Below are 72,089 nucleotides of genomic sequence, written 5' to 3' on the forward strand. Positions count from 1 at the left end.
CGAGGAGGGAGATGGAAATCTGTCTGACTTTTATTCTTCTCTCATCCACACTCACACTCACAGCAGCTGGTAAGTACACACTGATTATTCACAGTAAAACATCACACACTTCTCACTTTAACAGTAGCCACCATTTTTAATCCTGAAATGGGAGAAATTTTCCTGGACTGATCGTAACTTTATAAACAGTGAAAGTCTTTCATTTTTATAGAATTTAAAAAGCTGTACATGAGCGTACACACGTCATCCTCAGGGGTTTTTCTGAGGCCTCAGTTATAAAATCAGGTCCCGATTAATGATTACAGTTTACACAGGATTTATTTTGTGTATGTGTGTGTGTGTGTGTGTGTGTGTGTGTGTGTATGTGTGTGTGTGTGTGTGTGAGAGAGAGAGAGGGAGAGAGAGTATGTTTGTGTGCATGTAGGTGTGTGTGTGTGTGAGAGAGAGAGAGAGAAAGAGAGAGAGAGAGAGAGTATGTGTGTGTGCATGTAGATGTGTGTGTTTTATAGTGTGTGTGTGTGTGTGTGTGTGTGTGTGTGTGTGTGTGCATTTGTTTGAGTCCTCATAAATGATGACAGAAAATAAAACCCCTCTCTCTCTCTCTCTCTCTCTCTCTCAGACAGTGTGAGGTTGGTGAATGGTGGAAGTCACTGTGTTGGGAGAGTGGAGGTCCTTCATGATGGACAGTGGGGAACAGTGTGTCATAATAGCTGGGATATGAGAGAAGCTGCGGTGGTGTGTAGAGAGCTGCGCTGTGGGGAGCCTGTAAATGTGCAGTATGCTGCTCACTTTGGACGGGGATCAGGAACAATCTGGATGAATGGTGTGGACTGTAGTGGATCAGAGACGACACTGAAGAACTGTAGCTCAGCAGGGTTGGGGAATAATAACTGTGATCATGGTGGTGATGCTGGAGTCACCTGCTCAGGTAAACTGCTTTTAATCATAATATTTAAAATATGTTCTAGAAAATATCATAATTAACACAATGTATGTTAAAGTTCTATGAAATAAATGTTGAGTGTAATAGATTGAGCTGTCAGTGTCTGGTGTAAAGTCCACTTTGATCAACATGACAATGTGTTGAACACGACAACGCTGCAGTCTGGTGTTAAAACTGCTTTAGAGGAACTCCAAACTGTGTGACGAGTAATAACATTGTAGTACTAGTAGTAATAATAATAATAATAATAATAATAATAATAATAATAATAATACAGTTATTTTTTTCAATTATTCCATAAATTCAAGTGCATAGAAATACATTATAAATAAAGCTTGTGACCACATCCTTATCCCAGGTAACTCCATATGGGGTCTCAACCCCAAGTTACCAGCTCATGCCTTAAATCATTCACACTTAGATTTTGTTTGATTTAGATGAAACAACAGTGAACTCATTTACATTTACATTTATGGCATTTGGCAGATGCCTTTGACTTACATTTATCTCATTTATACATCTGAGCAGTTTAGGGTTAAGGGCCTTGCTCAAGGGCCCAACAGTGGCAGCACTGGGATTTAAACTAACAATCTTCCGATCAGTAGTCCAACGTCTTAACCACTGCACTACCACTGCCCTCAGAACTGTGATTATTACAGTCTGGTCAGTTTATCCTTCAAACTGTGGGGTTTCTTTACAGGAGAGCGCACTAATTCAACATTACATTTACATTTATTCTTTTAGCAGACTCTTTCATCCAAAGCGACTTACAAATGAGGAAATACAAACAACGTGATACATTCAGCAGAGAACAATACAAGTAGTGCTACCATACAATATTTTAACTGAGTGCTAGAGGAGCAAAGTGCACAGCATTATTATTTATATATATATATATATATATATATATATATATATATATATATATATATATATATATATATAGAGTGGGGGCATGTAGGGGTTTAGTAGGCACTACCAGGCGTCGGTCGTTAACTGATTGCAGGTTGCAGAATGGAACATAAACCTCGAGGAGAGTGCTGACGTAGGGGGCGCTGTTCCAGACAAGGTCTTGTGCGTGAGCATCAAGGCCTTGAATTTGATCCTGGCGGCTACAGGAAGCCAGTGGAGGAAAATGAAGAGGGGTGTGACGTGGGTCCTTTTGGGCTATTTTAAAACAAGGTTTGCTGCTGCATTCTGAATCATCTGAATTAACACGTTGCAATTATTCAGACTATTTATGCAGCAATGTATTCTCAATGTACTTCACTCCGATTAGATTTATTTTAATGCTCACCATCTTCTCATTCATGTATCAGCACATTCGTTTTAAAAGTGTAATTTTCAGTGGTCTAGACGCTATTAAAAAACCTGGTCTCTTGTCCCAACTTTAGAGTCATGAATTACATGCAGGTGATTTTAATAATCTGAGTGAAGAAATCATAAACTGACTTAAGCAGCTGCGTAACCCGTCTCTGAATATGAGGAACTTTTCTGCTTACATACTGATGTTGCTTTTGGACTTAAGTCACTGACTCTGAATCCGACCCACTGTAATTGTTGTGACTCTTAAACACTATTTCTGTAACTTTAATGTTCATTATGACTTCACCACTTTAAATATCTGTGTTTTAATGTAGGGAATGAAGCTGAGAATTATGATGACATCCTTACAGCTGATCAGAAGACAGTTATACTGACAGGTATGTAATAATGTGACAGTTTTTAATCTCAATCATGAACACAGTCATAAATAACATCAAAGTGAATTTACTGTCATTGATTCCATTCAGGACATACCAGACTACTGTGATGCTGCTGTTACCACTAATACACTAATATTATATATACTCACACCATTCATCTGTATACATCTCTCTCTCTCTCTCTCTCTCTCTCTCTCTCTCTCTCTCTCTCAGACAGTGTGAGGTTGGTGAATGGTGGAAGTCGCTGTGCTGGGAGAGTGGAGGTTCTTCATGATGGACGGTGGGGAACAGTGTGTGGTTCTGCCTGGGATATGAAAGATGCTGCAGTGGTGTGTAGAGAGCTGCGCTGTGGGGAGGCTGTAGATGTGCGTTATTGGGCTGCGTTTGGACAAGGTTCAGGAGAAATCTGGATACATGATGTGTACTGTAGAGGATCCGAGTTGACTCTGAACAATTGTAGCTCACAAGGGAAACATAACTGTGATCATGTTAATGATGCTGGGGTCATCTGCTCAGGTAAAATGTTGTATTAAAAAAAAAAACATTTCTTAAATTATTAGCATGATTTGACTAATTAAAACTTTACCAATACATTAATTAAGTATTATTTATTCATTTTTATTTATTTTAATTGAAAGCATTATGTAACTACATGGGAATGTTTCTTGATAGTAAAAATCTACACAATACTTACAAAATTAAATTAAACACAGGTCAGAATTTGAGACTCACTGCTGGTCCTCAGCGGTGCTCTGGGAGAGTGGAGGTGCTTCATGGAGGTTCCTGGTACACAGTGTGTGATGCTGACTTTGACCAGCAGGATGCAGAGGTTGTGTGTCGAGAGCTGGGCTGTGGGATTCCTGTGGAGGTGCTGGGATCAGCTGCTTTTGGCCGAGGGGAGGGTCAGGTGTGGACAGAGGAGCTTCAGTGTAGAGGAAATGAATCTGAGATTACCTTCTGTCCAACATCATCTTCACTCAAACACTCAAACTGCTCCCATTACAACGATGTGGGATTAATATGTTCTGGTGAAGTATCATGATTTAACTTCTGTTTAAATAGAGAACACATACCTGTCAATCAAACTTTAATGTGTCTTTGTTAATTTTCCTCTTTCACTGAGCTCTCGGCTGTTTGTTCAGGTCACACAGGGGCGCAGCTGGTGAACGGACCGGACTCCTGTTTTGGTCGAGTGGAGCTCCAGTACCTCGGTGACTGGGGCGCAGTTTGTGCTGTAGGCTGGGATATGAGAGCTGCAGATGTTCTCTGTGCACAGCTGGGTTGTGGGAGTGCTGTGGCTGTAGTGGAGGTGGACTGGTTTGGGGAGGGGAGTGGCCACATCTGGGCTGATGTGTTTGATTGTCAGGGAAACGAGACACACCTATCACAATGTGACATCTCATCATGGAGTCGAGCTGCATGCTCTCATAAACACGATGCTGGAGTCATCTGTAATGGTGAGATATTAACGTCACCTACACCACGTTAGTGAATAAAGTCAGTGTTCATTAGAATATTTAAATGATGTTCTTCTGCTTCAGGATCATCCGTGGCGTTTCATGAAGGGCGAGTGCGGTTGTCTGGAGGGAGCGAGTGTCAGGGGGAGGTGGAGATTTATTTCAGGCAGGACTGGAGGAGAGTTCTCCTGGACTCGTGGAGTCTGTCTGAGGCGTCTGTGCTCTGCAGACAGCTGGGTTGTGGCTCCGTGCTGAACTACCGCTCCTCTCCATCCACCACTGAACACAAACACATGTGTGTAACGGGTTTCAGCTGCTCTGGGAGTGAAGCTCATCTGGGGAACTGCAGCAGTGCACAACCTGTCAACTGCAGCTCCGGGGAACAGCTGTACATCACCTGCTCAGGTAAGCAGCACAACACCTACCAATGAGCAGCTATTAACAACAGTAATACATATATTTATAATTCTAAAATATCCTACTAAATATACAGAGTAATTAAATATGTTATAAGATTGTATTAGTTTTATATAACTTATAACATTAAATCCAGACCCCAGCTCCATCAGGCTGGTTGGTTCTGGGGGAGACTGTGCAGGAAGGCTGGAGGTTTTCCACAGCGGCTCGTGGGGGACAGTGTGTGATGACTCGTGGGATATTGAGGATGCGCAGGTGGTGTGCAGACAGCTGCAGTGTGGAGTGGCCCTCAGTACCCACATACCAGCCTGGTTTGGTCCTGGAACTGGGTCCATATGGCTGAATGAGGTGGAGTGTGAGGGGAACGAGACGTCCCTGTGGAACTGCAGATTTCAGCTGTGTGAAGAGGGTGAATGTGGACACCAGGAGGACGTAGGAGTCGTGTGCTCAGGTACAGTGTAATGACTGAGATTAAACCTGTAAATATGAATATGTCTGTATTTCAAACTGAGGTCCAAAGTTCCTGAAATTCACCATGATAGACCTGTTTATAAATGTAATCCATGTTGAATATCTTTTTTACATAAATATAACATTACACATATTTAACTGAGTCAATAAAACAGGATTTTTACAGATTAAGTGCAAGTCATCCTTCTCTCACCAGAGTGTAAAGAGATCCGACTCACGGAGGGCTGTGAAGGGAATCTGGAAGTGTTCTACAATGGAACCTGGGGTAATGTGTGTCACAATCAGATGGAGATGGAGTTAGAAACAGCAGATATGGTGTGTCGAGAGCTGAACTGTGGAAGACGCGAGCGTTTGGTCTCGGCCAGGGCGAGAGTCGAATCTGCTCCTAACTGGATGAAAAATTAACTATTAACACTATTAACACTGTGTTTATTATTATTTGTGGCTTTACATATTATGGGTTGTATATATATATATTTTTTATTTTATTTTATTTTATCCCTTCTATAATTACTCATAGTTGTGCCACTGTAATGTTAGCAGTTTTACATAATAATAATAATAATAATAATAATAATAATAATAACCTCACAGCGCCCTCAGCAGGTCATTTAAGAGAAAAACACATTTCACTAAACATAAATCTCAGTGTGGAAGTGCTTTACTGCCATCTTGTGGATGGAAAATGTAAATGTTTTTAATAAAAGTAATTACTTTTTTATTTAAGTTATTAATGTTTATAATCCTGAAACCCAGACACAATGTGTGTTCTTAAAAACAATATCTAATTGGAAGTGAAATGGTAAGAATTCTTAATTCTTTATTTTTTTTTAATCACAAACAATTACTTATATTAGAGCACAACAAAGAAACATGACTATTTTAGAAAATACAAGTATTGTTTATTATAAATATAAGTATGTGTTTTAGTTATTACTGCTTTTACTTTTTTATTTAAAAATGACAGTTTTTATTTACGTGTTTTTTTTTAGAAGGGTGCTGTTCCAGACAAGGTCTTGTAGGTGAGCATCAAGGCCTTGAATTTGATGCGGGCGGCTACAGGAAGCCAGTGGAGGGAGATGAAGAGGGGTGTGACATGGGTTTTCTTGTGCTGGTTGAAGATGAGGCGTGCTGCTGAATTCTGAATCATCTGAAGCGGCTTGATGGAGCTGGCCGGGAGGCCCGAGAGTAGTGAGTTGCAGTAGTCCAGTTTTGAGTTAACAAGAGCCTGGACTAGTATCTGTGTAGCCTGTTCGGTGAGGTAGGGTCTGATTTTCTTGATGTTGTACAGGATGAACCTACAGGACCGTGCAGTTGTTGAGATGTGGTGTGTAAAGATTAAGTCAAAGTTTATTTATAGAGCACTTTTAAAAACAACAAGTGTTTACCAAAGTGCTGTACAAACATAATCAGAATAAAACACTAAACACATACAATAAAACATAAAACATAAAACAAGAACAAAATCATAAAAACAGCTCTCATACTGAGTAGTATATTATAGTGTAGTACTGAGTAGTACTGGCAGTTTAACATAGCCCAGGTCGGAGTGCCAGCTGTTGCTGTCACAACTACTAAAGAAGCTATCATTTGATTTTCGTATGTTCCATCGTGAGTATCATGTCATCGGATCACGGCAGGTAAATCGTTTAGTTCTGTTACTCGAGCTAAATGATCTTGCATGCTTTCCAAATTGAGGTTGTTACACCTGTTTGTTCTTAGGGTCCTTGATTTTGCATGCGTTACGGCAGGCTGAGTGAGGTGTGGTCGTTTCGGTATAGCTCCTCCCCCTCACTTGTGGAGCCACGTTGCTGTTTGGTTTTGGACTGCTTTGTTGCTTTGGGCTGTCTTGGGCTGTTTTATTTTGCTTTATTTTGCTTTGCTTTGTTCTGCTTTGTTCTGTTATTTTGCTTCGTGTTGGTTACTGTCACTAAGATCAGTTTTCTTTAATTCACTGTGTTGTAACAGTCTTTATCAGTTATACTGATACTGCTTGGTGGTAGTAGTGGTTTTGGTCAGTTTTGGTAAACTTGCTACCTGCAATCAGTTTGAGTGTGGGGTTGTCTGTGTTTTTGTAACAGTAAGTTTGTCTTTTTTGTTTTATCTAGTTTTTTTTGTATACTTTTGTTTGCCTGCTTTGAGCATATTGTAATTGATTTAGTTTTTTGTGTTTTTGTTTTTTCCTATGGGGAGCTGGGTGCTTCCTGAGGCTGGGGGAGTTCTTGGCAGCACCTGATTGTTGATTGTTGATGGTTGTTCATTTCTTCTTGTGACTGTTTTATTGACCAGTGCCTGACTGCGTTGGTTGCTTTTTTTTTTTTTTTTTTTTTTTTAAGTAATTCTTGGCCAGTCTTTTTTTTTTTTTTTTTTACCTCAAAATAAAATGTATGGCAGTTGCTTGGCAGTATTAGAGTCAACAACAGGGTTACAAAGATTTTGAAGAAATGCATTCACTTCAGTATTGTCTGCAGGAAATTAGGATTTATAAAGTGAAGAGTAAAATGATTCAAATTGGCATTCATTTCCATGGGATCTGTAGTGACAATATTATAAGTGTTTTTAACCTTCTTACCCCTAAGTTCCCACAGTATTATGTCCCATAACCCTATATTCCCCAGAGAAACAGCACGCCAACCCTGAGTTCCTGGGCCAAAATCAACATTTTAATTTTAACATTTTTAGGCCTTGAAACAACTTATAATAATGTATTTGTGTAATATTACTTTGAAAATGAAGCAGTTCAGTGTTTTTACTAAACTTAGAGCACAATTCTTAACTAGAGAAATGACGAAAAATGCTCGCTAAAATCCTTATACTCATTTAGAAGTACCATACAAGAATCAGCGTGGTCAATGCCTTTGAATAAATTCAAGTAAATAATAATAAATAAATAAATGCATTTTAGCGCCAAAAGTCAAGTTTGTGGTGATAATCAGAGCAGCAGGTGGTGTTTTCACGAATGCACAGAGATGGTCAGGTTATGACTCCAGACCCCTGCAGTGTCAGTCGCACTGGTTGATGCTGAAGATGAAGACGGATCAGGGTCTGAATCAGGAGAGTTTGCGTTTCTATCAGTTTCGGTTTCAACATCGCCTGGACTTTCACTGCTGTCACTATCTAGAATCCTCGCTCTCGCCTGTGTGACTGTGTATGTTCTCTTATTTTTTCACTGTTTTAGATGTACCTGTGTTCACTGTAGGTGTGACTTTAGCTGGAACACGATTAGCTTTTCGCTTTGGCATTTTCAGTTCAATTCTACTATTACACCAATATTCACGCTTGGATCTTCATCGTAATGCCGGTGTAATAACGTAACCACGTCGTGACGTCATCAACCTTCCGGGTCAAAAAATAATAATTAAATAAGTAAGGAATCATAGCAGAGTAATGCCGGTACACCGGCCTTACGGGGATAACGTTTACACTGTAAAGCCGCTATATCGGCCTTACGGGGATTTGGCATAGACGACCAAGCCGGTCTATGGTCCTTACGGGAATAGATCAAAGATGGGCAAGCCGGTTTTTCGGCCATACGAGGTAAGTGGGTTAATACTGGGTATGAGACCGGAAATGGCCTGTCGCCGTAGCTGTTGTGCCAGTAAATGACTTTGCTTGTCGCCATGTTCATAGTATGAACCATGAGTACGTAACAACAAGCGTTCTGCCTCTTTAGTCGATTAAATTCAATTAAATAAGATTAAATTCTGCCTGTAAGTCGAGACGCTGTGTTATGGTACCGCCAGCAGATGGCACTGTGGCGACAACATGCACGAGCGGCTTGAGAGCACGCACGTGCACATGATTGAAGTGCGCATGGATGCTAAAGCCGTGTCAAGTGTTGCCAGCTGTCGGCAATCAAGAGACTGGTTACTTAAACCCCTTGTGTTGCTGCGCACGTCGCGTGGTGGCACGGCACGGCACGGCACGGCACGAGAAAGGATGAACAGAGAAGAAGACTGAATTAATAATGGTGCCAGGTTGTGATGTTGCCATGCTCTGCCTGTTTTCCTGTCCTTAGCTTACACGTTGTTTAGAGGGTTTAGGCCATGCCAGAGTTAAGATTGTGTATGCCCTGTCGTAGTTAAAGGATGTGTTTGTGCTCTAGTTAAAGGAAGTGTTTATGCTCTAGTTAAAGGATGTGTTTGTGCTCTAGTTAAAGGAAGTGTTTGTGCTCTAGTTAAAGGAAGTGTTTGTGCTCTAGTTAAAGGAAGTGTTTGTGCTCTAGTTAAAGGAAGTGTTTGTGCTCTAGTTAAAGGAAGTGTGTTTGCCATAATTAGAGGAGCGTTTCCTGCCTCGTTTCTAGTTAAAGCAGAACTGTTTAAGTCAGTTAAATGTGAGTTTCCACACCCTGTTAAGTTTTGTGCTCTTTGCTTGAGGTTGAGTTTTTTTATGTTTAGACCTGGTTTCCCGCCTCCTCGTGTGTTTATTTAAGTGGCAAATAAAGACTACACTCCTGCGCTTACTTCCTGTCTCTGAGTCCTGTTTCGTAACGCGCTGTTTAAAAAGCTCTGGAGAAGGGTTCAATGCATGATGTTGATCGAGGTTACTGATCGCCAATGTGAGTTCATAAAGCCTAGCAGTGCGCCTTTTATTAGAGAGAGCGGAGTAAGAAATAATCTGCCCTCTGATATAGGATTTAAGTGTCTCCCATAACAATGAATAAGTGGTGGAGTCATTCTGATTGAAGAAAATAGAAGTTGAAATGAACTCTCAGAATTCACTGTCTGCCAAAAGGAGAGAGTTAAATCTCCAAGGTGGTCGGCTACGTTTATAAATAGAAAGATGAATATCTAATTGTAGAGGCGCCTGGTCAGAAATTACAATACCCAAATATTGAGAAGAAACTACACAAGAATCAAGAGTGCTGTCTATGAAAAAAATAATCAATCCTCAAATAGGAATGATGCACCTGGGTGAAGAAAGAAAACTTTTTAAGAGAGGGGTTACGGGATCTCCAGTACGGGAATTAGACCAATCCAAGTTTGGGTCAAAAACAGTTTAAATCTCCACCGAAAATCAACAGGTGAGTATTTAAAAAGGGGAGGTTGCTCAACCATCTATTGGCAAATTCCACATCATCAAAGGTTGGAGCGTATACATTTACCAACAAAACCTGTCTTTGCATTAGAGTACCAGCAACTATAATATATCTACCGTTCACATCAGCAATAACGTTAGTGGATGAAAACTGTGACCTGTTGCCAATTAAAATAGCGACCCCTCGTGCCTTCAAATTAAAATTGGAGTGGAAGACTTGACTTACCCAAGGGCAGTGTAACCTATGATGATCTTTAATACGTAGGTGCGTCTCCTGTAAAAATACTATATCAGAGTTTAAATGTTTCAAATGTGTAAAAAGCTTAGATCTCTTGACAGGATTACCCATACCTCTGACGTTCCAACTAATAAATCTTAAAGGCGTGCCTGTCCCAGCTGTGCTGGGATCCATATTACTAATAACCATTTAAATAAAGCAAACCACAGGGAAACAAATAGCCGATCAGAGCTGAAGTGGGACCCCCCCCCCCTCAACAAACACGCAAACCCACACCCAAACCCGAAGCCTGAACCCGGGCTATCTTGGCTGTGTGGTGCGGGAAGACTGAAATGGTCAAATCCCTCACTTTAATCCATTGGAGAATGAGTCAAAATCTATTATATGATTGAAAAAGCGCAATTTAATTACAATTTTAATCGAAATCAGCAGGAGTCTCCAACTTCGTGTCTTACTCCATTGGTAGCTCAGTAGCGCCCCCCCGTGATGTGCTTTTCACAACAAGCCAATCATATTGCTGATAGCCAAGTGAGAGAATTAATGTATTTGTAATTAATATATTTGTCTGTACTGAATATTAATCAGCATGTACTGAACATCACGGAAAGTTTAGAGATTCCTGAAATGTCTGGCCAATCACAACGCAGCGTAGTGACCCACTTTATAGAGTGAACCAAACACTTTACACTAACACATGAGCTGACCTCAGCCAGGTTAGTCAGGTTCCCCGAGTGGAACAGCTGAAGAACCCTTAAGCTTGCCGAATATTTCAAGACTGCATATGTACAAAAACACAAATAAAGCATCAAACAGAAATCTGCAGGTTCTAAATGTGTAACTTCAACAGTGCATTTAACAAACATACGATTCAAGATGTTCTAGTTTAGACGTGAATGTTCTTAGAGGAAAACTGGGGCAGTAAACAGGCAGCCCAAACTGTAGAGCGGAGTGTAACAGAGGAGTCGACCAGATAAAGAGTCTGAGACAGACAGAGAGGAGGAGAACTTCACCATCCAGCAGGGAGGATCTGCTCACATCAGTGACACGTTCATGTGGAAATCTCATCAACTCTACGTCCTCCTCATGCACAGATCCATGGAGACTGACAGTCTCATTTACTCGCTCCATCCAAACATCATTCATCTTGATTAGAACCAAACACGTTGCTAAGGAGGACGTTCTTCTTTAAGATGGAGCAGAAGATCACCGATGTGTACGTACAGTAAATCTGATGTCTATAAACTCATGAGAACATGAGGAAATGCAGGTTATGAAAGCAGATGTGGATGTTCAGAGTTGGGATTTTCTGAGCTCCACATTCAGAGTATTCAAAATCACCTGCATGTACTTCACACCTCCGAGGTTGCCAGATCTTTCTTGAGTAAAAGTGTCCGAGACCACTCGCGTTTACTGTAAAGCCAAAAATATCAGAGAAAGAAAATGTGGACAGGACAAGAAACGTTCATTTCTTTGCTGTCAGATATAATACGATGCCAGAAGACAATTTAAAATGTAAAATAAAAAGACTAATATGATGATATATGAATGAGAAGATGGCGAGAGCTGTAACGATCCCATTAATCACTGGTTTAATTGAGCAAAATGGCTCCACACTCATTATTCAGCAGCACATACAGTAGAATAGCACTTGATCCAGCACACACTGTTATTTTACTTTTTTGTTGTTTTTAAATAACTCAGATGCTCATGTGCACAACTTATTGACGCCGCAAGAAAACGTGTAAAGGAAACGAGCTTAACGCTTACAGCTCACTTAAACTGCATATTAAATTGCAAGTGTATTTAGAGTCAAAAGATACATTTCTGCGTGACATACTGCAGTTATATTAAACAGCCAGACAGTGGCGCCGGACTTAACACTGCTCCTCACTCGAGTCGTTATCACGCAATCTCAAGAATCGTGCATAACTGAGACACGCCTCTGTTTTACTGAAACTCCGCCCCCTTTACGTCTGAATAGATCTTACGTCTGTAGCTACATCTAACATCTTTACATGATTATCAAATCCGCACTACTCTACACTCTTAACTCTACTCTGAATACGACTCGTTAAAGATTCTGTGTAGAACTTCACAACTCAGGGGTTCCTTTTCAGAAGGAAGCTAACCAAAGGAACCCTTCTTTCTAAGATTTTTTTCCCTAAGATCTAACTGTCAGTCCGTACAGGAAAACAACTTGAACTGGCGAAATCACAATTACGAAATTGTTTTGCGCGGTCTTTCGCGGTGAGGTTTGTTGGTAAACGAGACCTTTTAGCTGTACTCATGTTCGACGCACGTGAATCGCAGAGGGCTTTGGATGAACGCACGTCGTGATGACGTCACACGACACGTCTCGGTCCGAATCTGCAGAAAATCTGCAGTAATGTAGAAAAATTGAAAGCTCCTCCGAATATCGCGTAGTTTCCTTCATGTTGCGTTCATTTCTCCACCGCAAAATCCTGGAGCAGCTGAATTATTGTGCTCTTTATCAGTGCTGGGATTGGAGAACCTTGAGAACCCCAATAAATGTGTCTAACATTCAGTGAATCCTCGGGTCAGAATCTCATTCAGCACTGCTGATGGAGTGGGCGAGTGTAGATTGGAATCTGATCAACCTGCAGCATCTGAATTCCAGTGTTTTGTTGTTGTTGTTTTTACTCGAACCTGATTAAACTCATTATCTGGATGATGTCTGTCCAAAAGAAGTCCTTTATTCGTGCCCGAGGGAACAAATCAATGACAGAGGAGGGAAAATGAGGGCGTTATTATTACATCTAGCACAATGCACACAATGAAGCGTGTCCCATTCATTCCCACTGCAAATATTCTCACTCTGACACACAGTCATTCAGTTCTGGTTTAAATTCAATACACACATCATTCTCAGGATCTCATCTGTGGGTGTCGGATCATTCAACCTGTGCAACATTAACCCTCAAATATGCAGAAAAATAATAATAATAATAATAATAATAATAATAATAATAATAAAGGGGAAAGGGACAGCACCCATAAAGAAGCGCGCGCTGGTCTGCAGTCTAATGCACTTTTCATTGTAAATGTAACGCGTCATTAGTGTTATTGGATTTATTGATCAGATCACAGATCATCTTCAACTCATCTAAAAGCACATCACATCAGCATCACACCTTTCCGAGTGTTACTAGAAAGCTATAAACAATTCACACACACACACACACACACACACACACACACACACACACAGGCACGCGGCTTAAATTAAAGCTCAATTGACTTCCGTTGTGGATCTAAAATGCACACAGGTGTCCACCTGCAGCCGTGAAACGTGTCATTCTGCTGCCCTGAATTTGCTGGAACCGGCATCAGAAACGCTTCTGTAAGAGATGACAGCCGAAGCCTTTCTCTCACCTGAGACACACAGACGCGTTGGAGTGAAAGCTGCAGTCCGGCTGATGGAAAGAGTGACGGACCAGATTTCTCCAGATGATGATTCTCCAGATGTTTCTCCAAATATTGTTCCAGATATTTCTCCAGATTAAGGCTGCTGCGCAGTATTTTTGGGCAGATAAAGGAGTGTGTGCAGGGATCCGGGAGCGGTTTTATTTCTCCCTGCTGCCGCTCCCTCTCGCTCCGCATGCACTTCCGGCACCAACCGCTGGGGGCCACTATCGCGCCGAATGCTTATTTACTTACTTTTTTTTTTTTTTAATTATTAGCCAGTTTGTTCAGTCTTTTCTGTTTTGCCTGTTCACATGGATATGTGTGGCTGAAATAAAAATGAAATTAGAGACAACTACACATGTAGTACATTAGTATATGTAGTAAAAAAAAAAAAAAAAATGAAGTCACACAACCTGATCCTTTTGTAAATGTAGTGCTCTGAGCTTCTGACTTTATAAGTTGGGGGTACAAATCCTGCCTCCACCCTGTGAGTTTCCTCCGTACTTCGAGGGTTTCCTCTGAGTACTCCGGTTTCATCAGAGTCCAAAGACATGCGTTGTAGGCTGAGCGGCATCTCTAAAATCATCCGTAGTGTGTGAATATATGTCTGATTGTGCCCTGTGATGGGTTGGCACCCCGTCCAGGGTGTCTCCTGCCTTGTACCCCGAGTCCCCTGGGATAGGCTGCAGGCTCCCCGCCACCCTGTGCAGGATAAACACTACAGAAAACAGATGGATAGAAGTTTCATTCAAAAGTTGAATCTGCTAAATCAGGGGTTCTGAAACGTTTTACAGGTACAGACCCAAGGTATTTATTTAAATATGTGATACTTTTCAACATCATTTCTGCATTGTACATCCATTTTTACTCAAATAAAATAAAATTCCAGTTGACATTATTTATAGGCATAATAACTGATAATGCTGGGTTGTGATTTCCACTACTGCAATAAAATTAGAAAAATCATGGACCCCTTTGTAAAGTTTCACGGACTTCCTGAATCCAACTTTGAGAACTAAATACAGTAAGCTGCCAGTTGAAAGATTCCTAATGTTTTCGTGGTGTGTGAGAAAAAACCTGGCTGGTAGCTAATGAGGAGTCTTGACACTGACATGGTCAGTGATTGTTGTGTGGATGTAACTCCAGGGTGTCCAGGTGAGGTAGGCAATTTATGATGGATGGCCCCTGTAGCTCCACCCCTTCAGGGGCTTGTTAGTCGCTCCGGGGTCACAGGTTGCTCCCGTTGTTGTCTCCGGAATGTATAATGGTCGGCTCCTTGAGGTCAGGATCATGAATATAAGAGAGAGCATCAGCTTTGTAGTTCTGCAGGAAACTGCCCTGGCAGCCTGGAGCATAAGGAAATAGAAGTGACTTTCTAAAGTCAGAAGGTCACGGTTCTGTGGCCATCCACCCCGTAGCTTTTCCTATAATAAATAACACTGGGCAGGTAGTCAGCTCAGCACCTCTTAAAAGTGCACTAGCTGTTGTACACATGCTTCTGAGTGGAGGACAAACATGTCCACTGGATTGGAAGATCATGGGTATACCCTGCTGAAAAAAAGAAACAACAGGAAAATTCTAATGGTTTCCACTACAAATACCATTACAAACCATCAGCTAACCATTAAAACCATTACCATTATTGGTTCTTAATTGTATCCACTAGTCATAATGTGCCACCAATAGAAGGCAACAATGTACCAGTAGAGACCCACAGGGACTATTATAGCTTCCATTAAAACCAATACAATTCCCATTATAACCATTTAAACCATTACAAATTCTATGAGTGTTTCTAGTGGGTTTTTTTTCAGCATGGTATAGCACCATATCTTGATCTCTCAATGACTAAATTCACGCTGGACACTGGAATGACATCATAATGAGGCTGGACTTCTTCAGCTTTTGCATTTGTTCAGCTCCTCCCCTTTTTATAAAGCCATGTGGTAAATCCATTTTAAAACACTTTTTATTCCCCCAGGCTTTTGAGTTTTTTAAAGTCCCTTGTATCGATTGTTTAGTCCCTAATTGTTATTGTTTTATAAAAGCATTAATTTCTTTCATTTTTGGAATTGCTGGATTTTATTGTTCAGCACTCTGCCCAACACTTGTCTTTAAGTGTGCTGATGAAATAAAGGGGACTTGACTCTTTTATGTCCTAACTCTGAGCTTTGGTAGGTGTCCAAATTCTAGTGTTCAGTTCGATGGGTTCGATGAGGCAGCCATGAAAATGTCTTGCTATACTGATCCCCCAGTTCCCTCAGCTCCTGACAATAAATATATATAACTTTCAGATAACTTGAGCCAAAATATAAAGCAAATTAAATCAAACAAAAAGAAAGAAATATCAGGAAACCTGGAGCAGACTCTTTGAAGTAGATCTATGCATGAGTCAGATTCTAGTTGATTTATTGCTTGTTGCTGAAATACTGTTTTATTTGAATTACATTATTATGAAACATTTTGTAATCATAATTTTATTGTTATAAAAAATCTGAAAGCATTTGAGATTGGCACTCCTGATTGGAATCCTGACGCTCTACACCTCTGCACCTCAGCAGGTCAGTGAAGTGACCGAAGCCGCTTCAGATAAGTGAATTTAGAAGTACTTTGCTGCCACCTTGTGGAGTTTTATTATGATCAAACTTTTATAAAATGACTCTAGTCATCCATTCATCCAGCCATTTTCTGTACCGTTTATCCTTCACAGGGTCACAGGGAGCCTGGAGCCTATCCCAGGAGACTCAGGGCACAAGGCGGGGGACATCATGGACGGGGTGCCAACCCATCTCAGGGCACAATCACACACACTCACACACTATGGACAATTTAGAAATGCCAATTATCCTACAACGCATGTCTATGGACTGGGGGAGGAAACCGGAGTACCCGGAGGAAACCCTCGATGCTCGGGGAGAACATGCACACAGGGCGGAGACGGGAACCGAACCCCCAACCCTGGAGGTGTGAGTGACTGTAATCAAAACATTTTATATGATCAAAAACTATGTTAGATTATTTTTTAAATACTAAACTATTAAAGCAGCACTGTGTTGATCTTTTGTCATCGTTTCTTTTGAACAGATCGTGTACAGGCAGATCATGTGGTATGTGGAGTGGGGGATTAAGGCAGTTTGTATTAAAGCAATAAAATGTTCTCACTGTGGAAATGTAAAAGGTCGTGTTTGTTTTCATATTGTTTATTAAGATGTGATATTAACATTAGGTTGTTCATCGATCGTTTTAGATATTATGAGGAACCATTCAGAAAATAAAAATATTCATAAATAAATGAACAAATACTGAACTGGCTTGCAACATAGCTAGCTGCAGTAAGCTATCTAATTAGCACGTCAATATATGAACATTTCATAGAGGATTTCGTTAATATATTGAAATAGTACACTTATAGTACTATAAATAGTACAAGCAAGAAGAAGAAAAAGATAACGTGGTTCAGAATGCATGATTTTTTTTGTAAGTATAATGACATCATTTGTTGAGTCCATAGAAGTTTAAATGTAATTTCCTGAGAAAAGGCCTTTGGTGGTGTGTCTCAGTCACATGGTCCCTGTCTTCCTAAAGTTTCTCGTCCACGTCATCGTATTCTATAAACGGACTGAAAACTTATAACCCCGACATCTTTCAGTTTGCTTTACTGGTACCATGACGCTGGTTATCAACATACTCTGTCTACTCAGGTTCTGATCCTTAAGCTATGATTATTCTACCAGCGCGTGCACGTAAACGCGTGATGTGGGCACATAACAGACAATGGGTACATGGGAAAAGAGCAGGTGTGCATACTTCCGGGTGAAAAGCAAGAAATTATTTTGCTGTTATTTTATTCCTGTACACTTTCAGTGCTTGAGCCATAATAATAATAATAATAATAATAATAATAATAATAATAATAATAATAATAATAATAATCCTCACAGCGCCCTCTGCAGGTCAGTTAAGATAAAAACACATTTCACTAAACAGAAATCTCATTGTGGAAGTGCTTTACTGCCATCTTGTGGATGCTAAATTTTAATCTTAGTAATAAAAAATAATTAAATAATCATTTACTTTTAATTACTCATGTTTTTAATCCTGAAACCCAGACTAAATGCTCGTGTATTTAAAAAATAATATCTAATAGGAAGTGAAATGGTAAGAATTATTTCAAAATTGTCAAAATTGTCTAATATTCCTTAAAATTATTAGAAAATAAATGTTCTTCAGTAAAAAAAAAAAAAAAAAAAAACAAGTCTAGAAATGATTTAAATCATGATGACAATAATGTAATGATAAATATTAACTGTGTGTGTGTGTGTGTGTGTGTGTGTGTAGCTGATGTAGTTGCAGTGTGCTGCAGTGGTTTATCAGTGTGTGTGTGTGTGTGTGTGTGTGTGTGTGTGTGTATGTGTGTGTGTGTGTGTGTGTGTGTGTGTGTGTGTGTGTAGCTGATGTAGTTGCAGTGTGCTGCAGTGGTTTATCAGTGTGTGTATCTGCTCTGTGCAGCTGTCAGGCATTAATGCTGTACGACAGCCGAGTGCTTCCTCTCTCTGAAATCAGTGTGTGATGTGGTCGACTCTCGTCAGTCACACACCTCAGAGGCGGGAGGCGGAGCTCTGTTCCTCAGTAACACAACTCAGAGACGGGAGGCGGAGCTCTGTTCATCAGCGCTGACGTTATTTTGATATATATGGAGAAAGTGAGAGACGCCTCGTCTGATTTGTTATTGAGGCTGTGTGATGATTTCCTGTCATCTTTCTAATAAGGTAACAGTGTGTGTGATTGGTGGCTGTCTCTCTCTCTCTGTCTGTCTCTCTGTCTCTCTCTCTGTAGGGGGCTGAGTGAGGGGACACACTTCTCTCAGTCTCTCTGGGCGAGTGGAGGTGAACACATCGTGTACAGCGAGGAGGGAGATGGAAATCTGTCTGACTTTTATTCTTCTCTCATCCACACTCACACTCACAGCAGCTGGTAAGTACACACTGATTATTCACACTAAAACATCACACACTTCTCACTTTAACAGTAGCCACCATTTTTAATCCTGAAATGGGAGAAATTTTCCTGGACTGATCGTAACTTTATAAACAGTGAAAGTCTTTCATTTTTATAGAATTTAAAAAGCTGTACATGAGCGTACACACATAATCCTCATAGGTTTTTCTGAGGCCTCAGTTATAAAATCAGGACCCGATTAATGCTTACAGTTTACACAGGATTTATTGTGTGTGTGTGTTTGTGTGTGTGTGTGTGTGTGTGTGTGTGTGTGTGTGTGTGTGTCTGTGTGTGTGTGTGTGTGTGTATGTGTGTTTGGTGATAGAGAGAGAGAAATTGTGTGTCTGTGTGTTTGTGGTGATAGAGAGAGAAATTGTGTGTGTGTGTGTGTGTGTGTGTGTGTGTGTGTGTTTGTGTGGTGATAGAGAGAGAAATTGTGTGTGTGTGGTGATAGAGAGAGAAATTGTGTGTGTGTGTGTGTGTGTGTGTGTGTGTGCGGTGATAGAGAGAGAAATTGTGTGTGTGTGTGTGTGTGTGTGTGTGTGTGTGTGTGTGGTGATAGAGAGAGAAATTGTGTGTAAAAAAAGAAAAAAGAAAATATAACCTCTCTCTCCCTCTGTCTCTGTCTCTCTCTCTCTCTCTCTCAGACAGTGTGAGGTTGGTGAATGGTGGAAGTCGCTGTGCTGGGAGAGTGGAGGTTCTTCAGGAAGGACAGTGGGGAACAGTGTGTGGTGATGACTGGGATTTGGACGATGCTGCAGTGGTGTGTAGAGAGCTGCGCTGTGGGGAGCCTGTAAATGCACCACAATACGGTTACTTTGGACGAGGATCAGGACCAATCTGGATGGTTTATGTACACTGTACTGGATCAGAGTCGACACTGAAGAACTGTGAATCATTTGGGAGGGGGGATTACTGTGGTCATGGTCGTGATGCTGGAGTCACCTGCTCAGGTAAACTGTTGTATTTAGAAAATATATTACAATGAATTAAATAATTATTATGATTGAATTGACTGAATTTGAATTATAGCAGTAAATTATCTTTAATAAAATTCAGATTTTATTTAAATTTGAATCATTTTGGAATGACATTGGAATGATTTCTTGAGACCCTTACACAAACCCCTAGAAGAATCCTGCAGGAATATTCTGCAGATATCCCACATTTTCAGCTCATTTTCCTGTAGAAATACCTGCAGGAATTCTATGAAGGAAAATATGCAGGAATATGCATCTAATATTCTATCCTTCAGGAATGATGTCCTGCAGGTCTGTTTAAAACACACACTTCCTGCAGGACTATTGTGCAGGATCAATCTGAAATTCTGCAGGACATGGCGAGTGTTTGTATCCTGCAGGAAACATACTGGGGAAATAACTTCACAACAAAAGCATTTTCACACAGAAATTATTTCATTCACTGAAATTATGTCACATAATGACTGATGCATTCTGTAAAGTTTCCAAGCCGGAGTTCAATTCACACCTAAAAACAGAAGAGAAAAGATTAAAGACTGTAAATAATAAAATTAGCCGTGTTTGCTAGTAAGAGAGCTAACGTTACACTAACTGCTGTGTTACAAACACATAACAGAACAGTAGTTCAGTACACCATAACGATTAAAGAAATGATTGAATAAAAGTTGGACTATACCTCTACAGACACACAGAGGTTGGTGACAGTTGAATTTGTGAATTCGAATACTTGTGCGATTACGCTGCCAAAGAGTGACGTCATCTCAGTGAATAGAATCTTTTCTCCAAAAAGATTCATTTAATGACCGTTTCTGTAAATGACATCGTTACACCAGTACGTGTGAAAAAGTCTTTTTTGTGCGTTGTGAATGACTCATCGAATCATTTACTCAACTGATTCGTTAAAACACTGAGTCGTTCATGACTAAAACATGTCTTATTATCCTAAAATCAGTGTTGGGGAAGTTACTTTAAAACTGTAGTTTTTCAAGCTACAAGCTACTCATAGTTTGAAGTAGTTAAGCTACAGTCAAGCTACTCTTTTAAAGAAGTAGTTACTACACTACAAGTTACTAACAGAAAGTAGCTCACTACACTGAAGCTACTTAAATGGGTAACATTTTTAGTTTGTCATGATTGTGAATCAGCTTATGAATAACTGTGTGTAATTGTGCAAAAAGAAATTAAACACAATGTAATGACGCATATTTAATAAGTCATAGGTCAGTCACCACAGGAAGTAAACAAAACACAGCTGCGTTAATTGTGTTAATTTTTTTTTATTGTGTTAAATACTTCAAATTAATCTCAAACATTTCCTCTGTAATTCTGACAGCACTAATAATTATATTATGATAAAAATCAGACTGTTGTATTCAGAACATAAAATAAACCCCTCGGCACGCACTGATAAACTTATTGAATGATTTTATTTTATTTTATTTGTAAGTAAATGTAAACATTGTGTTGTGTTGACTTTTAACAACAAAGCAGCAGTAATATTCTCTGTATCAGAGAATAAACTCCAGGGTTCATTTATTATGGTATTATCATTTACCCGCCCCATACATCACGTAACTAACTGTGGTTGGTCGCTTTACGTGTCCATCAGACGGTCACTTCCTGTCCTTGTGAGTTAATGAGGCTCTTAATTCCTGTGAAGCAAGCGGGCACCGCAGGTATGCAATGAAGAGGACCGTTATAACTGGACAAAATATGTAGCGATTGGTGACGCTACATCGCTACTGGTTTGAAAAAGTAACTCGTTACAGGAAAAGAGAAACTATTTATAAAGTAGCAGAGCCACTGTCACACTACTGAAAAATGTAGTTAGGTTAGTAGCATCAGTACTTTTAGTTAGCTTCTCCCCAACACGGCCTAAAATGAGCATGCCTACATATCTACTAAAAGACTTCAGAAAGAGGGTTTAAGCAGCGTGTTTTTCCCACTCAAAGCAGATCTACCATTTTTAATTCATTTTATCCACTACGTAACCTGCAGATTTTTGTTTCATTTACAGGAAATAAGAAGTTGTCCTGCAGGAGAGATGAAGTACTTGGGAACTTTATTTTATTTCTGTAGGAGGTGTGCAGTAGTCCTGCAGGATTTTTCCCTTGTGCAGCAAGTGTGTTGGACATTCCTGCATGTTTCTGTTGTACTGAAGGCTCCATTCTATAACCTAGAGAAATTTCCTGCACAGTTTGTCAATGTGTCCTGCAGGATTTCATCTTTCCTGCAGGAGAGCAGCAAACATCATGCAGAGAAATGAAAATCCTGCAGGATTCCTGTAGGGTTTTGTTTGTAAGGGTACTCTGTCTTATTGAAAATCTGCACAATACTTACACAATTAAATTAAACACAGGTCAGAATTCGAGACTCACTGCTGGTCCTCACCGGTGCTCTGGGAGAGTGGAGGTGTTTCTTGGAGGTTCCTGGTCCACAGTGTGTGATGCTGACTTTGACCAGCAGGATGCAGAGGTTGTGTGTCGAGAGCTGGGCTGTGGGATTCCTGTGGAGGTTCTGGGATCAGCTGCTTTTGGCCGAGGGGAGGGTCAGGTGTGGACAGAGGAGCTTCAGTGTAGAGGATCCGAATCTGAGATTTACTTCTGTCCAACATCATCTTCACTCAAACACTCAACCTGCTCCCATTACAACGATGTGGGATTAATATGTTCTGGTGAAGTATCATGATTTACCTTCTGTTTAAATAGAGAACACATACCTGTCAATCAAACTTTAAGCTGTCTGTTAATTTTCCTCTTTCACTGAGCTCTCGGCTGTTTGTTCAGGTCACACAGGGGCGCGGCTGGTGAACGGACCGGACTCCTGTTCTGGTCGAGTGGAGCTCCAGTACCTCGGTGACTGGGGCGCAGTTTGTGCTGTAGGCTGGGATATGAGAGATGCAGATGTTCTCTGTGCACAGCTGGATTGTGGGAGTGCTGTGGCTGTGGTGGAGGTCGACTGGTTTGGGGAGGGGAGTGGCCACATCTGGGCTGATGTGTTTGACTGTCAGGGGAAGGAGACACACCTATCACAATGTGGGATCTCATCATGGAGTCGAGCTGCATGCTCTCATAAACACGATGCTGGAGTCATCTGTAATGGTGAGATATTAACATCACCTACACCACGTTAGTGAATAAAGTCAGTGTTCATTAGAATATTTAAATGATGTTCTTCCGCTTCAGGATCATCCGTGGCGTTTCATGAGGGGCGAGTGCGGTTGTCTGGAGGGAGCGAGTGTCAGGGGGAGGTGGAGATTTATTTCAGGCAGGACTGGAGGAGAGTTCTCCTGGACTCGTGGAGTCTGTCTGAGGCGTCTGTGCTCTGCAGACAGCTGGGCTGTGGCTCCGTGCTGAACTACCGCTCCTCTCCATCCACCACTGAACACAAACACATGTGTGTAACGGGTTTCAGCTGCTCTGGGAGTGAAGCTCATCTGGGGAACTGCAGCAGTGCACAACCTGTCAACTGCAGCTCCGGGGAACAGCTGTACATCACCTGCTCAGGTAAGCAGCACAACACCTACCAATGAGCAGCTATTAACAACAGTAATACATATATTTATAATTCTAAAATATCCTACTAAATATACAGAGTAATTAAATATGTTATGAGATTTTATTAGTTTTATATAACTTATAACATTAAATCCAGACCCCAGGTCCATCAGGCTGGTTGGTTCTGGGGGAGACTGTGCAGGAAGGCTGGAGGTTTTCCACAGCGGCTCGTGGGGGACAGTGTGTGATGACTCGTGGGATATTGAGGATGCGCAGGTGGTGTGCAGACAGCTGCAGTGTGGAGTGGCCCTCAGTACACACATACCAGCCTGGTTTGGTCCTGGAACTGGGTCCATATGGCTGAATGAGGTGGAGTGTGAGGGGAACGAGACGTCCCTGTGGAACTGCAGATTTCAGCTGTGTGAAGAGGGTGAATGTGGACACCAGGAGGACGTAGGAGTCGTGTGCTCAGGTACAGTGTCATTTATCTACAATAATGTTTATGAAGTTATTGTTCATAATAGCAGCAAATGTCCTTATCTCTGAGTGAGGAATTTTTATCCATATTCTAAATAATAATAATAATAGGGATCCACCGAAAGTTCGGCAACCGAAATTATTCAGCCGAACAACGAAAGTGCTTTTTTTTGCTATTTTCGGCTGAATAATTTTGGTTGCCGAACATTCAGTGCATCCCTATTATTATTATTATTATTATTATTATTATTATTATTATTAAAAATATTGATAAATAAATCAGTGAAAAGGCTGAATAAATTTGAAAGAACAATGACGTGTTTGATGACGCGACCAAATAGCCTAGCGACTAGAGTGAGACGCGCGAATGTCACGACCTCCACTTCCGGGAGCGCTCGGAGAGATGAGGGGGCGAGCGCATTCAAGAGCTACGTGCACGAGTGGTCACCGAGCACATGCTCTTCGGATGTTGACAACCGTGACATTGTTTACTGTGGACATGTGCGTTTAATTGTTTCTGTTCCGGAGTATTCTGTCACGTCGCGAGACGTAAGGGAGTAGAGTACGGAAGCAGGTAAAGACGTATTTATTTAAGGGCAGGCAGACAAATCCGAATCGTAATCCAAAAAACATAGTCCAGACAGGCAAAGGGTCGGGCGATTGGCAAACAGGCATAAACGGGGCGAAGCAGGAATCAGAGTCGCGTCACAGAAAACAGGGTCACAACACAAAACAAGAAACATGAACTAGTACTATGGACTGGGAGCGGAGAAACCAGCGGGGACTAAATGAACTGATCTATAGTTTAAACTAACTAAATCTATCAAGGAACATAACATTAACAACGTATCTAACTCTACTATATCTACTATAATACTCGGCGAGGTGTACAGGGATGCGAGCGGTATATATCCACAATATAATCAGCCGTATGGAACCCAATAGAACCATTTTCTGCACTCTACAGAGTGTTCCATTCTTTCAGCAGTCAGTTATAGGCCTAACATCGGCTATTCAAGGGGCTCAAAGATGACCACATCAAAATATTTTTATTTTACTCATTTATTTATTTAAAGTTATATTGTGCCTTGTTGGTAGCCTGTGCCTGCTGGAAATGTTCAGTGTTAAATATTTTGAAATTGTAGTTTTTGTAATTGATTTTTTTCTTTGAAAAGTAAGACAAAATAGTAAAAAGCACATTTTGACTATTTAATTTATGCAATGGTGAAAAATAAATGGAAAAAAATAACGCGAAAAAACGTGTTCGGTATTTGGCCTTCGGCCAAGTTTTCCATTATATTCGGCTTCGGCGAAGAATTTTCATTTCGGTGCATCCCTAAATAATAATATTATTTCTTAATAATAAACAAATTTATACTCAGTATGAGTCGTTGTTCTTCCACCAGAGTTTAAAGAGATCCGACTCACGGAGGACTGTGAGGGGAATCTGGAAGTGTTCTACAATGGAACCTGGGGTAATGTGTGTCACAATCAGATGGATGAGGAGACAGTAAACATGGTGTGTCGAGAGCTGAACTGTGGAAGACGTGGCAATGTGTCAAACACTGAAGCACGAGTAAAATCTGCTCCTAACTGGCTGGATTATCTGAAGTGTAGGAAACACGACTCTAATCTGTGGCAGTGTCCATCTTCACCCTGGGGACAGAACAGATGTGATAATGGTGATGAGGTGGCTCGTATTACCTGCACAGGTGGGAGGAGTCAGACTTTTCTGCTTCTGTACATTGCCATAAACTGCAGTGTTTGATTGTGAATAGTGTATAACTAATGTTGCTGGAATATAAAGTGTATTTGGCAAAAATTGATGTTAGAAGTCTGAGAAAAGTCTGCTCTGAGAGATAAAGCTGCATGTGAGACTTTTCATTAATGCATGTATTTTATTACTGCAGATGATGGAAAGTCTCTACGTACACAAGAAAAGTGCTCTTCATTTCCCTCTCAGAAACACTGCTCAAGTAAGGATATATAAGGAAAAGCTGTTAGTACTGTTCTTCATTTGCATTTGTTAGTGACCGAAGATATTTCCTCATCTGTTTATAAAACCATTTTCTGAGGACTTTAATGTATTTCCTCATATAACCATCCTGAGGGCATCAATCTTCCTCACATTTCATGAAACTTAAACCAGCAGAGATAAAATCAGTAAACAGAACCCAAAGCTGATCTTACTGCTTCAAATTATTTTATTCTGCAGAAAATGTATTTATTTATAACATTTAATAAGCAGCTGAATTTCAGGATGTTTGTAATTAGTTTAAGATTCTTTTTCAGAACAAAACAAAATAATTTTGGGTAAACTAGAGCATGTTGAGTATAATATAAGGTTATATTATCATTGTGTTGTAGTGAGCTGTGTGACTGGAGCTGTTATTCAGCGTGGGTGTGTTTCCTCATGTGTGATGTGTGTGATGTAGAGCACTGGTCTCTCAGGCTGAGTGGAGTAGAGGGAAGCTGCTCTGGGAGGTTGGAGGTGTATCATAACGCTACGTGGGGCTCCGTTTGTGATGATCAGTGGAACATCAGGATCGCTCAGGTGGTGTGCAGACAGCTGGGCTGTGGGTCGGCGCTGAGTGCTGATAGGAATGTTAGTTCTGGTCCTGGTGAAGGGACTATCTGGCTGAACAGAGTGAAGTGTCGAGGGGATGAGATTCACCTGTGGGACTGTCATCATTCCCTGAAGAAACACACTGACTGCTCTCATGCTGGAGTCACCTGTGCAGGTCAGAGGGGTGTGTTAACTTTTCAGCTTCCTGTCTCCACTCATTACACTTTTCTCCCAGTGTTAAGACCTGATAACTTTTATTTATAATCTTAGATATTAGTTTGAAAGCTCAGACCCTAAACTGTAATACACTGATCAGCAGGTCATAACCCTTATTTAGTGAGAGTATATTTTATTATATGACAGAAAGTGTTTTTATATTCTGTAAATACAGACGTGTCCACTACTACACCCATCACCACCACCACCACCACCACCACCACCAAATCAGGTATGTGTATTTGTTACAATACAATATTTGTTACTGTTCATCATTTTTGTAAATATTTATGATTACAGTGTCGTATCAAGATCCTCTTCTGTGTTTTTAACTTCAGTAAGAGCCACTCCAAATCCTCCAGCACCTAAAGCTCCACCCACCCCTCCACTGGTTCTCTTTGTGTTGGGAACGCTGCTCTTCCTGGCCTTAGTGCTTCTGCTGGTCCTGTTTTACCAGAACAGAGTGCTCAGGAGAGGTACGAGACATACCTGTAAATACTAATTACATTTTATCCTGCTGTTAAAATTGTCCTGTAAGAATTTCATTAAAAGTTATTATTATTATTATTATTATTATTATTATTATTATTATTATTATTATCCACTCCCAGTTGTCTCTAAGAGGAGGCGTAAGACTCAGCCTGAGGCAGTCTATGAGGAGATCAACCACAGATACATCACTAGAAGAAGGACGAGCTCCACTCAAAGAGGTGAGTGATATGTGGACTGTTCTACATCACACTTATTGTATTCCATTTAAACTTGTAGCTGAAATTCACTGCATGCAAATCATCAAATCACTCGATACAAAATACACACCTCAATGCAAACTCAGTGATTAAAGCAATATTTTCCCCCAAATCCAGTCTGAATTCTTTCTTTCTACATGCGGTGTAAGATGACGTACTTAATCACACTAAATTAACACGTTAAATCCACAGCACTAGTATATATATGTCATTTATGATAAATCAATAAAAATAAACTAAATGTGTGTGAGAGGAAATGTGCAGGTAGAGTACATGTGGTGTAGAGACAGAATCCTGCTGATAAACATCTATTAAAGCTTCTGATTTAGTGTGTGTGTGTGTGTGTGTGTGTGTGTGTGTGCATGCTTTCCTGTACAGGTGCATCCCCCCTCTCTCTCCCGGTGTGTGTGTGTGTGTGTGTGTGTGTGTGTGTGTGTGTGTGTGTGTGTGTGTATATATATATATATATGAATTATACACTGACTCTCGGGGGTCAGCTTTTTTCAGGTTGCCAGATTAACTAGTTGGTGTAATGCAGATGTGTGCTTCAGTGAACCACTGTGCTGTATCCTTAAAACAGCACATGAACACAACACTTTAAATGCTATAATTCATACAGTGCTGTTCAGCTTTATGTGATGAATAGTGCCATGAAGGCCTTAAAAATGTCGTATGTACTTTCTGAACTTCTCCTCAACTTACTTGTCTTTTATTGCCAGTAAAAACCTGCCTTATGTCTGTTCCCTTTCTCTTCCTCATGACATCACCAGTGTTAAATGAAATCTGAGGACAAAAAAGGCCTCTGTTATTTCTCTGTGAAAAGGTCACTGCATGAAGTTTGTATTTATTACCAACCTAAACTACACGGATAAAACAGACGTTCGTGAGTCGTGACTAAAGAGTTGCGTCTTACACAATGGTATGGTATTGGTATCGAACAATTTAGAAAAGAAGAACAAAAAGAAGATGTTTAAAAACACCACAGTTTTTGTACGATACACCATCTCAGTATGTCACAATTATAGTGAAGTGATTCCTAACCATTTCACCGCTGAATGGATGATCATGAGAGAACACACACACACACATACTCACACACAGACACACACACACACACACACACACACACACACACACACACACACAGACACACACACACACACACACACACACAGCTTACTGTTACTATAGTAAAGGACGTAACTTCCAGTTAAAATACACGCTGTGAGTAACGTATATGGTCTAATTTACATTTTTGTGGTGGTAAATTATTTGTTCAAATTCAGAGTCGTATGTTATTTTAATTAACAGTATTTTATCAGCTTGCTTCATTCACACTCAAGACTTAAAGTGATTATATATATATATATAAAAATAAGTAAAAGTAAGCAAAAAGTGTGTTAGAGTTAATGTGGAAAAAATACATCTATTAAGGCTTGGTTTAGTGTGTGTGTGTGTGTATGTGTGTGTCTGAATATGTGGTTTTGTTTTTTTCTGGATGGATACTAGGAAAGTGAGTCCCCTTAAACCATATGTTGGTTACTGGATGTCCTGATAAACATTTAATACTCTGTGCACTTTGCTTCTTCTGGAACTCGATTAACGGATCTTGTATGGTAGCACTACTTGTATTGTTCTCTGCTTGATATATCGCTTTGCTTGTAGTTTCTCATTTGTAAGTTGCTTTGGATAAAAGCGTCTGCTAAATGAATAAATGTAAATGTAGTACTTGAATCTGTGTTTGCCTGAATGGGAGTATGTGTGTGTGTGCGTGTGTGCGTGTGTGTGTGTAGGCGTTCGTGTGTGTGTGTGTGCGTGTGAGTGAGTGTGTGCTGTTCCGTACACTGTACAGGTGCTTTCTCCCTCCCTCCTCTCTGTGTGAGTGATATAAATAAATTGTGTGCATGTGCTTTCCTGCACAGGTGCATCCCCCCTCAAACTTGCCCTCTCCCTCTGTGTGTGTGTGTGTGTGTGTGTGTGAGCGTGAGAGAGAGAGAGAGAGAGTGTGTGTGTGTGTGTGGCAATGGTAGCTCAGTGGTTAATGAGTTCAAACCCCAGCACCACCAAGCTGCCATTGTTGGGCCCTTGAGCCCTTGAGCAAGGCCCTTAATCCTCAATTGCTCAGATGTATGAATGAGATAAATGGAAGTCGCTCTGGATAAGGGCGTGGGCCAAATACCATAAATGTAATGTAAAGTGTGTGTGTATTGTATGCATGTGTCTGAATATGTTTTTATTTTTTTATTTTTACTGGATTAATATAAGGAAAAGTGAGTCCCCAGAAACCATAGGGTGGTTATTGGATGTCCTGATAAACATTTAATATTTGAATCTGTGTATGTTCCTCAATGTGTGTGTGTGTGTGTGTGTGTGTGTGTGTGTGTGTGTGTGCGTGTGTGTGCGTGTGTATGCATGTGTATGCGTCTGTGTGTGTGTGTGTGTGAGAGAGAGAGAGAATGTGTGTGTGTGTGTGCGCTTTCCTGTGTATGCATCCCCCTCTCTCTCCCTCAGTCCCTATGTGTGTGTGTGTGTGTGTGTATGCGTGTGTATGCGTCTGTGTGTGTGTGTGTGTGTGTGTGTGTGAGAGAGAGAGAGAGAGAATGAGTGTGTGTGTGTGTTGGTGATCTGCTTTTCTGAACACGTGTCATGACTGTGCTGCTCTCCTCTAACAGGAAGTCTCCTCTCTGAAGAACAGCATTCTGGGTATGAGCATATGGATGATGAGCTTCTCTCAGGTAAAAAAGGCCAGAGTGTGAGTTTGTCTAACTCCATTAACTGAAAGATATTAGAACTGCAATTAAAAATCAGAAATGACTAAATGTGTCCTTTCTGAGACGTGATTATGATGTATTGTGTAGAAGAATTACAGGAACTCCAGTGTTTTAATGCTGACACATGACATCTCACAATCAACCTTATCTTACTTTAAGCTTCTGAAATCCCTCTTATCAAATTTATCAAAGCTTCTTTGGAGGAGGATTTTATTGAGTATAAATGTGTTTAAAAACCCAAAACAAACCAATTGTTCTTTTCACAGTAAAGTCTGGGATTGGAGAAAAGGCTGAGTATTATGATGATGTCATCGACACCAGTGACTTCATAAGTGGGTGCAGTTGTTAACTGATGACATAAATTTACTGACTTCACATTAAACCATGAGGTCAGAATGTGATGGAGCTGTTTGTACAGAGCCTCTGCTTTTATTTCATTTAGGTGATACAGGAAGAGTTGACCCACCAGAGGACTACGATGATGCCGTCACTGCTGGACCGATCCCTGATAACGTGGATGGTGTGGTTCTGTTTTGGGATTAGTTTTAGAAAGCAGTATAAATGAAACACACAGACTGCAAATAAGTTTGTTTATTGGTTTGTGTGTAGTGACATTTTTTACATGTATACCATGTCATTTTGCATTGTGTCATCAAATACACAGTGTACAAACTGCCTCTTCAGTACACTTTAAATATCTTTAAATATCTGTGTTTTGGTGTAGAGGATGAAGCTGAGAATTATGATGACGCCGTTACAGCTGATCAGAAGTCAGTTATACTGACAGGTATGATAATAATGTGACAGTATTGCATCCACAAGCATCCAAATGATCATTAATGACATTCATGTGGATTTAATAGCTTTTATCTCTACATTCTGACAGAGGACGTGTCCGAGAACTACGACGATGCAGTTCCCACTGAAACGAACACAAACATCATCACAGGTCAGTTTCTTTCTGGAAATAGACAAAAAAAGAAAAGCTGGTGAGGAACCACTGTTTATAGCGGCTATGACATAAGTGAGAAAAGGAACTTGTTTTTCCAAAGCTCTACAACATTATCTGTAACTATAAATGGATAAAAACTACAACATCTAATTCTTTACTAAATGAAAAACTGCGATTGTTGTGAAATTCCCATGGTGTAAGAGGAATAAAACACTTGGGGACATGCTGTTATAGTTAAATGATCAACGTTAGGGTGGTAGCAGTAACTCAGCTTCATCACACCACCCTGTAACTCAGTATTTTACTATAACAGCAACACACACAGTGCTTTATTACTTATTCATTTATTTCTTCACTAGACAGTCCAGAAGATTATGATGATGTCATCACTGAGGAACAGGATGTAGGAGAGACAGAAAGTGAGTGAGATGTTTATTCCGGTAATGTACGCGAGTGCAAAGGCAGCAAAGTTAAAGTGTGACTATATTATATATGAGATATAATATAAATATCAGCTTTCTGTTCTGTAATCTCCATTCTGTCATTTAACAAGTGCAGCCATATTTATTAAGCAGTTTAGATAAGACCTATATTTATGTCTCATTTACTTCCACATCTTATACACATGGCCTGTGTTAATATAAAGAAAGCTGAATTGATAAATGTCCTTTTTTCACTCTTTTATTGCTAGAATATTAAAGACATTCCTACATAGTGCATCATTTACTGTATTTTTAAGGTTTTACATAACAATTAATACAATACAAAGGATATATTAAAGAGGTAAATGTATCTATTTTACAGAATATGATGACGTGGAGGAGAAATCTCAGAAAGACAGGGACCATGTGACTGAGACACGCCACCAAAGGCCTTTTCTCAGGAAATTACATTTCAACTTTTATAAACACAAAAAATGATTTTATTATACTTCCAAAAATGTCCTGTTTTCTGAACTGTGTTCATTTCCCCCTAGTTATTAGCAAATAGAGTAGGAGAGTTACATCACCTTTCATATGACTTAATGCAGTGTCTCCAGCTTTTCTTTTACAACACTTTTAATGCTATAAGTCAGCTTAAATATCACTGACACACCACACCTCATTTATCTCACCTATTCTTTCATCTAAACTGCTATAATATTCATCTTAATGTTTTACATTTATCAACCTGTTATTCAGAGTTTTTAGAAATGTGTTAGTAACTATAAGCCACTTGCCAAAAGAACAAAAAGATTTTTATTCCTTAAATCAATACTTGTTTATTCATTTTAAAACACATTTATCTTTATGTTCAATGCTGTGCTTTTAACTATAAAACATATAATTGAAATGGTTTAGATAATTCCTTTATGAAATATTCATACTATGACATGATAATTAGATAGCTTGCTGTACTGCATTTTTTGTTGTAATGTTTATTAGGTAGCTGGCTGTGTTGAAAGCCAGATATAGTATATGTAAGTATCATAAATATATATTTTGATGTTAAATTCTCAGGTTTGTTTCCTTATTCTCAGGCTTTTGTTTATAATCTCAGGTTTAATTCAATATTCTCACTTTTTAAATGAATGATGGCCAGTTACATCTTAATAAACAATATACAAGCAACTGTGACTTTTTATCTTTCCACAATGAGAAGAAGTAAATATTTTACATTATACACAGTTTTGTTTGCTCTTTTTCATATTGTGTAACAATCATCTATTTTTATACATTCAATGAAATAAAAGTGCTTTGATTATTTTTAGTATAATGTGGTGATCTGTGTTTGAGTTGAGTGAGTGGCTCTTGTAGTGATGAATCTGTGGTCAATGTCCTTATAGAACATCTCAGGCAGTAAAAACTACATTTACATTTATTTATTTAGCAAATGCTTTTATCCAAATCCCCTTACAAATGACTTATACACACTCAGCTAAACACTATTATCACTATTAACACTGTGTTTCTATTATTATTTGTGGCTTTATATATTATGGGTTATATATTTTATATATATATATTTTGGTGGGGCGCACGGTGGCTTAGTGGTTAGCACGTTCGCCTCACAGCTCCAGGGTCTTGTGCCCGATGCTCCCTGTGATAGGCTCCAGGTTCCCCGTGACCCTGAAAAGGATAAGTGGTATAGAAGATGGATGGATAACTGTACTCATGAGGATGAGTAAAATAATTTCCACTAGCACAAGTCTTCCAATTTAAGTAAGCTGTAGAAGATGGATGGATATATATTTTAAAAAATATTTGATACCTTCTATAATTACTCCTATTTGTGCCACTGCAATGTTGTACTATGTTTTACATTGTAATAATAATAATAATAATAATAATAATAATAATAATAATAACTATTATTATTATTATTATTATTATTATTATTATTATTATTATTATTATCCTCCTCACAGCGCCCTCAGCAGGTCAGTTAAGAGAAAAACACATTTCACTAAACAGAAATCTCAGTGTGGAAGTGCTTTACTGCCATCTTGTGGATGGAAAATGTAAATGTTTTTAATAAAAGTGAATAGTTATTTATTTAAATTATTGATGTTTATAATCCTGAAACCCAGACTAAATGAGACAATTATATTAGAGCACAACAAAGAAACATGACTATTTTAGAAAATATATTTATTGTTTATTATAAATATAAATATTTGTTTTGGTTATTACTGATTTTACTTTTTTATTACAAAAATGCCGTTTTTAATCTAAGTGCTTTTTTCTTCCCTTTTTTTATTTTTTTAGGAAAACAAAATAAACCACGTACTGGACGAGAAGCTGCGTCAGGAAACGTGTTAAATGATGGGGTTAGTGTAATGAATATTCCTCATGGTAAACTGACCCCTATGTACATGTTCTTTTAATGTTGCATTCTTACATGGTTTTTAATGTACCCATGACCACTCATCAGCCTTCACTCAAACTGGGTTTTATTTTATTTTATTCTGCAGTAATTTTAGTAAATCAGATCTCTAGTCTTGGAAAGGAAACAAATTCAGACAAGTAAAACAATACAATACTTAAATATCGATTAATTCAAACAAAAATATTGACAAAAAGCAAACTGACACCAAGACCTTAACAAAACCATTTTAAGGCAATGAAAGAATCCAACTCCCAAATCTCTCAACTCTCTTCCCGAATCAGTGTCCTAGGTTATTGTCTGTAAATGCCCAGTTCAGCCATGAAACTCTGTCTGAGTGCTGATTGGCTCCCTCGACGCCGCGCAACAGCCTATCAGACACGTTTCCGATAAAAGCTAATAGACGCGACAACGGCCGGTAAAACACATATAATGGGTTATAAACATAGCTAATGGCTGGTAAAAGATGGTTAAAGATCCCTACACGTCCACATGAGGAGACCGGAAGCAGGCTGGGTTTAAACCCACGAAAAGGGCTTTCCTTTTATTTACTTTCACTTTTCTCCTCTTTTCAGCAGTCATTTAATCACAATCTCACACTCACACTCTCTCTCACACACACACACACACACACACACACACACACACACACACCGTGCTCGCTCTCGCGTGCTCTCTCTCTCTCTCCTTTTTTCCTCACCTGCTCTCTGCATCACAGAACATTCATTAATTGAATTCTCCACAGGTGGGCGTTCCTCATCCTCACCTTCTCCGACTCCGCCTCCACGTAGATAATCACCGGTTAACGCTGATATCATTTATGGCCGATAAATAAATAAATAAACGCCGATCACGGTGACAAACACCGATCATCGCTAGTAACTGGTCATATATGAGGAACATGCAGCTTTTCATTTGAACATAACAGAGACTCTTTCTGAACCAATCTGGCCTTTCAAGTAGGTGAAAATAATGAAGCTTAATTGTCTAAAATAACGATGGACATCTGATTAACAGTAATAGTTAATAAAAAGGGGTACAGGTGTGGGTCAGGCTTCCGTCATCTGCTATTGTTTTGCCGCAGTGTCTTCTGGGACTTGAAGCGGTTTGTTGTGCTCAGGTCTGTATCCGATGCGTCCTCGAGATCAAGACAAATCCGGGTAATTTCATGCGTCCCGGTACTTGTGTTCTTGAGTGTTGGAATTGAACTTCAGCAGTGGATAATGACATAGAACCAGTTCACAAGGACGAAAGATCACATAAGAATGCATATTGAGAAACAGCCATTGTCAACACATCAAATAACGCCGTGTGTTTAAAGACACTTCACGGGGACTTTAAAAATATCGTCCCTGTCTTCTCCAATGTCTTACTAGCTATTTTAGACATGTCAATCAAATGACGTGTGCACAGACACTTACGTTCCACAACAATGTCTCAACCAGTGCTGCCAACTCTCGCGAGACAAATAAGCAACTGCAGCTTCAAAAACAAGCCCAATATTATTATATTATATTATTATAGTCTGTTACAGCCTCAGTGTAAACAGACTCAGTAAATGACCCTGCAACATATTAAACAGAAACCACTCGCAGTGTAAAAAGTGAAAAAATGATTTATTCAATAAAATGATCAAACAGCAACAAAGCTTATAGGGAGGACAGGCACTATCCACTCATCTCTGATCATCTGCAGCAGAATATGACTGAGAGATGGAAAAGGAGATTACAACCATAACTACTATTAGTAGATGAGTATGTTATGCTTGTTTGTTTGTTTGTTGTTTTAACGTGTAATAATTGTGGGAGGGCAAAATCCTCTACAGCACTGATATTATTGTGAGGCTGTGAATAGACAGAGTCAGTGCATTGGGGAAAATACTGACCATAATTGTATTTTTTAAATGTCGCCTGTCAGATTTTCTTAACAAGCAACATATTTTTTTAAAACAAGACTTCAGAAAAAAAGAACCTAAAAGTCACGTATTATAAGAGGACTTGGCAACTCTCCGGTGCGGGAGGAAATGGGATTGGTACGGGACCCATCCGCTTCAGACTGGTCCAATCAAGAAGTTGCGGGGCTTCATTAAACCCCACCCCTTCTCCATACTGACAGAAAACAATCATAAGAGCAGATTTGAGAATATGTTGTATTTTTACGTTGTGTCATATATCAAGGAGGGAACTCTGAACTTCATTTCCCAGCAGCCACTGCATCATACTACATCACTGTCACATGACCACGTGCACCTGTATCACGTTTTTTGTTTAATGAGCACTCATATATATATATATAGCCACTGTTTGTACTGCTTTATCGTATCACTTACGTATTGTCTATCCATGCTTTTGTTCAATGTTTAGTTTTGCCACAGTATTTTGCCTCGTGTTATTGTGTCTTTGTTTTTTGTCTGTTTGTTTATTAAATGTTTGAAATCTGCGATTGCTTCCGTCTCTACCTTTGAACCATGACAGAACATAAGACCTAAAACTCAGAAGCAGCAGATTCATCATGAAATACCTGGGCTTCACTCTGCCACCTATGCTCGAGGAGAACTATTTATATATTTATTATATAAATATAATATATTATATATATATATATATATATATATATATATATATATATATATATATATATATATATATATATATTATTTATATTATATATATTTTATATTTTGTATTTTAGGAAGGTGAATGTGTGTGCATTGAATTTTGAATGCTGGAGTTTTGTTTTCGATCAAAATATACAAACCCAATGAATTGCAGAGGAAACTAATGTTAAATTGCAAGTGTATTTAGAGTCAAAAGATACATTTCTGCGTGACATACTGCAGTTATATTAAACAGCCAGACAGTGGCGCCGGACTTAACACTGCTCCTCACTCGAGCCGATATCACGCAATCTCAAGAATCATGCATAACTGAGACACGCCTCTGTTTTACTGAAACTCCGCCCCTCTTAACGTCTGAATAGATCTTACGTCTGTAGCTACATCTAACATCTTTACATGATTATCAAATCCGCACTACTCTACACTCTTAACTCTACTCTGAATACGACTCATTAAAGATTCTGTGTAGAACTTCACAACTCAGGGGTTCCTTTTCAGAAGGAAGCTAACCAAAGGAACCCTTCTTTCTAAGATTTTTCCCTAAGATCTAACTGTCAGTCCGTACAGGAAAACGACTTGAATTGGAGAAATCGCAATTACGAAATTGTTTTGCGCGGTCTTTCGCGGTGAGGTTTGTTGGTAAACGAGATCTTTTAGCTGTACTCATGTTTGACGCACGTGAATCGCAGAGGGCTTTGGCTGAACGCACGTCGTGATGACGTCACACGACACGTCTCGGTCCGAATCTGCAGAAAATCTGCAGTAATGTAGAAAAATTGAAAGCTCCTCCGAATATCGCGTAGTTTCCTTCATGTTGCGTTCATTTCTCCACCGCAAAATCCTGGAGCAGCTGAATTATTGTGCTCTTTATCAGTGCTGGGGTTGGAGAACCTTGAGAACCCCAATAAATGTGTCTAACATTCAGTGAATCCTCGGGTCAGAATCTCATTCAGCACTGCTGATGGAGTGGGCGAGTGTAGATTGGAATCTGATCAACCTGCAGCATCTGAATTCCAGTGTTTTGTTGTTGTTGTTTTTACTCGAACCTGATTAAACTCATTATCTGGATGATGTCTGTCCAAAAGAAGTCCTTTATTCGTGCCCGAGGGAACAAATCAATGACAGAGGAGGGAAAATGAGGGCGTTATTATTACATCTAGCACAATGCACACAATGAAGCGTGTCCCATTCATTCCCACTGCAAATATTCTCACTCTGACACACAGTCATTCAGTTCTGGTTTAAATTCAATACACACATCATTCTCAGGATCTCATCTGTGGGTGTCGGATCATTCAACCTGTGCAACATTAACCCTCAAATATGCAGAAAAATAAATAAATAAATAAATAAATAAATAAATAAATAAATAAATAATAATAATAAAAAAAAAATAATAATAATAATAATAATAATAATAAAGGGGAAAGGGACGGCACCCATAAAGAAGCGCGCGCTGGTCTGCAGTCTAATGCACTTTTCATTGTAAATGTAACGCGTCATTAGTGTTATTGGATTTATTGATCAGATCACAGATCATCTGCAACTCATCTAAAAGCACATCACATCAGCATCACACCTTTCCGAGTGTTACTAGAAAGCTATAAACAATTCACACACACACACACACACACACACACACACACACACACACACAGGCACGCGGCTTAAATTAAAGCTCAATTGACTTCCGTTGTGGATCTAAAATGCACACAGGTGTCCACCTGCAGCCGTGAAACGTGTCATTCTGCTGCCCTGAATTTGCTGGAACCGGCATCAGAAACGCTTCTGTAAGAGATGACAGCCGAAGCCTTTCTCTCACCTGAGACACACAGACGCGTTGGAGTGAAAGCTGCAGTCCGGCTGATGGAAAGAGTGACGGACCAGATTTCTCCAGATGATGATTCTCCAGATGTTTCTCCAAATATTGTTCCAGATATTTCTCCAGATTAAGGCTGCTGCGCAGTATTTTTGGGCAGATAAAGGAGTGTGTGCAGGGATCCGGGAGCGGTTTTATTTCTCCCTGCTGCCGCTCCCTCTCGCTCCGCCTGCACTTCCGGCACCGACCGCTGGGGGTCACTATCGCGCCGAATGCTAATTTACTTACTTTTTTTTTTTTTTTAATTATTAGCCAGTTTGTTCAGTCTTTTCTGTTTTGCCTGTTCACATGGATATGTGTGGCTGAAATAAAAATGAAATTAGAGACAACTACACATGTAGTACATTAGTATATGTAGTAAAAAAAAAAAAAAAAAAAAAAAATGAAGTCACACAACCTGATCCTTTTGTAAATGTAATGCTCCTGGCTTCTGACTTTATAAGTTGGGGGTTTGAATCCTGCCTCCGCCCTGTGAGTTTCCTCCGTACTTCGAGGGTTTCCTCCGAGTACTCCGGGTTCATCAGAGTCCAAAGACATGCGTTGTAGGCTGATGGGCATCTCTAAAATCATCCGTAGTGTGTGAATATATGTCTGATTGTGCCCTGTGATGGGTTGGCACCCCGTCCAGGGTGTCTCCTGCCTTGTACCCCGAGTCCCCTGGGATAGGCTGCAGGCTCCCCGCCACCCTGTGTAGGATAAACACTACAGAAAACAGATGGATAGAAGTTTCATTCAAAAGTTGAATCTGCTAAATCAGGGGTTCTGAAACGTTTTACAGTTACAGACCCAAGGTATTTATTTAAATGTGTGATACTTTTCAACATCATTTCTACATTGTACACCCATTTTTACTCAAATAAAATAAAATTCCAGTTGACATTATTTATAGGCATAATAACTGGTAATGCTGGGTTGTGATTTCCACTACTGCAATAAAATTAGAAAAATCATAGACCCCTTTGTAAAGTTTCACGGACTTCCTGAACCCAACTTCTAGAACTAAATACGGTAAGCTGCCAGTTGAAAGATTCCTAATGTTTTCGTGGTGTGTGAGAAAAAACCTGGCTGGTAGCTAATGAGGAGTCTTGACACTGATATGGTCAGTGATTGTTGTGTGTATGTAACTCCAGGGTGTCCAGGTGAGGTAGGCAACTTATGATGGATGGCCCCTGTAGCTCCACCCCCTCAGGGGCTTGTTAGTTGCTCCGGGGTCACAGGTTGCTCCCGTTGTTGTCTCTGGAATGTATAATGGTCGGCTCCTTGAGGTCAGGATCATGAATATAAGAGAGAGCATCAGCTTTGTAGTTCTGCAGGAAACTGCCCTGGCAGCCTGGAGCATAAGGAAATAGAAGTGACTTTCTAAAGTCAGAAGGTCACGGTTCTGTGGCCATCCACCCCGTAGCTTTTCCTATAATAAATAACACTGGGCAGGTAGTCAGCTCAGCACCTCTTAAAAGTGCACTAGCTGTTGTACACATGCTTCTGAGTGGAGGACAAACATGTCCACTGGATTGGAAGATCATGGGTATACCCTGCTGAAAAAAAGAAACGACAGGAAAATTCTAATGGTTTCCACTACAAATACCATTACAAACCATCAGCTAGCCATTAAAACCATTACCATTATTGGTCCTTAATTGTATCCACTAGGCATAATGTACCACCAATAGAAGGCAACAATATACCAGTAGAGACCCACAGGGACTGTTATAGCTTCCATTAAAACCAATACAATTCCCATTATAACCATTAAAACCATTACAAATTCTATGAGAGTTTCTAGTGGGTGTTTTTTCAGCACGGTATAGCACCATATCTTGATCTCTCAATGACTAAATTCACTCTGGACACTGGAATGACATCATAATGAGGCTGGACTTCTTCAGCTTTTGCATTTGCTCACCTCCTCCCCTTTTCATAAAGCCATGTGGTGAATCCATTTTAAAACACTTTTTATTCCCCCAGGCTTTTGAGTCTTTTAAAGTCCCTTGTATCAATTGTTTAGTCCCTAATTGTTATTGTTTTATTAAAGCATTAATTTATTTCATTTTTGGAATTGCTGGATTTTATTGTTCAGCACTCTGCCCAACACTTGTCTTTAAGTGTGCTGATGAAATAAAGGGGACTTGACTCTTTTATGTCCTAACTCTGAGCTTTGGTAGGTGTCCAAATTCTAGTGTTCAGTTCGATGGGTTCGATGAGGCAGCCATGAAACTGTCTTGCTATACTGATCCCCCAGTTCCCTCAGCTCCTGACAATAAATATATATAACTTTCAGATAACTTGAGCCAAAATATAAAGCAAATTAAATCAAACAAAAAGAAAGAAATATCAGGAAACCTGGAGCAGACTCTTTGAAGTAGATCTATGCATGAGTCAGATTCTAGTTGATTTATTGCTTGTTGCTGAAATACTGTTTTATTTGAATTACATTATTATGAAACATTTTGTAATCATAATTTTATTGTTATAAAAAATCTGAACGCATTTGAGATTGGCACTCCTGATTGGAATCCTGACGCTCTACACCTCTGCACCTCAGCAGGTCAGTGAAGTGACCGAAGCCGCTTCAGATAAGTGAATTTAGAAGTACTTTGCTGCCACCTTGTGGAGTTTTATTATGATCAAACTTTTATAAAATGACTCTAGTCATCTATTCATCCAGCCATTTTCTGTACCGTTTATCCTTCACAGGGTCACAGGGAGCCTGGAGCCTATCCCAGGAGACTCAGGGCACAAGGCGGGGGACATCATGGACGGGGTGCCAACCCATCTCAGGGCACAATCACACACACTCTCACACACTATAGACAATTTAGAAATGCCAATTAGCCTACAACGCATGTCTATGGACTGGGGGAGGAGACCGGAGTACCCGGAGGAAACCCTCGATGCTCGGGGAGAACCTGCACACAGGGCGGAGACGGGAACCGAACCCCCAACCCTGGAGGTGTGAGGGACTGTAATCAAAACATTTTATATCATCAAAAACTATGTTAGATTATTTTTTAAATACTAAACTATTAAAGCAGCACCGTGTTGATCTTTTGTCATCGTTTCTTTTGAACAGATTGTGTACAGGCAGATCATGTGGTATGTGGAGTGGGGGATTAAGGCAGTTTGTATTAAAGCAATAAAATGTTCTCACTGTGGAAATGTAAAAGGTCGTGTTTGTTTTCATATTGTTTATTAAGATGTGATATTAACATTAGGGTGTTCATCGATCGTTTTAGATATTATGAGGAACCATTCAGAAAATAAAAATATTCATAAATAAATGAACAAATACTGAACTGGCTTGCAACATAGCTAGCTGCAGTAAGCTATCTAATTAGCATGTCAATATATGAACATTTCATAGAGGATTTTGTTAATATATTGAAATAGTACACTTTATAGTTAAAAGCACAGCAATGAATATAAAGGCAATTTTTTAAATAAAAAAATAAAGAGAAAAATGTGTTAGTATAATTACATTAACACATTTCTGAAAACACTGAATAATAGATTCAAGATTCAAGCTTTATTTGTCACGTACAAAATGATACTGAGTACAGTCTCCTCAAAGTGAACTTAACTGTGCAACATATTACAGTTTAGGTAAATGTACATATTAGCTAAATGTGATAGCAGGACACACGTGCAAAAAAATTACAATGAATAAGTTCCGGTTAAGCAAGAATGATAATATCAACTGTTTCCAAAGATTAAACGTAAGATTATAGACATTTTGGTGTTTGATTATATAGAATAATTGATGAGATAATTTCAGGTGAGCTGTGTGAGTGATATTTAAGCTCACTATAATTTATAGCACTAAAAGTGTTGTGAAAGGAGAGCACATTTGGTTAAGTAATAATGGAAGTGATTTACCTCTCTCATATCCATTTGTTAATAATAAGATAAGCAAGAAGAAGAAAAAGATAACCTGGTTCAGAATGCATGATTTTTTTGTAAGTATAATGACATCATTTGTTGAGTCCATAGAAGTTGAAATGTAATTTCCTGAGAAAAGGCCTTTGGTGGTGTGTCTCAGTCACATGGTCCCTGTCTTCCTAAAGTTTCTCGTCCACGTCATCGTATTCTATAAACGGACTGAAAACTTATAACCCCGACATCTTTCAGTTTGCTTTATTGGTACCATGACGCTGGTTATCAACATACTCTGTCAACTCAGGTTCTGATCCTTAAGCTACGATTATTCTACGAGCGCTTGCACGTAAACGCGTGATGTGGGCACAGAACAGACAATGGGTACATGGGAAAAGAGCAGGTGTGCATACTTCCGGGTGAAAAGCAAGAAATTTTGTGGAAATATGAGGAATTTAAACCTACACTAACCGCAAAAAGCAACACCGCTGCAGCTGCCCAAGCTCGGGAACATTACTGATTGTGTAAATGCGTAAGTTTACTTTTATAGGCTCACAATGAGAATAAACGGATTGAAAACTGATAACCCCAACATCTTTCATGTAATTTCATTTAATATAAATGTAAATTGTTTTAATTAAATGTTTCTCTGTGATGTGCTCTTCTTACAGTTTGCGCTGGGGAGTTGAATTATTTGCATCACTTATATGTCACTTTGCTCACGGCTGATTAGTCCAAGTTGGGTTCGAGTTTTCTTACCCTGTACACTTTCAGTGCTTGGGCCCTAATAATAATAATAATAATAATAATAATAATAATAATAATAATAATAATCCTCACAGCGCCCTCTGCAGGTCAGTTAAGAGAAAAACACATTTCACTAAACTGAAATCTCTCTGTGGAAGTGCTCTACTGCCATCTTGTGGATGCTAAATTTTAATGTTAGTAATAAATTATTGAGTCAAATTTTTCTAATATTCCTTTATTTATAACTCCTTAATTATTATTAAATATATGTTAAACTTCAGTAAAAAAAAAGTCTAGAAATGATTTAAATCATGATATAATGTTGTAATAAAGTAATGATAAATATTAAATGTGTGTTTGTGTGTGTGTGTGTGTGTGTGTGTGTGTGTGTGTGTGTGTGTGTGTAGCTGATGTAGTTGCAGTGTGCTGTAGTGGTTTATCAGTGTGTGTAGATCTCATTCAGGAGTGTTTCGTTTCCCAGGTTTATTATCACTCCATTCAAACACTCAAACTTCTTCATCAGGTTTAATTTGAACTTTTTCTGGAATTCATTCACAGCAGCAGATTCTGGGTCATGCCTGTAAGATGGTGAAGTAGGAAGGTGTGGTGAGACATGTGGTCCAACTATTATCTATACTCTAATCACTCAGTAGTTAATAACAGCAGAGAGGTTTATAATACCAGTGTGTCAGTGTCACAGTCATGTTGTTGGTTCTGATCTTACCCTGTATCTATGATGTTCTTTTTTATTCTGTCTCCTGCTCTCTGTAGAACACTGTGAACAAAAACTATAGCTGTTAAAGAAGATAACTTCCATCATTTAAACACTATAGTCTAAACCGTTACCTTAATTTTGCTACAATAATTATTTTTAAGTGCATTAACATTCAGAAAACAGTTAATCTGGCCCTGTTTTAATTCTAGGTTATCTAGGTTATTTCCTGAAGGCCGTTAAAGTTCTAACAAATCAATATGAATGAACAGGTAATGTTTTCTAAACAGAGACAAATACCGACACAATTTTGCATAAAAACTTATTTTGGAAGACGTTTTTCAGAACCACAGACTCCATAGCCAGGACAGTGATGATGTTTATGTGCACAGTGTGTGTCTGTTATTCTCTGTCCCATAGCACTGATTTAGATTCTGATTCTCTGCTATTTTTTATGAAACTGGTTTGATTTGATTTTATTTATAGGTCTGCTTTCTGTTCCCAGAGTCAAAACTAAACGTGGAGAAGCAGCATTTAGTTTTTATGCTCCACATATCTGGAACAAACTCCCAGAAAACTGCAGATCTGCTGAAACTCTCAGTTCCTTTAAATCAAGACTGAAGACTTTTCTTTTTGCTGATGCTTTTAATTAAATTTAAATTTTAATTAATATCTTTTTGTTACGCCACGGCCAGCAGATGGCATTGTGGCACGGCTCCGGACTGGTCACATGACTTTGTTTTGTTTTCATCCGCCTAGTGTTCCAGTGCCGCCGGGGGCGGCGCCCAGAGTTCCAGAGCTGGCGCCCAGCGTTCCAGTGCCGCCGGGGGTGGCGCCCAGATTTCCAGAGCTGGCGCCCAGCGTTCCAGTGCTGCCGGGGGTGGCGCCCAGCATTCCAGAGCTGGCGCCCAGCGTTCCAGTGACACCGGGGGCAGCGCCCAGAATTCCAGAGCCACCGGGGGCGGCGCCCAGCGTTCCAGAGCCGGCGCCCAGCATTCCATTGCCGCCGGGGGCGGCGCCCTGCTTTCCAGAGCCACCGGAGGCGGCGCCCAGAATTCCAGAGCCGGCGCCCAGCATTCCATTGCCGCCGGAGGCGGCGCCTTGCATTCCAGTGCCGCCGGCGGCGGTGCCCTGCTTTCCACTTCCAGCGCCGCCAAGGGAGGAGCTCCGACTTTCAACCCCGGTGGGGGTGTTGCTTCGCCCCTCTACTGCCCGACGGAGGCTGCCTCGCTTTCCATGGCAGCGAGAGACAGCTCGCACAGGGGCCCGGGACCCCCGTTGGAGGGGGGTTCTTGGTGCTCCGGGAGGAGCACCCTTTGGAGGGGGGTTCTGTTACGCCGGCAGATGGCACTGTGGCACGGCTCCGGACTGGTCACATGATTTTGTTTTGTTTTCATTCGCTTTCTGCCCGAGTTCTAGTTTCCTTGATTTAACCCAGGTGTATTTGGTTTAGATTAATTATGTTGGGTATTTAAACCCCTCGGGTCTATGCGCCCGTTGCGCGATATTATTTGTAGTTAGAATACCTGTGTGAGAAGGAGCAGTCTGAACGGTGTAGCATCTATGTTTAGTATGCTAAGCGGTCTTTGTTTTCATGTCCTGTTTTCTGCCTCGACTCTAGTCCCATGTTTTCTCGTTAATTCTGGATAGACCGCGTTCCCGTGTTTGTTTGTTTGTGTCATTGATTTATTAATAAAGACAGTGCTCCTGCACTTACTTCCTGTCTCTCCCTCTGTTTCGTAACACTTTTGCTGCACTGTAACCTCTTTTATTCTGTTTTAACCTGTTTTAATTTTTTTTAGATATTTTTAATGAACTCTTTTTAAATGTCTTCTTTTAAATGTTGCTTTGTGTTGCTTTTATGTTTTATGTAAAGCACTTTGAATTGCCTTGTTATTGAAAATGTGCTATACAAATAAATTTGCCTTGACTATGTATGAAATGATGTGTATAAGAAAGAGTGACAAATCGTGTCACATATTAACTCAACAAAGGACACACCATTTTACTTTTGAATACAGGACAATACTGTTTATAAGGGACAGATGGTTGCCAACCCTAGATAGAGTGAATAGTTTACTCAAGTGTAAAAAATTACTCAATGAATGAGGAGTTTTTGAGTTACTGTTACACAGTGGCATCCAACATGTTCGAGCCAGAATATAGAGAAGAGGAACTGCACCAGTGAGAAGAGTAGCTGTAGGTCTTTCACAATTACACTGAGCCAAATAACTGAAGTTAGTAACAACACACGTAGCTACCACAATGTTAGCTAGCAATGTTAACTGGTTATTTACATTTGTGTTATTTTATTTTTTTATTGGAATTTCCCATTAACTGTGACTTTAGCAGTAACATTAACAGTGAGGAGATGTTACCTGTGTAGAAGTGAGGAGTCTCCATCTTTAAACCTCAGAGGCATGACCATTGACTGATCACTCTTCATGGAGATACAGCTGGGTGCTGGTGATTTTGATCTCTTTCCCTGGAGTTTACTGCACGACATTATAGGCAGTCCTTTAGTCATGTATATACACTCTTTACCGTTTTTTTTATCTAACTTGTTAATTTAATGAGAACTTAATTTTATTTACAATGAACTGAATCAAACATTATTTCATACTAAGTGGAGAATGTTAGCTTTTCATTAACAGTAAATCTTTGCTTAAGTTATTCCTTTCAAATGTACTCATTAAATAACTTCGGTAGGGGATAGGGCTGCACAATTAATCAGATATCAATCGCGATTACGATTTTGACGGCCCACGATTACATGAACATGATTGACTGTGATATTAACGTTTAAAGTTCGTCCTCTGCTCATAGAAAACTCCACTGCAGATCAAATCAAGCGCTTCCTAAACTTTCAGCCAATCACCATAGAGTGGCGCAGGGATGACGTCATTTTGTAGTGCCAAAACCCGGAAACGGTGTTATCATTTTAGCGTTCCAGCTGCCAGCTTCGCTTCGGAAATCATGACAATAACGTTGCTAAATGGCACTACATAGGTTGTCGGGGATATTAAACCTCATCACGCCGAACAGGAAAAAACTTCGCAGATAAACTCGGGGCTCTACAGTGTGACCATTTCACTCGCGTTTGTGACTGAAGTACTTTGTGTGACTGTGAATAAATATTTATTCGCACTGGTGCGAGTGACCTGTTCGGAGATGTATAATGCAATCGGAATAAAAACTACAGGAAGTCCAAAATGCATCTACACTGAGAAACAGTTACTTTCACACTGCTTTTCATCTCCTCAGTCAACCGAACAAGTGTGGAAATACTGCAGAGAAGCCGTGATGATGACAAGTAACTCTGTACATCATCTGCTTCAACTTCCTAATCTCACAACCGCCATCTTTTATTGATCCCGCAAAATGGCCTGAACTTTCACCTGCTCGTGTAGACACAGCGCCATCGGGCGGAGTAAATTAATAATAATGCTAACGCTACAAGCTGGGTTTAATTCAAACTTCTTTATTAAATAATTCCTCACCAATCATAAGCAAGAGTAACAACGGTTCAGTCTGTAAACATACAGTACACTGCAGCTCTCCTTCACTAACTCTACTTCACTTCATTTAAACTCACGGTTGCCAGATATCACTAGAAAAGTCAACTCCAGTTTCCATGTTTTGATTTAATCCCCCAAAAAACAATATTATATCGTTAACAATATTTTTTTGTTGCAGAAGACAGTTTTCACTGCTTGTTACACTGTTTTCATTTGTTTATGTCATTTTATGGACACATCTACATTTTCAGTAAATAAAATACCCTTTTTCACTGAAAAAATGCATAGCATAGTATTTTTATAAATGGCTATAGCTTGCTAAGGGAATGTTAGATGAAGACAAAATTTCATTTGGAAGTCTAAAACATCCAGGTATAAATTTCTAAAGAAAAAAGAAGGTTTTGTTTGAGTCCACAGTAAAAAAACAAACAAACAAAAAAAAAACACCAAATTGTTTCAGGCATTTTTCTAAATATTATACTGGATAATTCAATCATTCTCAGACATTTTTTTTTTAATTGGCACTTTAAATGATAAAAGATTGATAAAACATTTCTCCCATTTAAAATGATATATGGCACTTGATGCTGACTGCTAGAATCTGTTAGAAAAACAAAAAAATACAGGAGTCAGATTTCCCAAAAATCAATCTAGGTCTTTTAAGGTTTAATACTTAAAAAGAGCCGGCACGCATTTTCCCCACACTTTTTTTTTTTTTTTTTCTGAGCTTGTCCGCACATGCCCCACTGTATTATGGGAATTTTTGATTCAATTTTTGGGAATTTTTGATTCACTAAATTCCAGTGGTTTCGGTACTGCGACGTACAACCCCAATTCCAAAAAAGTTGGGATGCTGGATAAAATGTAAATAAAAAGACAATGCAATGGTTTGCAGATCTTTTGAACCAATCTCTTGAATGTTATTCACAATAGAACATAGAAAACATATCAAATGTTTAAACTGAATTTTAAGAGATGCAGGTTTTTGAACTGAGCGATGATAAAAAAAAATGTATGGTCTCTCTCCTCTTTAGCCCTCTTTAGTTTAGAGGATGCTCTGTCCATGGTTTCCAAAAAGAATTTCAAGTTTAGATTCGTCTGATCACAGAACAGTTTTCCACTCTGCCTCAGTCCATTTTAAATGAGGTTTAGTCCAGAGAAGACTGTGGTGTTTCTGGATGATGTTCACATATGGCTTCTTCTTTGCATGATAGAGCTGTAACCAGCATTTGTGGATGGCACAAAGAACTGTGTTCACAGACAATGAGTTCTGGAGGTGTTTCTGAGCACATGCAGTGATTTCCATTAAAGAATCATATCTGATTTTAATGCAGTGACGCCTGAGGGCCCGAAGATCACGTGCATGAAATATTGATTTTCACCCTTGTGCCTTGCACACAGAGATTTCTCCAGATTCTCTGAATCTTTTGATGAATTTATGTACTGTAGATGATGAGGTATTCATAGTCTTCGCAATTTTACGTTCAGGAACATTATTCTGAAATTGTTCCACAAATTGTAGAGAAAGATTTTGCAGATTGGTGAACCTCTGCCCATCTTTCCTTCTGAAAGACTCTGTCTGTCTAAGATATTCTTTTTATACCTAATCATCTTACTGACCTGTTGCCCATTAACCTCCAGCTGTTTTCTTCCAGGATCTGTTGCCCCGTCCCAACTAAACTGAAACTTACCAGATTAGTGATCTAAACCAGCTTTCTGGTTCAGGCCCCTGATGGAGAGAACCTAATAATCCTTACGAAAAACAACAGGGCCCTGTACACTTTCAGTGTAATAATAATAATAATAATAATAATAATAATAATAATAATAATAATAATAATAATCCTCACAGCGCCCTCAGCAGGTCAGTTAAGAGAAAAGCACATTTCACTAAACAGAAATCTCAGTGTGGAAGTGCTTTACTGCCATCTTGTGGATGCTAAATTTAATGTCTGTAATAAAAATAATAATTAAATAATCCTTTACATTTAATTACTCATGTTTTTAATCCTGAAACCCAGACTAAATGCTTGTGTATTTAAAAAATAATATCTAATAGGAAGTGAAATGGTAAGAATTATTTCAAAATTGTCTAATATTCCTTAAAATTATTAATAAATAAATGTTCTAAATGTTATAAAAGTCTAGAAATGATTTAAATCATTATATAATGTTGTAATAAAGTAATGATAAATATTAAGCGTGTGTGTGTGTGTGTGTGTGTGTATGTGTGTGTGTGTGTGTGTGTATGTGTGTGTGTGTATGTGTGTGTGTGTGTAGCTGATGTAGTTGCAGTGTGCTGCAGTGGTTTATCAGTGTGTGTATCTGCTCTGTGCAGCTGTCAGGCATTAATGCTGTAAGAGAGCCGAGTGCTTCCTCTCTCTGAAATCAGTGTGTGATGTGGTCGACTCTCGTCAGTCACACACCTCAGAGGCGGGAGGCGGAGCTCTGTTTCTCAGTCACACACCTCAGAGCCGGGAGGCGGAGCTCTGTTCCTCAGTCACACACCTCAGAGACGGGAGGCGGAGCTCTGTTCATCAGCGCTGACGTTATTTTGATATATATGGAGAAAGTGAGAGATGCCTCGTCTGATTTGTTATTGAGGCTGTGTGATGATTTCCTCTCGTCTTTCTAATAAGGTAACAGTGTGTGTGATTGGTGGCTGTCTCTTTCTCTCTGTCTGTCTCTCTGTCTCTCTCTCTGTAGGGGGCTGAGTGAGGGGACACACTTCTCTCAGTCTCTCTGGGCGAGTGGAGGTGAACACATCGTGTACAGCGAGGAGGGAGATGGAAATCTGTCTGACTTTTATTCTTCTCTCATCCACACTCACACTCACAGCAGCTGGTAAGTACACACTGATTATTCACACTAAAACATCACACACTTCTCACTTTAACAGTAGCCACCATTTTTAATCCTGAAATGGGAGAAATTTTCCTGGACTGATCGTAACTTTATAAACAGTGAAAGTCTTTCATTTTTATAGAATTTAAAAAGCTGTACATGAGCGTACACACATCATCCTCAGGGGTTTTTCTGAGGCCTCAGTTATAAAATCAGGTCCCGATTAATGATTACAGTTTACACAGGATTTATTTTGTGTGTGTGTGTATGTGTGTGTGTGTGTGTGTATGTGTGTGTGTGTGTGTGTGTGTGTGTGTGTGAGAGAGAGAGAGGGAGAGAGAGTATGTTTGTGTGCATGTAGGTGTGTGTGTGTGTGAGAGAGAGAGAGAGAAAGAGACTTTTAAATTGTCCTTTTTATTCAGTCATTTGGAAATCCTCCAAAATTCGAGACATGGTAGATAATGAAAAGGAAAAGAAATTCATTGATACAAATAAAATAAATAAATAAATAAATAAATTTTAAAAATGTAGAGAGAAAACAAAATATATATATATATTAATAGTAATAAAAATAGTAAAAAATATATATAAGTTGACACGAAAACCCAAAGTAAAAAAAGGTAACTATTTCACATCCCGCTCTTTTTTTTAAAGAAAGATTAAGACTTAAAAATCCTGAACCTACAGAGCATAAAACCTCCCCAACTGCCCACAACTTTGAGTCTCGAGATAGAAAGAGACAGTGAGAGAGAGAGGGAGAGACAGAGACAAGAAAAAACAAGTACCTATTTCACAACCCACTCTTTTTTTTTAAAAAATGAAAACTTAAAAGTCCTGCACCTACAGAGCATAAGACCTCCCCAACCGCCCAAACTTCCAAGAATTCCCGCAGCCTACGAGTCATTTTAAAAAAAACGTATTCAACTTTGAGTCTCGCTTTGACTTGTGCAGTTAGCAGTTTTTCCGCCTCCTGAGTGCCTCCTCCCTGCATTTTGTTTTTTCTTGAAAGCCAGATAGCAAGCTTGGCTTGGCCTATTATAAAGTTTAGTAGAACCACAGCTTTATTTTTTGGAACGTACTTTGGCCCATATATGTAAAGGCTTTCTGCCCATGTAACGCCCAGCCCTCTGCACCAGGCTCTAAGTAGAGAGAACAACCTTTGTAATCTTTGACAGTGCAAGAACAAGTGTTCTGCTGTTTCTTCCTCGCCACAGAAGAGACACTCCCTACCCCTAGTGGGGTCGATGTGTGCCACGTGTCTGTTTGTGGCCACGGCCCCATGCACTATCCGCCATTGAAGATCAGCTGTGCGCTTCTCTATGGGCGGTTTGTACAGGGACCTCCAGCATCCTCGTGGGGAAGAGTCTGGTTCCAACAGCCCTGACCAGTGTGACTCTTTCAGTCCTGTCAGAGCACCTCTGTGCCCAACTTTGACACATGTTTCATACAGTACTTTCTTCGAGGCGTCCTCCAAAGTTGTCAGTGACAGTGTTTTAAAAGATAAAAGAGCTCCTTCCTCTCGCTGATTCCCCTCTACTGCTGCGGAGATTCGTAGAGGTGAAAAGGCCTGCTGATTTTCCTCTCGGTCCTGTCCCAATGCTTCCCTGAAAAGGGAGGGCAGTGCAGAGACCACCTCTCCCAACAGTCTCTGCATGAGGCGGCTCGACAGTACCCCCGTCTCAGTGCACAGTTCTCTAGCCGTCTTCCATCTGTTGCCAGCCCTCAGATTCTTGATTTTTATGAGTCCTGCTTTCCGTAAGCGCTGTCGAAGATATGTTGATTCTAACATTTTAGATCGTATCACCGAGTTGTAGAACAACGGCTCCTCTTCTATGTTGGGAAAAAAGTCTGCACCAGTCCTGCTGATGTTCAGTACTGAAGACCAGGCTCTCAGGACAGACTGGTAGAAAGTTGTTGTAGCTGATAGGTCCATTTCCTTCAGATTCAGCACGAATAGGTGTTTATCGTACGCCAGGTCTTCAATACACTGAAGTAGGGCACAGGCTGTGCTGGCCCACGCTATCCCTTCCCCATAGAGTAGCCTCTGTGCCGTCTGCAGTCGGAAAGTCTTGACTCGACTTGACAGGTCAATCAAACCCTGCCCCCCCTCCTGCAATGGCAGGTAGAGAACAGGGGCACGAGTCCAGTGCTGTCCAGCCCAGAAAAAATCCACAATCTTCTTCTGAATTTCTTTGATCAAAAACCCTGGGGGGTCGAGGGCAGCGAACCGATGCCACAGCATGGAGGCAATCAGGTTGTTGACAACCAGTACTCTCCCCCTATAGGACAACTGGGGCTGAACCCAGGTCCATTGAGACAACTTGGCACCCACCTTCTCCACTACCCCCTCCCAGTTCCTGTTTTGAAAATCTGGTGTTCCTAAAAACACTCCCAGGTATTTCAACCCAGCTTTTCCCCACTGGAGATTTCCGGGTAATGTGGGAGGGCCATGTTCCTGCCACTGCCCTATTAAAAGACTCTCACATTTATTCCAGTTAATGCGTGCTGAAGAAGCTCTTGTATACATTTCTAGGCTGCGAGTCAGTGTTTGTATATCATCCTGATCTTTTATAAAAACTGTCACGTCATCTGCGTATGCAGACAGGACCAGCTTTTCCTGCGCTCCACTCACGGACAGTCCCCGTAGTTCTGCTCTAAGGCGGCATAGCAGCGGTTCTATAGCCAGGCTGTAAAGCTGGCCCGATAACGGGCACCCCTGTCTAATTCCTCTTCCCATTTTAACTGGGCAGCTAAGACCCCCTCCAACCTTGAGTGTAAAAAAAGCCTCAGAATAAAACATTTTCAACCACAGTAAAAAATTTCTCCCCACACCAAAGGCTTCAAGTGTCTGAAAAAGGTATTCATGATCAACCTTATCAAAAGCTTTTTCTTGATCTAACGAAAGAAGACCTAAATCCCATGAATTCCGTTTACATAGCTCTATAACGTCTCTAACAACAAAGATGTTGTCCATTATTGTGCGGGCCGGTATGCAGTAAGATTGATTTCTGTGTACAATTGTGTGCATGCACTGTTTTAGTCTGTTAGCCAGGCATTTTGATAAGATTTTATAGTCACTACAAAGAAGTGCCACGGGTCTCCAATTCCTCAGGAGTCCCAGGTCTCCTTTTTTTGGCAGCAAAGTCAAAGCCGCTCTTGTGCAGCTCACTGGTAACCTTCCTGTGGTGAACGAACACTTGAAGACGTCCAGCAGGTCTGCACCTAGGAGTCCCCAAAAATGCTTGTACAGCTCGTTTGGTATTCCATCTATTCCGGGTGCTCTTCCCTGTGCGAACTGCTGAACAGCAGTGGTCACTTCCTGCATTTCAAGGTTTGCGTCCAGCATACTGCTTTGCTCGAGGGTCAGTTTAGGCAGCTCCCTGAACAGCTCCTCCCTGCAGGATGGATCACAAGTCTCAGCGCGGCAGAGGTCGGTATAAAAGACTGTAGCTTCTCTCCTCATTTCAGCCCCCTCTTTTGTTATAGTTCCATCCGCTTTTCTAAGGTACAGCATCTGATTTTGTGGTTTCACCTTCCTGGAGAGGTTGAAAAAGAAGGCACTGGGAGCGTCCATGTCCTTGATATTTGAAAAACGGGATCTTATTAGTGCTGTTTTGGCCTTTTCATGGAGGAAGGAGCTTAAAGACTTTCTCTTTCCCTCCAGCAAACTGCTCGTGTTTAGGTCATTTCTACCAATTATTTCATTTTCTGTTAAAATTATCTCCGCCTCGAGTTCTTGTATTTGACCTTTTATTGTCTCTATTGAGTGTGCTGTGTATTTCTGACAAAATACTTTAATTTGTGTTTTTCCCACCTCCCACCAGGAGACCAAACTGTTAAAATCTTCTTTTGTTTTTTTCCACTCACCCCAAAAAGCCTTAAAATTTCTGCAGAAACCCTCGTCCTGAAGCAGTTTTGTATTGAAATGCCAATATGATTTATACTTTTTTGTGACAGGCATCAGTAGATCTAGAGTAATTAAATGGTGATCTGAAAAACCAGAGGGGCTCATGACTGCTTTATAGATATTATTTCCATTTGTTCTGGTGATGTAGAACCTGTCCAATCGTGCTGCAGTGATCCTCTTATTAGTAATTTTAACCCAAGTATATTTTCTGATTCCCTGGTTTCTCTCCCTCCACACGTCAACCAAGCCACACTGTCTGATAAGCCCCTCAAGTGCCTTAGCAGACTGTGGGTGTGGTTCCTCCCCGATCCTGTCTAGGGTAAAATCTATGGTGCAATTCCAATCCCCTCCCAATATTACTAAGGGATTTCTTCCACTTTGTTGTATTGCATTTTTTAATTTGTTAAAAAGTTGTGCTCTCTCACTGCCGTTGTTGGGGGCATAAACATTTATAAAAACGCACTCTATTCCCTTTATTTCCGCCTGCACCATTAAAACCCTGCCCTGCTCCAGTTCTATCATGCGTGTGTTGGTGTCCCCCAATGTTCTGTTAAAAAGTATTGCTACCCCAGCACTAACACTTGTTCCATTGCTCTGGAAGATTTTCCCTTCCCACCACATTGCCCACTCTATCTCATTTTCCGGATTACTATGAGTCTCTTGTAAAAAAATTATATCCATGTTCTTCTGTTTTATCAGTTCTCCAACTGCTGCTCTTTTGTTCCTATCCCTACCACCATTGATGTTTAAGGAGCCTATTTTTAATATCTCCATTGGAGGGATTAAAAAGAAAGAAGAGAAGACAGAAAAAACAGCAGTGCAGAAAAAGAGAAACACCCAGTGTAACGCCTTCATTTTTTCTTTCTTTTGGCCGAAGGGTTCCGTAATCTAGCTAGATGATTTTTTAAACAGTATCTCTTCCTTTGATCTAGCTCCTTGAAACTTGCTGTGCGTTGTAACTTTACTACTGAAGCAATAAATTTTTCAGTGTCCGAAAAAAACTCCTTGATCTCAACCTGTTTACCAAATGTGTCATCCAGAAATCCCACAATTTCAGTTAGTGAATAGAGCTCTTGATCCTCCCCCAACTGCGACCCACTAATGTCTGAGATATCGGAGAAGTTGTCCTGGAATTCCTCCTCTTCCACTTCCTTCTCCTGCTCTGCTTGCAGACTTACTGACTTCTCACTACTGTCTGCTATATCCATGTTTTCTGACCCCCCCCCTTCTACACCCCCCATACTATCTGACCCCCCCCTTACTGCTGTACCCCATTTTCCGTCTAGCCCCCCTTCCACTACTACACCCCCCGTACTAGGTGACCACCCCCGCACTGCTGCACCCCCGGTGCTGCCCGACCCCCCCTCTACTGCTGCACCCCCGGTGCTATCTGACCCCCCCTCCACAGCTGCACCCCCAGTGCTATCTGACCCCCCTTCTACTGCCGCACCCCTGGTGCTGTTTGACCCCCCTATTCTGCTCCGTTTTTTTTCCTGCGCTATAAATTCCTGAGTTCTTCCTACCTCTGCGCCTCTCCCTCCAGGAGTCAGCTCGTCTGACCCCTCTCTTAGGTCTTCCCCTTTTTGCTCAGGTCTATCAGGTCCATTACCCCCCACAGTGGTTTGGTCAGTGTCCTGTCCTCCAGCAGTCTCTGACTGCTCTACACTGCTCACATTAACCTGCTTCTCCACCCTGACTCCGCTCGGCCCCGCTTCCTCTCCGACTTGTTTTTTATGTGGACACGCAAACTTTTTGTGCCCAATGTCCCCGCATTCGAAGCACCTCATGCTCCCAGTGTTGGCGTACAGCATGTATGACTTTCCCTCATGCCATACTCTGAATGAAATATCCAGCGTGGGTTCATTCAGAAACATGAGCACTGTGCGCCTGAAAGAGGTCACGTGCTTCAGCGCGGGGTATTTGCAGTTTAACGGAACCGTTCTCACACCGCTCACTATTTTACCGAAGCGAGACAGCTCCCGCTCGATATCCTCATTAGGGATGAAAGGCGGAATATTCGAAACTGTAACTTTAACTGTTGTAGCCCCCAGCGGAGTGACGGAATAAAGCCCTCCACTTACCTTTATTCCGTTTTCAGTCAGCTGGTGCACGAGTTCCCTCTCCTTCACGAACACCACTACGGCCTTGTTCATTCTCGATGCCGCCACAATGTTTTCACAATTAATAAGCTCCCCTACCGCCATTAGCACCTGCTCCACCGAGACCTCGGAGCTCACCTCACACCGCACCCCGTGACGGAGTGAGAGAGGCCGGGCTCCACCGCTCAGGTGAGCCGCCATCCCTACACCCCGCCACGAGATCAACAGCTCCCCGCAGCAAAAAAAACAACAATAACACCGCTTCCTTGATAATACTATCACACACTCACCCAGTGACTGTGCTCTGAAATACCAGATTGTAAAGAAAGAAATATATCTATATAAAAATAGAAAAAAGTTCATTCGCTCTCACACCACGCTCACACGCCGCGCTCGCTCACAAACTCCCAGCATGCACCAGAGAGAGAAAGAGAGAGAGAGAGAGAGAGAGAGAGAGAGTATGTGTGTGCATGTAGATGTGTGTGTTTTATAGTGTGTGTGTGTGTGTGTGTGTGTGTGTGTGTGTGTGTGTGTGTGTGCATTTGTTTGAGTCCTCATAAATGATGACAGAAAATAAAACCTCTCTCTCTCTCTCTCTCTCTCTCTCTCTCAGACAGTGTGAGGTTGGTGAATGGAAGTCGCTGTGTTGGGAGAGTGGAGGTCCTTCATGATGGACAGTGGGGAACAGTGTGTCATCATAGCTGGGATATGAGAGAAGCTGCGGTGGTGTGTAGAGAGCTGCACTGTGGGGAGCCTGTAAATGTGCGGTATGCTGCTCACTTTGGACGGGGATCAGGAACAATCTGGATGAATGGTGTGGACTGTAGTGGATCAGAGACGACACTGAAGAACTGTAGCTCAGCAGGGTTGGGGAATAATAACTGTGATCATGGTGGTGATGCTGGAGTCACCTGCTCAGGTAAACTGCTTTTAATCATAATATTTAAAATATGTTCTAGAAAATATCATGATTAACACAATGTATGTTAAAGTTCTATGAAATAAATGTTGAGCGTAATAGATTGAGCTGTCAATGTCTGGTGTAAAGTCCACTTTGATTAACATGACAATGTGTTGAACACGACAACGCTGCAGTCTGGTGTTAAAACTGCTTTAGAGGAACTCCAAACTGTGTGACGAGTAATAACATTGTAGTACTAGTAGTAATAATAATAATAATAATAATAATAATAATAATACAGTTAATTTTTTCAATTATTCCATAAATTCAAGTGCATAGAAATACATTATAAATAAAGCTTGTGACCACATCCTTATCCCAGGTAACTCCATATGGGGTCTCAACCCCAAGTTACCAGCTCATGCCTTAAATCATTCACACTTAGATTTTGTTTGATTTAGATGAAACAACAGTGAACTCATTTACATTTACATTTGTGGCATTTGGCAGATGCCTTTGACTTACATTTATCTCATTTATACATCTGAGCAGTTTAGGGTTAAGGGCCTTGCTCAAGGGCCCAACAGTGGCAGCACTGGGATTTAAACTAACAATCTTCCGATCAGTAGTCCAACGTCTTAACCACTGCACTACCACTGCCCTCAGAACTGTGATTATTACAGTCTGGTCAGTTTATCCTTCAAACTGTGGGGTTTCTTTACAGGAGAGCGCACTAATTCAACATTACATTTACATTTATTCTTTTAGCAGACTCTTTCATCCAAAGCGACTTACAAATGAGGAAATACAAACAACGTGATACATTCAGCAGAGAACAATACAAGTAGTGCTACCATACAATATTTTAACTGAGTGCTAGAGGAGCAAAGTGCACAGCATTATTATATATATATATATATATATATATATATATATATATATATATATATATATATATATATATATATATATATAGAGTGGGGGCATGTAGGGGTTTAGTAGGCACTACCAGGCGTCGGTCGTTAACTGATTGCAGGTTGCAGAATGGAACATAAACCTCGAGGAGAGTGCTGACGTAGGGGGCGCTGTTCCAGACAAGGTATTGTGCGTGAGCATCAAGGCCTTGAATTTGATCCTGGCGGCTACAGGAAGCCAGTGGAGGAAAATGAAGAGGGGTGTGACGTGGGTCCTTTTGGGCTATTTTAAAACAAGGTTTGCTGCTGCATTCTGAATCATCTGAATCAACACGTTGCAATTATTCAGACTATTTATGCAGCAATGTATTCTCAATGTACTTCACTCCGATTAGATTTATTTTAATGCTCACCATCTTCTCATTCATGTATCAGCACATTCGTTTTAAAAGTGTAATTTTCAGTGGTCTAGACGTTATTAAAAAACCTGGTCTCTTGTCCCAACTTTAGAGTCATGAATTACATGCAGGTGATTTTAATAATCTGAGTGAAGAAATCATAAACTGACTTAAGCAGCTGCGTAACCCGACTCTGAATATGAGGAACTTTTCCTGCTTACATATTGATGTTGCTTTTGGACTTAAGTCGCTGACTCTGAATCCGACCCACTGTAATTGTTGTGACTCTTAAACACTATTTCTGTAACTTTAACGTTCATTATGACTTCACCACTTTAAATATCTGTGTTTTAATGTAGGGAATGAAGCTGAGAATTATGATGACACCCTTACAGCTGATCAGAAGACAGTTATACTGACAGGTATGTAATAATGTGACAGTTTTTAATCTCAATCATGAACACAGTCATAAATAACATCAAAGTGGATTTACTGTCATTGATTCCATTCATTTTTGACAAAGATCATACTAGTCTACTGTGATGCTGCTGTTACCACTAATTCACTAATATTATATATACTCACACCATTCATCTGTATACATCTCTCTCTCTCTCTCTCTCTCTCTCTCTCTCTCAGACAGTGTGAGGTTGGTGAATGGTGGAAGTCGCTGTGCCGGGAGAGTGGAGGTTCTTCATGATGGACAGTGGGGAACAGTGTGTGGTTCTGCCTGGGATATGAAAGATGCTGCAGTGGTGTGTGGAGAGCTGCGCTGTGGGGAGGCTGTAGAGCTGCGATATTGGGCTGAGTTTGGACAAGGTTCAGGACCAATCTGGATATATGATTTGTACTGCAGAGGATCAGAGTTGACATTGAACAATTGTAGCTCACAAGCGAAACATAACTGTTATCATGTTATTGATGCTGGAGTCATCTGCTCAGGTAAACTGTTGTATTTAGAAAAAAAAGGTTAATTATTAGCATGATTGATTTGATTAATTGTAATTGGTTTTATTTAAATTGAGAGTGTTTTGTAACTACAGTGGAATGTTTCTTAATGGTAAAGGTTCTTAAAAATCTGCACAATATTTACACAATTAAATTAAACACAGGTCAGAATTTGAGACTCACTGCTGGTCCTCACCGGTGCTCTGGGAGAGTGGAGGTGTTTCATGGAGGTTCCTGGTCCACAGTGTGTGATGCTGACTTTGACCAGCAGGATGCAGAGGTTGTGTGTCGAGAGCTGGGCTGTGGGATTCCTGTGGAGGTTCTGGGATCAGCTGGTTTTGGCCGAGGGGAGGGTCAGGTGTGGACAGAGGAGCTTCAGTGTAGAGGAAATGAATCTGAGATTTACTTCTGTCCAACATCATCTTCACTCAAACACTCAACCTGCTCCCATTACAACGATGTGGGATTAATATGTTCTGGTGAAGTATCATGATTTAACTTCTGTTTAAATAGAGAACACATACCTGTCAATCAAACTTTAAGGTGTCTTTGTTAATTTTCCTCTTTCACTGAGCTCTCGGCTGTTTGTTCAGGTCACACAGGGGCGCGGCTGGTGAACGGACTGGACTCCTGTTCTGGTCGAGTGGAGCTCCAGTACCTCAGTGACTGGGGCACAGTTTGTGCTGTAGGCTGGGATATGAGAGCTGCAGATGTTCTCTGTGCACAGCTGGGTTGTGGGAGTGCTGTGGCTGTGCTGGAGGTGGACTGGTTTGGGGAGGGGAGTGGCCACATCTGGACTGATGTGTTTGATTGTCAGGGGAAGGAGACACACCTATCACAATGTGGGATCTCATCATGGAGTCGAGCTGCATGCTCTCATAAACACGATGCTGGAGTCATCTGTAATGGTGAGATATTAACGTCACCTACACCACGTTAGTGAATAAAGTCAGTGTTCATTAGAATATTTAAATGATGTTCTTCTGCTTCAGGATCATCCGTGGCGTTTCATGAGGGGCGAGTGCGGTTGTCTGGAGGGAGCGAGTGTCAGGGGGAGGTGGAGATTTATTTCAATCAGGACTGGAGGAGAGTTCTCCTGGACTCGTGGAGTCTGTCTGAGGCGTCTGTGCTCTGCAGACAGCTGGGCTGTGGCTCCGTGCTGAACTACCGCTCCTCTCCATCCACCACTGAACACAAACACGTGTGTGTAACGGGTTTCAGCTGCTCTGGGAGTGAAGCTCATCTGGGGAACTGCAGCAGTGCACAACCTGTCAACTGCAGCTCCGGGGAACAGCTGTACATCACCTGCTCAGGTAAGCAGCACAACACCTACCAATGAGCAGCTATTAACAACAGTAATACATGTTTTATAATTCTAAAATATCTTACTAAATATACAGAGTAATTAAATATGTTATAAGATTATACTAGTTTTAAATAATTTATAACATTTAATCCAGACCCCAGCTCCATCAGGCTGGTTGGTTCTGGGGGAGACTGTGCAGGAAGGCTGGAGGTTTTCCACAGCTGGAGGTTTTCCACACACAATTCGAAATGCTTCCATCAACCCCCTTCCTCCATATTAACAGTCCTACAGTCCACAGCAATCTACAGAAGCCCTCATTATTATTATTATTATTATTATTATTATTATTATTATTATTATTATTATTTTGTTTCTCGTGATCTTGACATAAAAAGTCTGTGTTCTCTCGACGTCATTTTATCAGAGGAAAATCTGTCTCCTTGTGAATGGGACTGGTGCTGCATGCACGTTGGAGTCTTCACCAGCGCCGTCATAAATGTAATAATTACCCGCTGTAGAGATGGACTTTATCTCCGCATTAAGAGAGAGGGGCGTCCCCTGCTCAAGTGTCGGACACTACTGTGGAAGTCGTCAGTCACTGACAGACACAGAGATATTTCAGCTTGAGTGAGTCTCTGGTTAAAGTAAACATTAATCTGTTCATCCATGATGCTGCGGGATTGCGCTAAGCTTTTGCTGCCTCCAGAACAATAAAAACAACATGTTGTTATGTCGAGTACACAGAAAAATGAAGTGGAGATCACGAGAAAATGAGAAAGAAAATAGTAATGCATGGACACTTAGGGCTTCTGTAGCAATCCATTTCTCTCTGGCATTTGTTCGTGTTTCCGATGTAGACTTACTAATGGTGTGCTGCTGCTCTCGGTCAGTGTGGTTTGGCGGAGCGTGATGACTGTAGCAGCCGGGGTTGTGCTAACTGTAGAGCTCGCTAAAACATGCTTTGAGTTCAGGTGGTATTTCAGGTAAATTCCTCACTGCAGATCGTGCAAAAGACTTTGTTCTGATCAGTGCTTCCATCTGGATGTGTTTTACATTTAAAATTTCCCTTCAGAGGCCCAAGCAGAGTTTGTTCATCTCCTCGCATCACGCTCGTCACTAAGCAACTGCATGCGGTGTAAGATGACGTACTTAATCACACTAAATTAAGACGTTAAATCCATAGCACTAGTATATATATGTCATTTATGATAAATCAATAAAAATAAACTAAATGTGTGTGAGAGGAAATGTGCAGTTAGAGTACATGTGGTGTAGAGACAGAATCCTGCTGATAAACATCTATTAAAGCTTCTGATTTAGTGTGTGTGTGTGTGTGTGTGCATGCTTTCCTGTACAGGTGCATCTCCCCTCTCTCTCCCGGTGTGTGTGTGTGTGTATATATATATATATATGAATTATACACTGACTCTCGGGGGTCAGCTTTTTTCAGGTTGCCAGATTAACTAGTTGGTGTAATGCAGATGTGTGCTTCAGTGAACCACTGTGCTGTATCCTTAAAACAGCACATGAACACAACACTTTAAACGCTATAATTCATACAGTGCTGTTCAGCTTTATGTGATGAATAGTGCCATGAAGGCCTTAAAAATGTCGTATGTACTTTCTGAACTTCTCCTCAACTTACTTGTCTTTTCTTGCCAGTAAAAACCTGCCTTACGTCTGTTCCCTTTCTCTTCCTCATGACATCACCAGTGTTAAATGAAATCTGAGGGCAAAAAAGGCCTCTGTTATTTCTCTGTGAAAAGGTCACTGCATTAAGTTTGTATTTATTACCAACCTAAACTACACGGATAAAACAGACATTCGTGAGTCGTGACTAAAGGGTTGCGTCTTACACAATGGTATGGTATTGGTATCGAACAATTTAGAAAAGAAGAACAAAAAGAAGATGTTTAAAAACGCCACAGTTTTTGTACGATACACCATCTCAGTATGTCACAATTATAGTGAAGTGATTCCTAACCATTTCACCGCTGAATGGATGATCATGAGAGAACACACACACACACACACACACTCACACTCACACACACACACACACACACACACACTCACACTCACACACACACACACACACACACACTCACACACACACACACACACACACACACACACACACTCACTCACTCACACACACACACACACACACACACACACACACTCACACACACACACACAGCTTACTGTTACTATACTAAAGGACGTAACTTCCAGTTAAAATACACGCTGTGAGTAACGTATATGGTCTAATTTACATTTTTGTGGTGGTAAATTATTTGTTCAAATTCAGAGTCGTATGTTATTTTAATTAACAGTATTTTATCAGCCTGCTTCATTCACACTCAAGACTTAAAGTGATATATATATATATAAGTAAAAGTACCGTAATTTTCGGACTATTGAGCGCACCTGAATATAAGCCGCACCCACTAACTTTAAAAAGAAAAAAAAATGTACATATATAGGCCGCACTTGTCTATAAGCCGCCGGTGTCCACGTTATAACATGAGATATTTACACAGAAGATTTTTTTTAACTTTTAATTAAATACGTACCGTAAATGCTTTTTTCCGAACAGTGCCTGTAACACGGCTGGTTAAAAAAAATTAAAAATACAGTTGCCTACCAGGAAAAGTCACTGATCGCTATCTTCATCTTCCTCCTGCGCACTAAAACCACTAAAGTCGTCTTCTTCAGTGTCGGTTTTGAACCGCCTCAGAATTACCGGTACTTCATCACACACTTCCTCAGTCTCTCTTTCGTTGTTGCTCTCTATGTCACTTATGTCTCGAGGTAAATTCGCCCTTGAGCGTGTGCTGTCCTCTTCATCACGCAGCAGTCCAGCCTTTCGAAACCCGTTGGTGATAGTAGATTTTTTGACACTGCTCCACGCTGTTAGGATCCACTGGCAGACTTCAGGTACTTCATCCATATGTATGATGTCGTCTGATCTGATGGAATTCTCGGTTATCCTCGTTTGAGTGAATTTGCGGAAGTTTGTAACTTTTTCCTCGTAGTCGGGAGGGAGTTGCTGACACAGAGTCGTTCGTGTCCTGATGGACAGGCCTTTTCGTCTCATAAATCTGAGACACCACGATGGTCCACCTCTAAAATCTTCAATCTTCTTTTCATTGGCGATTGTTTTGGCTTTCAGTCGGATCTGCACAGTGGAAACACCTCGGCCGCCTGCTCTCTGTCTGTTCACCCAGTCTTCAAGAACGTTTTCACGTTCGGGCCATCTGCTTTTCTTACCTCTGAAAGCTTCTGTCGTCTTTTAGCATTGAGTCAGTTCTTCACGCTGCTGTCTCCAACGTCTCACCATCGATTCATTGATGCCAAGCTTACGTGCAGCAGCTCTATTTCCTTCTTCGACAGCCAGATCGATCGCCTTTAACTTGTAAGCTGCATCATATGCATTTCTTCGTGTGTTTTCCATGATGAGAGTGTGTGCATGAAGCGCAAAATGACTGATCTGAAGAATTTAGTGTGAGTGCGTTTGATTTAATTCGAACAGTTTCATTGGTCCACTGTGACCTGTTCGGTAATTTCATTGGTCCGATGTGACGAGGATAAATGTTTTGGCGGCATGAAGCTCGTTAGCCCGTAAAAATCCATAAATTAGCCGCATCATTGTTTAAGCCGCAGTGTTCAAAGCGTGTGAAAAAAGTAGCGGCTTATAGTCCGGAAATTACGGTAAACTAAAAGTGTGTCAGAGGTAATGTGGAAAAAATACATCTATTAAAGCTTGGTTTAGTGTATGTGTGTGTGAGCGTGTGTGTGAGCGTACTTTCCTGCAGACAACCCCCCCCCTTCTCTCTTTCTTCCTCTGTGTGTGTGTGTGTGTGTGTGTATGTGTGTGTATGTGTGTGTGTGTGTGTGTGTGTGTGTATGTATGTGTGTGTGTATGTATGTGTGTGTGTATGTGTGTGTGTGTGTGTGTGTCCTGTATGCATGTGTCTGAATATGTGGTTTTGTTTTTTTTCTGGATGGATACTAGGAAAGTGAGTCCCCTTAAACCATATGTTGGTTACTGGATGTCCTGATAAACATTTAATACTCTGCGCACTTTGCTTCTTCTGGAACTTGTATGGTAGCACTACTTGTATTGTTCTCTGCTTGATATATCGCTTTGCTTGTAGTTTCTCATTTGTAAGTTGCTTTGGATAAAAGCGTCTGCTAAATGAATAAATGTAAATGTAATACTTGAATCTGTGTTTGCCTGAATGGGAGTATATATGTGTGTGTGTGTGTGTGTGTGTGTGTGTGTGTGTGTGTGTGAGTGAGTGAGTGTGTGCTGTTCTGTACACTGTACAGGTGCTTTCTCCCTCCCTCCTCTCTATGTGAGTGATATAAATAAATTGTGTGCATGTGCTTTCCTGCACAGGTGCATCTCCCCTCAAACTTGCCCTCTCCCTCTGTGTGTGTGTGTGTGTGTGTGTGTGTGTGAGAGAGAGAGAAAGTGTGTGTGAGTGTGTGTATGGCAATGGTAGCTCAGGGGTTAATGAGGTCAAACCCCAGCACCACCAAGCTGCCATTGTTGGGCCCTTGAGCCCTTGAGCCCTTGAGCAAGGCCCTTAACCCTCAATTGCTCAGATGTATGAATGAGATAAATGGAAGTCGCTCTGGATAAGGGCGTGGGCCAAATACCATAAATGTAATGTAATGTGTGTGTATTGTATGCATGTGTCTGAATATGTTTTTATTTTTTTATTTTTACTGGATTAATATAAGGAAAAGTGAGTCCCCAGAAACCATAGGGTGGTTACTGGATGTCCTGATAAACATTTAATACTTGAATCTGTGTATGTTCATCAATGGGTGTGTGTGTGTGTGTGTGTGTGTGTGTGTGTGTGTGTGTGTGTGTGAGTGTGTGCGCTTTCCTGTGTATGCATCCCCCTCTCTCTCCCTCAGTCCCTATGTGTGTGTGTGTGTGTATGCATTTGTGTGTGTGTGTATACCTGCGTGTGTGTGTGTGTGTGTGTTTGTGTGTGTGTGTGTGTGTGTGTGTGTGTGTGTGTGTATGTGTATTTTAGTATTTGTGTGTGTGTGTGTGTGTGTGTGTGTGTGTGTATTTTAGTATTTGTGTGTGTGTGTGTGTATGTATGTGTGTGTGTGTGTGTGTGTGTGTGTGTGTGTGTTGGTGATCTACTTTTCTGAACACGTCTCATGACTGTGCTGCTCTCCTCTAACAGGAAGTCTCCTCTCTGAAGAACAGCATTCTGGGTATGAGCATGTGGATGATGAGCTTCTCTCAGGTAAAAAAGGCCAGAGTGTGAGTTTGTCTAACTCCATTAACTGAAAGATATTAGAACTGCAATTAAAAATCAGAAATGACTAAATGTGTCCTTTCTGAGACGTGATTATGATGTATTGTATAGAAGAATTACAGGAACTCCAGTGTTTTAACGCTGACACATGACATCTCACAATCAACCTTATCTTACTTTAAGCTTCTGAAATCCCTCTTATCAAATTTATCAAAGCTTCTTTGGAGGAGGATTTTATTGAGTATAAATGTGTTTAAAAACCCAAAACAAACCAATTGTTCTTTTTACAGTAAAGTCTGGGATTGGAGAAAAGGCTGAGTATTATGATGATGTCATCGACACCAGTGACTTCATAAGTGGGTGCAGTTGTTAACTGATGACATCAATTTACTGACTTCACATTAAACCATGAGGTCAGAATGTGATGGAGCTGTTTGTACAGAGCCTCTGCTTTTATTTCATTTAGGTGATACGGGAAGAGTTGACCCACCAGAGGACTACGATGATGCCGTCACTGCTGGACCGATCCCTGATAACGTGGATGGTGTGGTTCTGTTTTGGGATTAGTTTTAGAAAGCAGTATAAATGAAACACACAGACTGCAAATAAGTTTGTTTATTGGTTTGTGTGTAGGGACATTTTTTACACGTATACCATGTCATTTTGCATTGTGTCATCAAATACACAGTGTACAAACTGCCTCTTCAGTAAACTTTAAATATCTTTAAATATCTGTGTTTTGGTGTAGAGGATGAAGCTGAGAATTATGATGACGCCGTTACAGCTGATCAGAAGTCAGTTATACTCACAGGTATGATAATAATGTGACAGTGTTGCATCCACAAGCATCCAAATGATCATTAATGACATTCATGTGGATTTAACAGCTTTTATCTCTACATTCTGACAGAGGACGTGTCCGAGAACTACGACGATGCAGTTCCCACTGAAACGAACACAAACATCATCACAGGTCAGTTTCTTTCTGGAAATAGACAAAAAAAAAGAAAAGCTGGTGAGGAACCACTGTTTATAGCTGCTATGACATAAGTGAGAAAAGGAACTTGTTTTTCCAAAGCTCTACAACATTATCTGTAACTATAAATGGATAAAAACTACAACATCTAATTCTTTACTAAATGAAAAACTGCAATTGTTGTGAAATTCCCATGGTGTAAGAGGAATAAAACACTTGGGGACATGCTGTTATAGTTAAATGATCAACGTTAGGGTGGTAGCAGTAACTCAGCTTCATCACACCACCCTGTAACTCAGTATTTTACTATAACAGCAACACACACAGTGCTTTATTACTTATTCATTTATTTCTTCAGTAGACAGTCCAGAAGATTATGATGATGTCATCACTAAGGAACAGGATGTAGGAGAGACAGAAAGTGAGTGAGATGTTTATTCCAGTAATGTACGCGAGTGCAAAGGCAGCAAAGTTAAAGTGTGACTCTATTATATATGAGATATAATATAAATATCAGCTTTCTGTTCTGTAATCTCCATTCTGTCATTTAACAAGTGCAGCCATATTTATTAAGCAGTTTAGATAAGACCTATATTTATGTCTCATTTACTTCCACATCTTATACACATGGCCTGTGTTAATATAAAGAAAGCTGAATTGATAAATGTCCTTTTTTCACTCTTTTATTGCTAGAATATTAAAGACATTCCTACATAGTGCATCATTTACTGTATTTTTAAGGTTTTACATAACAATTAATACAATACAAAGGATATATTAAAGAGGTAAATGTATTTATTTTACAGAATATGATGACGTGGAGGAGAAATCTCAGAAAGACAGGGACCATGTGACTGAGACACGCCACCAAAGGCCTTTTCTCAGGAAATTACATTTCAACTTTTATAAACACAAAAAATGATTTTATTATACTTCCAAAAATGTCCTGTTTTCTGAACTGTGTTCATTTCCCCCTAGTTATTAGCAAATAGAGTAGGAGAGTTACATCACCTTTCATATGACTTAATGCAGTGTCTCCAGCTTTTCTTTTACAACACTTTTAATGCTATAAGTCAGCTTAAATATCACTGACACACCACACCTCATTTATCTCACCTATTCTTTCATCTAAACTGCTATAATATTCATCTTAATGTTTTACATTTATCAACCTGTTATTCAGTGTTTTTAGAAATGTGTTAGTAACTATAAGCCACTTGCCAAAAGAACAAAAAGATTTTTATTCCTTAAATCAATACTTGTTTATTCATTTTAAAACACATTTATCTTTATGTTCAATGCTGTGCTTTTAACTATAAAACATATAATTGAAATGGATTAGAGAATTCCTTTATGAAATATTCATACTATGACATGATAATTAGATAGCTTGCTGTACTGCATTTTTTGTTGTGATGTTTATTAGGTAGCTGGCTGTGTTGAAAGCCAGATATAGTATATGTAAGTATCATAAATATATATTTTGATGTTAAATTCTCAGGTTTGTTTCCTTATTCTCAGGATTTTGTTTATAATCTCAGGTTTAATTCAATATTCTCACTTTTTAAATGAATGATGGCCAGTTACATCTTAATAAACAATATACAAGCAACTGTGACTTTTTATCTTTCCACAATGAGAAGAAGTAAATATTTTACATTATACACAGTTTTGTTTGTTCTTTTTCATATTGTGTAACAATCATCTATTTTTATACATTCAATGAAATAAAAGTGCTTTGATTATTTTTAGTATAATGTGATGATCTGTGTTTGAGTTGAGTGAGTGGCTCTTGTAGTGATGAATCTGTGGTCAATGTCCTTATAGAACATCTCAGGCAGTAAAAACTACATTTACATTTATTTATTTAGCAGATGCTTTTATCCAAATCCACTTACAAATGACTTATACACACTCAGCTAAACACTATCACTATTAACACTGTGTATTATTATTATTTGTGGCTTTAAATATTGAGTTATATATATATATATTGGTTTAAAAAAAAAAACTTTTATCCATTCTATAATTACTCCTATTTGTGCCACTGTAATCTTAGCAGTTTTACATAATAATAATAATAATAATAATAATATTAATAATAATAATAATAACAACAATCCGCACAGCGCCATCAACAGGTCAGTTAAGAGAAAAACACATTTCACTAAACAGAAATCTGAGTGTGGAAGTGCTTTACTGCCATCTTGTGGAGGGAAAATATAAATGTTTTTAATGAAAGTAAATCATTATTTATTTAAATTATTAATGTTTATAATCTTGAAACACAGACTAAATGTGAGTTATTAAAAACAATATCTAATTGGAAGTGAAATGATCAGAATTCTTAATTATTTTCTTTTTTAATTACAGACAATTACTATATTAGAGCACAACAAAGAAACATGACTCCTTCAGAAAATACATTTATTGTTTATTATAAATATAAATATGTTTATTGGCTCCCTCGACGCCACGCAACAGCCTATCAGACACGTTTCCGATAAAAGCTAATAGACGCGACAACGGCCGGTAAAACACATATAATGGGTTATAAACATAGCTAATGGCTGATAAAAGATGTTAAAGATCCCTACACGTCCACATGAGGAGACCGGAAGCAGACTGGGTTTAAACCCACGTCACAAGGGCTTTCCTTTTATTTACTTTCACTTTTCTCCTCTTTTCAGATGTCATTTAATCACACACACACACACACACACACACACACACACACACACACACACACACACCGCTCTTTCTCTCCCCCCTTTTTCCTCACCTGCTCTCTGCATCACAGAACATTCATTAATAGAATGTGATTCCTGTATATTCGTCGTGGTGACGTTATAGTTTATAGTACGTTGCTGGAACATAGCGAGTACATCCCAATGACCATGTTCAGGAGTCATTTAATGCTTTCAATCACACCTCAAGAATATATGAGCAGCTGCTTCCCAGCAAGCAGGGGACATCCCCTGGACTTAACTGATAACGCCATGGATTTAACCTTAAGGAATGTGGTTATTCACTAAAAACATCCCTTAAATTAACTCTGATAATGGATTTTATGCAGAAACCAGGTTTTTTTTGTTTGTTTTTTTTTGTGCAGATTTACATTACTATGGTTTTTGTGCAAATAAACCATAGTAAAAATTTGTGTTTGCTATGGTTTTAGTAATAAAAATAATTAACAGCTACTATGGAACAAATATTTTTCTTAATATTGGTTTAGAAACTACTCAATATTCTGTAAAACATGGTCTTTATATTGATCCATTACTAATTATATTACAAAGATCCAACTAATTCTGTTTATATTTTAGAACAGATCTGTGTTCAGAAATGAGTTTGTTGTGAATGATAGCCAGATTTAAAGCAGTAATAAAGCATGAAGCTTGTTGTTATTGTTACGTTACCAGGTGGGAGGCAAGCGCGGGCCGGGCAGTGACAGAAAGGCGAGGGAAGCGTGAAGCGCAAAGCACGCAGTCCGAAGCAATAGAAAGAATCCAAGACGAGATCCGGGAATCGTAAGTCGTAAACGAGGCTAGAGTGCTTAAACCATGAAAGTCTGAAGCGTAGTAGGAAGCTTGGTAACTTACTCGCGTTTGGGGAAAACTGAGCGTTACTTCGGCCGTGCTGTCATTAACAAGGTCTTAAATAACCTTGGGTGGTGCACAGGTGTTGGCACTCAGTACTCCTGTGAACTTGAGCGCGGGCATGGCTGGGATATGTAGTCCACGCCGGCTCGGTGGCCGCGAGTTCGCCGTGGTGTAACAGAGCCCCCCCCAAAGGGCTCACTCCGGGAGCCAAACTCCTCTGAGGCCGTCCTCTCCTCTGGGGTGCTGGTCTTTCTGGATGAGCTGCATGGAAGTTGTCGCGCAAGCTTGTGTCCAGAAAATCCCGGGAGGGGATCCAACACTGATCCTCTGGGCCGTAACCCTCCCAATCCACCAGATACTCAAGTCCCCCTCTCCTGCGTCTGGAGTCCATGATCTCCCGGACGCGGTAAGCTGGATGGCCCTTGATCGCTAACGGATCCGGCGGGGCATTCTCCGGAACCGCCGTGGCTAAGGGGCCCGATGTCACCAGCTTGAGGAGGGAGACATGGAATGAGGGGGCAATGCGGCTGTGTTTGGGGAGGTCTAGGCGGTAAGTGACCTCGTTTACCCGTTTCAGGATCCAGAAAGGCCCGGCATACTTAGGTCTTTGCTGCCCGAGAGAGGTGCCTTGAGGTTCCTCGTTGAAAGCCACACCCTGTCCCCGGGCTGATAATCGGGGTGAGTCCTGTGCGCCTGTCCACCTTTCGTTTGGCGGTGCGGGAGGCCCGTACCAGCTGTTGATGGGCGTGTTCCCAGACCTGCTCGCTGCGGCGAAACCACTCGTCCACTGCCGGGGAGTAAGTGGTGGCGGCGTTCCAGGGGAATAGCGGTGGCTGATAACCCAAGACACACTGTAACGGGGTTTGCTGGGTGGCGGAATGTTGCAGCGAGTTCTGGGCATACTCTGCCCACGGGAGGAAGTGACTCCAGTCCTCCGGACTGGTGGCGCAGAAGGTTCGGAGGAACCGGAGGATCTCCTGATTGGCCCTCTCTGCCTGTCTGTTGGCTTGCGGCTGGTAGCCTGAGGTGAGGTTAACGGAGACCCCCAGCTTCTCCATGAAGCTGGCCCAGACTTGAGACATGAACTGGGGGCCCCTGTCACTCACGATTTCTTCTGGGATGCCGAAGTAGCGGAACACATGCTGGAACAACAGGTCGGCCGTGGCGAAGGCAGAGGGAAGGGCCGGCAGTGGAATCAGGTGCAGGGACTTAGAAAATCGGTCCACAACCACTAGTATAGCTGTGTTGCCTTGTGATTCCGGCAGGTCCGTTAGGAAGTCCAGGGCCAGATGCGACCACGGACGTGTGGGTATGGGAAGTGGTACCAATTTTCCGACGGGTAAGGCACGGGGTGTCTTTGAGTGGGCACAGGTGGAGCAGGACGTCACGATACGCTGTACCTCCCTGGGCATGTGGGGCCACCAGTATTTTTCGGCTAGCAGTTTGTAAGTGCGTTGGGCCCTCGGTTTTCCCGTCGCTCGTGTCGTGTGGGCCCAGGTGACAAGCTCCACGCAGTAACGTTCTGGCACGAATTGCTTCCCTGGGGGACAGGCTGCTGGGATTCGTGACCTGGGGAGGCAAGCTAGGGCTTGGTCCAGAGCCCACTCGATGGCGCCCACAATGTAGGAGGGGGGTACGATGTACTTCTCCTGATCTGCCAGGCCCTCGGGAGAGTGGATGCGGGACAGAGCATCAGCCTTTGTGTTCTTAGTCCCTGGCCTGTATGACAAGGTGAATTGGAACCGGGAGAAGACCAAAGACCAGCGTGCTTGGCGGGGTGTGAGACGCTTAGCTGTC

General features: G+C 40.5%; 3 protein-coding genes and 1 long non-coding RNA gene across 4 annotated transcripts; all 4 read left to right on the plus strand.

The window, feature by feature from the left end:
- Window positions 1-2,899: 2,899 nt before the first annotated feature.
- On the plus strand, window positions 2,900-3,694 carry LOC128623301 (putative DMBT1-like protein). Its single transcript, XM_053650269.1, has 2 exons — window positions 2,900-3,165; window positions 3,363-3,694. Exons 1-2 carry the CDS (start codon window positions 2,961-2,963, stop codon window positions 3,689-3,691), a joined length of 534 nt encoding a protein of 177 aa, XP_053506244.1. The 5' UTR covers window positions 2,900-2,960; the 3' UTR covers window positions 3,692-3,694.
- A 201-nt stretch (window positions 3,695-3,895) lies between these two features.
- Window positions 3,896-22,511, plus strand: LOC128623157 (scavenger receptor cysteine-rich type 1 protein M130-like). Its single transcript, XM_053650042.1, has 6 exons — window positions 3,896-4,106; window positions 4,191-4,511; window positions 4,660-4,974; window positions 5,191-5,259; window positions 19,341-19,646; window positions 22,033-22,511. The coding sequence occupies exons 1-6, from the start codon at window positions 3,896-3,898 to the stop codon at window positions 22,359-22,361; spliced, it is 1,551 nt and encodes a 516-aa protein (XP_053506017.1). The 3' UTR covers window positions 22,362-22,511.
- A 2,732-nt stretch (window positions 22,512-25,243) lies between these two features.
- On the plus strand, window positions 25,244-26,138 carry LOC128623305 (uncharacterized). The gene is made up of 3 exons (XR_008388559.1): window positions 25,244-25,359; window positions 25,558-25,623; window positions 26,083-26,138. It is a non-coding gene; the product is annotated as an uncharacterized LOC128623305 (long non-coding RNA).
- A 30,463-nt stretch (window positions 26,139-56,601) lies between these two features.
- On the plus strand, window positions 56,602-59,675 carry LOC128623300 (putative DMBT1-like protein). The gene is made up of 2 exons (XM_053650268.1): window positions 56,602-56,878; window positions 59,285-59,675. The coding sequence occupies exons 1-2, from the start codon at window positions 56,668-56,670 to the stop codon at window positions 59,611-59,613; spliced, it is 540 nt and encodes a 179-aa protein (XP_053506243.1). The 5' UTR covers window positions 56,602-56,667; the 3' UTR covers window positions 59,614-59,675.
- Window positions 59,676-72,089: the final 12,414 nt, after the last annotated feature.

This window comes from Ictalurus furcatus, chromosome 19 (assembly GCF_023375685.1).
Source record: "Ictalurus furcatus strain D&B chromosome 19, Billie_1.0, whole genome shotgun sequence".
Lineage (NCBI taxonomy): Eukaryota > Metazoa > Chordata > Actinopteri > Siluriformes > Ictaluridae > Ictalurus > Ictalurus furcatus.

Bases quoted from the DNA above. Each gene is read 5' to 3' on its own strand.
- LOC128623301 (XM_053650269.1), top strand. From the start codon at position 2,961: ATGAAAGATGCTGCAGTGGTGTGTAGAGAGCTGCGCTGTGGGGAGGCT. The intron at 3,166-3,362 runs GTAAAATGTTGT...AATTAAACACAG, and splicing joins TGCTGGGGTCATCTGCTCAG to GTCAGAATTTGAGACTCACT.
- LOC128623157 (XM_053650042.1), top strand. From the start codon at position 3,896: ATGAGAGCTGCAGATGTTCTCTGTGCACAGCTGGGTTGTGGGAGTGCT. The intron at 4,107-4,190 runs GTGAGATATTAA...CTTCTGCTTCAG, and splicing joins TGCTGGAGTCATCTGTAATG to GATCATCCGTGGCGTTTCAT. The intron at 4,512-4,659 runs GTAAGCAGCACA...CATTAAATCCAG, and splicing joins GCTGTACATCACCTGCTCAG to ACCCCAGCTCCATCAGGCTG.
- LOC128623300 (XM_053650268.1), top strand. From the start codon at position 56,668: ATGAGAGAAGCTGCGGTGGTGTGTAGAGAGCTGCACTGTGGGGAGCCT. The intron at 56,879-59,284 runs GTAAACTGCTTT...AATTAAACACAG, and splicing joins TGCTGGAGTCACCTGCTCAG to GTCAGAATTTGAGACTCACT.